Source organism: Vanacampus margaritifer, chromosome 3 (genome assembly GCF_051991255.1).
Source record: "Vanacampus margaritifer isolate UIUO_Vmar chromosome 3, RoL_Vmar_1.0, whole genome shotgun sequence".
In the NCBI taxonomy this organism is placed as follows: Eukaryota; Metazoa; Chordata; class Actinopteri; order Syngnathiformes; family Syngnathidae; genus Vanacampus; species Vanacampus margaritifer.
In genome coordinates, this window is record NC_135434.1 from 28,576,254 (window position 1) to 28,648,342 (window position 72,089).

General features: G+C 41.4%; 1 protein-coding gene and 1 long non-coding RNA gene across 3 annotated transcripts in view; both read right to left on the reverse strand.

The window, feature by feature from the left end:
• Positions 1-1,705: 1,705 nt before the first annotated feature.
• Positions 1,706-27,742, reverse strand: LOC144048668 (uncharacterized). The gene is made up of 6 exons (XR_013293398.1): positions 27,290-27,742; positions 10,823-10,910; positions 10,468-10,559; positions 10,008-10,134; positions 5,383-5,466; positions 1,706-3,545 (listed from the first exon to the last, which is right to left on the reverse strand). It is a non-coding gene; the product is annotated as an uncharacterized LOC144048668 (long non-coding RNA).
• A 22,119-nt stretch (positions 27,743-49,861) lies between these two features.
• LOC144048478 (uncharacterized) overlaps positions 49,862-72,089 on the reverse strand; it is a 105,910-nt gene continuing 83,682 nt past the window's right edge. Inside the window, exons 1-3 of one of the 2 annotated variants that reach the window (XM_077560494.1) lie at positions 67,491-67,566; positions 53,337-53,492; positions 49,862-51,284 (exon numbers count right to left, since the gene is read on the reverse strand). In XM_077560494.1, coding sequence (XP_077416620.1) covers positions 51,165-51,284; positions 53,337-53,492; positions 67,491-67,532 — 318 coding nt within the window. In that variant the 5' untranslated portion in view covers positions 67,533-67,566 and the 3' untranslated portion in view covers positions 49,862-51,164. Of the gene's footprint in view, positions 51,285-53,336; positions 53,493-67,490; positions 67,567-72,089 lie in introns of those variants that run through there. The other variant, XM_077560493.1, reaches the window with a different exon arrangement.

Consider the following 72,089-nt stretch of genomic DNA (forward strand, 5'->3'; position numbering starts at 1 on the left):
TCAACCCACACTAGTTGCACAATGAAGATGAATATTTGATTGTTTTCCAAGTGCTATTGTAAGATCCAGCAATGCAATAATATCCATAAACAGACATACTCTTGACAAGCATTGTGCTGTGTGCCAAGTCACTGAGTGTGTTTTAATGGGAATGGACTTTTGTATTAAAATCAGGAACATAGGATGAAAGGCAGAAAATGTAACATTATCCTGCATATTTTGTCTTTTGTCTAAGGGGCATTACCCCATTAGGGAAATTTCTGATAATGTAACCATTTTTATTTATATTTCAATATAATTTCAATGCAAATTAAACTTGACAAGAAAATAAGATATTATTCGATCATTAGAGAGCAGCAGCTATGTATATGGATGGGTCATGTTATGTTGATAGAAAATAGCAGGGCTTTTGGCAACGACCTCCTTCGGTTAGATTACAAATACAGACCGGGAATTTTTTGGGGGGTATGCTCTATTTAAGAAAAAAAACACACACAAATGAAATGATTTGAAACTGACATGTCATAATGAATAATGTACAAAAAATTATTATTATTATTATTATTATTGTTATTATTATTATTGAGGGGGTTCGGTTTGGTGGCCTCAACATTGCATCTCTGCTTTTTGCGGATGATGTGGTGCTGTTGGCTTCTTCAAGCCGTGATCTTCAACTCTCACTGGAGTCGTTCGCAGCCGAGTGTGAAGCAGTTGGGATGAAAATCAGCACCTCCAAATCCGAGACCATTGAGTGCCCTCTCCGGGGCGGGGATGAGATAGTGCAGAGGGGTTTAAGTATCTTGGGGTCTCGTTCACGAGTGAGGGCGGGATGGAGGGAGATCGACAGGCGGATTGGTGCAGCGTCTGCAGTGATACATACTGTACTCGTATCTGTCCATTGTGGTGAAGAAAGAGCTGAGTCGAAAGGTGAAGCTCTCGATTTACTGGTAGTTCTACGTTCCTACCCTCACCTATGGTCACGAGCTGTGGGTGACCGAACGAACAAGATCCCGGATACAAGCGGCCGAAATGAGTTTCCTCCGTAGGATGTCCTGGCTCAACCTTAGAGATTTTCACTTTCCATGCTTTCTTTAGGTGCCAGTCGAAGACGTTAGCTCAACGGTTAACGCGTTATGCAGTTGACACATTCACCGAGCGATAATGCGGTTTTAATCCACTGTCGAGGAGTATAATTCTATTTAAAAATGACAATTTCATTTATGGAAATGTTAAATTTATTAAATTTACATTTGAACATCAAACTTACAGGCTTTATCTCCACTGCACACGAGTCACATCAATACCTTCTAAGAGTGTTTTCCAAATCCCTTTTACTGCCAAAACATTAGAAAAAAATAAAATAAAATAAACATACATGCATATATACAAAAACAGTTTTAATTTCCGTGCCTCAAACAAAAGTACATAAGCAAAATGTTTTCACAATGACACGTTCACTCTGATACACTGACACATGTACTCATTATTTATTGACTGTATAATTCAAATATATTTTACACTTAAATAAAATAGAAATAATAAAACAAATATGCACCTATTATCGAAGTATGACCTGCCAATCCCAATTTTTGCCAATCACATTTTTTTTCATAACAAGCAGCATACAAAGTGTTCAGTGTTCCAATTTAGCTTTATTGGAAAACATTGAACAATATCTGTAATATAATACAAACGGGTTGTTGGAACTGCACATGAAGTAGTTCTCTCAAATAAAAATGAAAATCCTATTAGTCATCTCAGCAGAAGAGGACATGACTTTTTAGGATCTGTGAGGAGGGAGATGAAATTGGTGAAAAAGATTGGTTTATTTTAAAGGGTCGTATGATCATCAACCCCCCAAAATTAAGAAAATCGGGGCCAACTGATCGGTGCAACCCTAATACAAACATAACTAAACAATATTACATATGGGTTGCCTGCAATGCAATGATGTAGGATCAAGCAGGCGTCATTGAGCAACAGAGTGACACAGTAACCAATACAGTGCCAACAGTATCAATACAGTTTAGCCAATGTGCCGCCGACAGGCTTCATTAAGCCTCATCTACCCATCACTAACTAACTCACATTCTGGTGACAGAAGGTCAAAAACGGACCAACGAATCCGAGAGCTAATGCAAAGCGGAAAAAAACACAGTCATAGAGGTGAGCAATGAGCAATAGAGGTGAGCAAAGGAATAGTCTGCCTTAAAAAGACATCTGATTGCTAACAGGCGGGCGAGTCGCAATAGGAACTGCCCACCAATCTGGTACTGGAAAAGTAGAAAATAGAACCTGAGAGCACAGCTTTCTAGTGGGAGACTTAGTATCCATAGTGGATCACCATTATGGGTGGTTCGTGGACAGGTTGTGAAAAAATGACAAGGGTTACTTCTAAAAGTGTGCAGAAGTGGCAAACGGCATGCAATTAACTGCATAGTATAAGAATATGGCATCATGTGGTGCATGAAGGCATTCTCAGTTACTGGCATATTTCTTATTATTCTTATTCCTTATCTGAATGCTTCATTTTTACCTCTTGTAACAAGTGGATGTCAAAAAGCTTCACCGTTGTTGCATCTGTATAAAGGACATTGTCCTACAACCTTTGTGGTTTGTCAGGTGTATATATACTGGCAAATTCCAGTCTCATCATTTTTAAGTTATTGTAGTGACCATTGTGTTTTTTTTCTTTTTTAAACAGAAGGGTACCAACAATTTTGACTGTGCTGTGTGTACGAAAAAGGCAAGACGATACCTACAGTGAAACAAAAATGAGGATTGGGTCTGTTGATTATGTTTAAATTGTTTGTCAGTTACGGATCAACAATAAATGTATACCTGACAGTGAGTAAAATTAAAGTCAATTATTTTTTCCCCTGTACAATAATAATAAAGCATTTTGATTAATGTTGTGTTTGTGGAATGTAAGTTAAGCGCAAAATCCACTCTTTAACCGGGCAGCCATTTTGCCACTTGCTGTTAACTGAAAATAACATCACAGTTGCTCTGGGCTCAGTTAACAACCAATCATGGCTAAGCTTAAAAAAAAATGGTGCGCTCTCATAGGTTACTAGGGTACACCTATGATATTCCATACGTAGAAAGTGGGTCATTTAGGGCCATTTTTGACCCCTCATATGGAAAACGGTTCCATATGGGTAAGCAAAGCAAACAGACCATGAGAGATCACACTAAATATTAAATAATTAAATATTAAATATATTCCACTAAAGGCGTCATACGGCTTTTTGATGCTGACCGCCATAAAATTTAACATCATCTTGGCACATTTTTTTTTAACATACCCTCTTACCATTATATACTTACTGTACAAGACAAAAGAAGGCAAAGACGACAAAGAGCAGATCTCTAATAAACCTTTACCCCCTGCTATACAGCCTCCGAAGCACTGCTCTTCATGTGCACTTCCCAGGCAGCATGTGTGTCCTGCCACCTTCATCAGTAAATAAATAATGGCGACATAAAATGCAGAGTGGAACAGGAGCTGAGATTGAATAACAGTCGGGAAGGCGTGGCAGAGTCTGAAATATTAATGACCCTGATTACTTTCCTCAGTTGTAACACATGCCTACTGAATTGTTTCATGACAGGAATGGACTGTAAAAAAATATAGTTTTTTTCTGATTGGATATGCATGAGTTTAACATTACTTAAAAAAAAATATATATATATATATAACCCTACTTCTTCCCAATCAAACCTGCAAATGTGAACATGCCCACCCGTACAATTCACCTCACATTCTGCTGTATATGAGAAACATCTTACACATGCAGGCATGCAAGAAGAAATGTCAGAGTGAAAGATAGAAGAAGAAGAAGGGCACACAAACAGTGCTGCACTTGTTGTGCTGGAAGGTTGGTATCAGTGCCTTGCTTAAGGGCACTACACTATATATACATATATATATATATATATATATATATATATATATATATCCATCCATCCATCCATTTTCTTGACCTCTTTTCCTCACAAGGGTCGCGGGGGTGCTGGAGCCTATCCCAGCTGGCTTCGGGCAGTAGGCGGGGTACATATATATATATATATATATATATATATAAATTAATATATGCATATATATATATATATATATATATATATATATATATATATATATATATATAAATATATATATAAAAATAATATATGCATATGTATATATATATATATATATATATATATATATATATATATATGTGTGTGTATATATATATATATATATATATGTGTGTGTATATATAATTTCCCATAGATTTTAACAGAGTTTGTAAAGGGTATGAATAATTTTGAACGTGCCACTTTTTGTTTAAATGTATATAAATGCTGAGAAATGTTTTTTTTTTTCACAGAGAAGCCTCTTGTAACATCCTATTATTTTCTGGGAGACACCAATCCAGAAAAAAATTGCAGGTTTAATACAAGTAACTTTAAATAAAATATTGCCTGGGGGTATGAATAATTTTGGCCTTGACTGTATATTATTATTATTATTATTTATTTATTTTATTTTTATTATACAGTTATCTCTGATTGATTGACTGTAACCGTAGCCAGATACGGATTTTTCAACAGTTAAACATATAGCGACACAGAGGTTGGCATACAGTACAGTTTGAGCAAATCACAGTCAAGAGGTCCTGGGTCCAAAGCTTGGTTCATTGTTAGCATCTGGGATAGACTCTGACCCACACAAAATAATTGTATTGCGTACTATAGCCACATGTGGAAAAACATTTTTCACATGTAAAGCCACTTTCTTTTATACTTTTTATCAGTTTGCTAAAGTGGAGGAGGACCCTCATTTCATTGTGTCACAGGTAGTTTTATCCTCTGTAGACACTTTCAGGAGGGGCCCACTAGAGTCTCCAGATGCCTGCTCAATGGATAAACACAATATAGATAAGCCCCCTGACAGAACTAGGCCCCTCTGAATTATGACCACACTCCTGCTGGCTAATTAAAATTTGCTTGTAACTTATGTCAGTCATTTGAAGGCTGACAATTCCCTAACCACCCCCTCATTTTAATTTGTGGCACGCGCACATTTATTGTTGGGGAAGGGAGTGGTGCCCCCAATGGGATCTCAGTATGGCTTGTTTATACTACCACCAGGGTTGTACTGCCTGTGGAGAAGAGTACAACTGTGGGTAAAGCATGTTGAGCTACCGCCTGTGGGCAACATGAAAGAAAACTATCGCCTAACACACGTGTGGTGTGTGTATGTGTGTGAGCAACAGAGACAGCGTGACACAGGAAGAGACAGACACAGAGAAGCTAGCAATAGAAAAATGGCAACAAAATGTGTCTGTAGAAGAGGAAGAGTGATGACTTTCCAGGGTTCCGTACGTGACTTACTTGGCTCAGCTGGAGGAGCTCTTAGCCCATTTTGTGGCAGCCTCTAAGACAGATGCACTGCCCTGAGCCACTATCTGTGTCTCCCTGTCAATGACAAATGGCATAGCAAAGAATATTGCATTATATATTAAGTACTAGCAGTCAGTAAGTAAGATGCTGCTGCTGCTACTGCTGCTGCTGCTGCTGCTGCTGCTGCCTGTCACTACCAAAGCAGGCTGTTTTAGTCAATTTGACCCAGACAACAATTGTCTCCTTTTGGTTGGCCTATGCAGTAACCTGAATGAAGGTGCCTTTTTGCCAATGTAACCTGTTTATCTTTGTGATGTTTTGGCTAGACTAAATCAAACTGATCAAATGCTTATTCAAATTTAAATAAAATATAATGGTAATGGATAGTGGTGCAACAGATCCAAGGTTATTTTAGTTAACGAAAACTAACGGGGGAAAAACAAACAAAAATTCAAAACCCAATTTTGTTAAGAAAATAAAATAAAAACAAAAATTCTTTATAAAAAAAATTAAAACTAACTAAAATTACATTTTATGTTTTCAAAACTACTATGTTACTAAAACTAACTATAATTATAGCGAAAATATCCTTATTTTTAGTATTTGGAAAGTAATGTAATACATGAGCGTTTGGGGTTGATTTTTAATGTGATTTTAAGTATATTTATTTTCATATTAACCGGAATAAGGACATTTGATATTGTGTCACTTAGAAGTGACGTCATCGAGCAGCAGTTAATAGAAAAGCACCTTCAGATGACGTCGTTCCTAGGTGACAAATTTACCTGCTTGACTTTTGGCTCAGCTCACCTGATTTTTTATTTAACTCAGCCGAGATGCAACGCTAGGTAAGAAATGTGTTACTTTTTCTTTATTTTACTATGGTGTTTATTAAATACAGACGCTCCCCTACTTACGAACATTCGAGTTACGAACAACGGTACATACGAACATTTCTGCGTGTACAGTATGTCGAAAAATGTTCGGAAAGAAATGCTGTAAGTTAGATTTTGTATTGCGCATAGTGCTTCTTTCCGCCGCTAATACCGACGATTGGCGCTGTGAGAGCTCATTGGAGGCTGAGCAACGTGGCGAGGAGGAGGAGGAAGAAACGCCGGTCCCCATGAAGCAGGAAATAACTTTTGAAGCCGATTCCAGCGACGACGAAGAATCTCTCATGATATAAAATCCTCCTCTTCCTCCTCCTCCATCATCTCCTTAAGCATCGAGTACATCTTCCAAAAGTAAGTTAAACTTCTTTTTATTTATCTTATTACATACATGTACATACTGTGTGTGTGTCTTTCGCTCTCTCTCTCTAACATACGTAGTACAGTACAGTACTGTACGTATTCTCTCCATTTTATTAAAAGTTTTTTTCAGTACAAACCAATGCAGGTTACTTGTACAAGCCTTAAACATACTTATATAAACCTAAAATATACTTATATAGGCTTTAAACATAAATTATAATACAAAATATAGCACTGAAGCAACTTACGAACAAATTCACCTTACGAACGATCGTCCGGAACGTAACTCGTTCGTAAGGTGGGGAGCGTTTGTACCCTGACTAATTAAAACGTTATTAAATAAAAATAAAAATAAACAATACACAAAACTAAATGAAAGCTAAAATGAAAATTCCCAAACTATAATAAGCGGTGGTCGGTTTGGATTAGGCCCCACAATTTGGATCACCCCCGATCCGGGGATTGGTTGGGGGGATTAACAAAAACAAAGTGCGCATTCACAGTCGATACTGGCATGACAAGGAGGCTGAAACATACTCAACATTACACGATAAGCCAAACTTCAAAATAAAGTTTACCAAATAAAGTAATACATTGACGGCAATGCAAATAACCTAAGTACACTTTTATTTTGAAAAGCGTTTTATGAAATAAATGAAGACACAAAATCCTACATGGCTATATTAGACATTTTGAATTGCTTTTTTAAATTAATTTTATTCAATGGAAAAGGCACTTTACAAAATATATGAAGACAAAGTGCTATTTATCTTTTTTTCTGAACCCAAAAACAAATTTGTGATCTGAACAAAAAAACTAATTTGTGTTCTGATCAGAACCATGACTTTTGTGATCCGTTGCACCACTAGTAATGGCGTGTAAGTAGTTCATCTGAAAGGACTCAGACTTTGGGCGCCAGAACACTCTAAAAACGAAGTCAACGAGTCAAAAATAATAATAATTGGGTCAAAACTGGACCGACACAACTTTGTGAGTTATTAAACAAATTAAATTAATGATCCACAAAGTAACCTACTTTTTGTTGTAGTTTGTTTGGGTTGTTTTGTGGGTTATTTATTTGACACAACTTTTTGGGTTAATTGAATAGTCCAAAAAGTTGAGTTGGTCCATTTTTGACCAAATTTGGGTTATTTTGACCCAACTGTTTTTAGAGTGACGGTTACAGTCAAGTCCTTTTTGTGGACTAATTTTGAAAATGGCCACTAGTTGTTGGAGAGATACCCCCACAGCTAAAGTGGTGCAACTGCAGCATTATTTGTGTTTGAACTTCATAAATATCTCCCCTTGAGTTGCATTTGTGCATTATGGTTATGTGTGGTGTGCAACACATCTACAGCAGTTTGAATTTCAGTGCTCCAACTCTGTATCAAAAGAAGATGGTGCCAAACATTAACGAGTCGCACAAATAATACAGACAGCAAACGTAGCAGTGAACTCTCGCGCTCTTGCACACATTGAACACCTCACAGAACAAGATGCACGCATGATGGGGACTCTTCAACAGAGGTGGGCATTTTACATACTTTTGATGGTTCATCATTCATCAGTTTCTAGCACTCTCTTTCGTCATTGTCAGTCCACAATGTTTTTCAAGCCGAACCAACCTGTAACCGTCGGTCCACCGTTTTATTTTACCCACACTTCTGTCATCACTTGTCACGGCCATTTTAGGACCGATCTACAAAGGTGGTCATTCTGTTAGCATTGACAGAATCAGGGGCAGACTGGGAAGAAATCTGGCCCGTTTTGGACACCTTTTCATGCAATGCATTTCTTTATTTTGTGCGTGCGTGCGTGTGTGTGTGTGTGTCCAAACTTTTGGCCTGTAGGGATACCTGGCTTTCAGGTGAAATTTCAGGACGACCCAAAAATGCATTCAAACCTGTACATGTGAACTTAATGTGACCTCTAAGCTTTTGAATGCACATGTCCAACTGTTAAACGTTTCAGTACTTTTTGCACAAGTTGCTGTTCTCTAACGAGGAGCTTAACAGCAAAATTCACAAACAACAATGCTCCAGCTCATCGAGGTGGCATCATCAGAGAAAGGCAGTTGGAGACTGGTGAACCTCAAATGGAATGGCCTGCACTTTCTCCAGACCTGAATCCTATTTAGTCCATTGGCATAGTGAAAGGATTGTGCAATTGCGGATAAAAGCATAATTTTTTGCATGATGGTTCTTTAGGGTCAGTTATTTAATTGATGCTATGATTTTAGCCTTATTTTGCTGTTCCTGCTCTGTGTAGCAATATACATGTCATGGCTAATTATTATTTTATGTTACTTACCTAAATTGTGTAATCTTGTAGTCCTGAATGCAGCTCTGTGAGAATCATCTGAATTCAGATAATGCAGCTTCCTGGCATCAGGGAAATCTCTCATTTTTAGAGTTAGGCTTATTTTATGAGAACAATGTAATGCTTAAATCAAACTAAACTGGAGCGAGAGCTCTTTAAATAAACATTACACTCACCCCTCATTTATGGTTAGATGGTTCCGCCCAGATTGTACAGTACTTTATGAACGGTGTACAGCTACCAGATGTCTTGACACTCCATTTTACACATCATTTTGCTGGTTTGATAATCCTAGGCTTTAACAGCTCCGAGGCTAACATCCTTTATTGTGTACCAAGGAAGCCTCATACAAAATGTGGCGCTTTTATCCGCAAGTGCACAATCCACTGAAAAATGTGCGCTAAGCCTCTGGACTAATTGAAAACCTATGGGATCAGCTGAGTCCTCTGGACTAATTGAAAACCTATGGGATCAGCTGAGTCGCCGTGTAGAGACTGGACACTCTGCACCCCAGAACCTCAATGACCTGAGGGCTGCCCCTCAGGAAGAGTGGCATGCCATGCCTCAGCAGACAACGAGTCTATATAATTATAGTGTACACTAGCGCCATGAAACCCCAGAATTCGCTCTAGCAGCCCCGCTGTAATATGATTGGCTGCAGCGTTGCTGGAAGGATATGACGCACATGAGGCGCCGCCATAAGCATGGACGCCACCGTAACCATGGATAGCACCATAATGGAGTAACACTCATAAAGGGAGGAAAAAAAGTCACGTGAAAGGAGCAAACGGAATGGGGATTTAATGGTTTTCAAAAACTGCTCCAGCCCTAATATATATATATATATATATATATATATATATATATATATATATATATATATATATATATATATATATATATATATATATATATATATATATATATATATATATGTGGCCACTAACTAACAGGTACACCCATTAGAACCACCTATATAACCCCCCTCCAACCGTCCCCGATCCACACCCCTCCTCCCTCAAGACGGCTGGTGCCACTACAAACCTTGAACTCTGACTTGACCTTGTCTACGTAGCCCCCCTTGCTCGTTCTGTGCCATGATCACTTCTCCGACCCCTCGTTTATTTTCCTCTTCTGCACAGCAACTCTTCCTCTCAGAGCTGCAGCAACACTTCAAGGCAACAGTGATGCACAAAAGAGAGAAGGGAAGGCACAAATGTTACTCTTACTTGCTGTGGCGGAAACAATTTGAAAATGAGTGATGCTTTTTGTGTCCAATGAGGCACTTGTGTCTTTCTCACTGTCCCTCTTGCTCTCTTACTCGATCTAAGCAGGAGGAGGGGGCGATAGCATAAAGAAACAAGCACAACAACAGCGGATTCTAAAAGAGCTAGCCAGTGGGTGGATTAAGTATGTCATTGAATGGGGTTCTGTGGTAAATGACAGGGTGGGGTGGGTTTTCATCCCCATCTGGTCTTTTTAAAGAATACTTTGTGGTAATTACCCCCCAGACAGCATTGTGGAGCGCCCAAACCGTCCGACCAGGTGCCTGCAAGTCCTGCTGCGTCCAGCCATTCAATGGCACTGCATGCTGTCCTGTAGAAAATGGCCCCAAGGTCACCACCTGATTTTCTATACTACCACATTACTATATATACTTTTTTTTTTTTTTTTAACAAATATGAATCCAGTACACTCTAAAGCCTAATCCCAACACATCAATGCTGTTGTTTTTAAATATAGAGAACAAAACTAGTGAGAAAATGCTGCTACATGCCTGGAAACTTTTAGCCAGAAAAGGGGGTGAGGGTGTGGGTGTTACAATATTACACACAAAAGGCGTCATCCCAAAAGCTCACCTTGAAAATCAAGGGTGTAACAATAAATGGCTGGATCACTTGAGGGCTGTCTGTAAGCTCCCTAGAGAGATCTCTCTCAGCTGCTGCCCTGTTGAGAAAGGAAAGTGTCTGCTTGCCACTCTTGACCCTCTTAAGGGAGAAGACAAGTCCAAATAATGCCTCTGATAAAATCCCTGAGGGTCTAACTGTGTGGGTCTAATTTTCTTGCTGGAAAATATTGTGCATCGATTAATTTTACCTCATGATGCCTTTCTGTTTCTCAATCCTGACATTTTTTTATATCGATAAGTATAATCGTAGTGTTTGTTCATCTCTGCTGTAATAGTTTAAATCCGCCTAATAAAAACACATGTTAATTAAGGGTTTTTGTTTTGGACTTTGTGTAACTGTATGTAAACTAGGAAGTCACAGTTAAAATGTTTTTAAAAATAATATCTGCATTGTAAATTTGGTCTGTGGTCCATTGCCCCCCAGCTGTGTTCCCCCCAGTATGTCAGTAACAACAGATCCTTAACCTTTGCCACTAACACATATAGAAGGCCCCAGCTTTTCAACATTATTCATGAATGAGCATATAGAGGCAGTGCTAATGACGGGAATAATTCATTGGTGGGGCCAAGGCTCATTCATTGTCACTCTTAGCAAAAGGCTTTGGAAAAAGGTTAGTTGGAGGCCTGAATGTTTTTGGTGTCAACTACTCAGGGATAACAAACAATATTACAATATTCAACATGTATATCAAACAGGGTGTGCTATATTTGTAAAGTATTGCTTCACTTGTGTGTAACCTTCCTTTTAAAACAGAAAACCTTGCGGCTGATACTTGGTTAAATATCTACAAATAGATCTGAGGGTTCTGTCCAGTATCAGTCATTAAAAAAAAACAAAAACTGAAATTGTCTTAATTTAAAGATTTGTCTACTTTCCATAACTCCAAAGTACCATACTTAATTGAAATAAATAGTTTCCCTTGCAATAATAAAAAAAACTATACTTTGATTGTCCTTTGGTTATCAATCTTCTGTTTCTGAAATATTTCAACCATAAAAAATAAAAATAAAAAATAAAAATAATATATATATATATATATATATATATATATATATATATATATATATATATATATTTACGTGCACAAAGTGATCATAGGAAAATAACTGTAAAATACTTTATTATATACTGTTCAGAAACAAATAAATAAATATAGATGTTAAAGATTATCATGCATCAACAATAAGAGCCAAACTGAAACTAAACTACTAGATCAATATTATAGTGCCAGTATCGATCCGACATCGATAATGACGTGGTATTGATAATATCGATATTTGGACCGATCCGCCCACCACTAATTCAATTTCCTCCCCAAACTGTTCGGCTATGCTTTTACAAAGACAAGCTAGCTCTAGTGTGAATTGATTCACACAGTTAGTTACACTTTCCCCCCCCTCACTTTTTCAAATACAAAAAGAACTGCACACTAGCTTTAACTAACTTTGGGGATAGACAGGAAACTGCGATGTGTGGCAGCAGTGTGAGGCGTTTAAGGAGTGCCTGCTAAATTATGTTGTTCACTTATGTATGAAGGAATACATAAAATACCCTGAGTTACCGGTTTATGTGCAGTGGTTACTGGTTAGTATCTGGGTCCCTGCCTCTTCCCCATGAGACCTGCCCTTCCCTTTTCCCCTATGTTTGTGTGTGTGTTTGTTTGTACGTGCGTGTGTGTGTGTGCGTGTGTGTGTGCGTGCGTGCGTGCGTGCGTGCGTGCATGGCTAATCAGGGGAAGGAGATAAAGCCGAGGCAGAGGCCAGGTATCATCACCACCATCATCACCACCACCAACCTACATAAGCCAGCCCTGGACCGCACCTCGGCGCCAGATCGTCTTGTGCTGCCATTCAGTCGTATCCAGCATATCATTGTTCCTGTGATTAGTGCCCTGTTGCTCACCCGTTTGTCTTGCCTTCATCCAGATAATCCTCACTGGCTCCTGCTGTGTTTGGTACTCTCGCCTGCCCACCTGCCTGCTCCCCTGGATCCCGAACCCCTGGACCACGCACCTCCTGCTTTGACTCAATTCCTTGCCTCTCTATTCACTTTTGTGAACTCATTAAAATACTCGCACGTTAATCTGCCTTGCCTCTCATACCTGCAAGTGGATCCCGCTCCTGCACCCCTGAACCCTAACAGTACAATCTGGCCAGATGGACCCGGCAGATGCGGATCCTGCACGACACAGCCAGGCTGCGCAAACATTACTGCTGGAGCAGCATGACCAAGCCCTTCACATCCCCATCAAAGAATTCTCTCAGTCGCTCGCCAACTGGCGACACTACAAGTTTCCGGTCAGCCCCCGTCACTGCCATTGCATGCGCCCGCTTCCAGGCCATCAGGGAACCATACATGCCCGCCACCTTATAACAGAAACCTTGGTTCTTGACGGGCCTTTCTTGTGCAGTGCTCTTTGGTCTTCGAACAGCAACCATACACATATAGCTCAGAACGAGCCAGAATCGCTTACCTCATTGGCTGTCTCCGGGGGTCCGTGTGAAGGAGGCGAACTCAGTAACAGGGTTAGCTTTCACTAAGTACGCTGGCATTACGACCGGGGATTTTCCCCGCTGGGCCTGGGGTTCGGAGGGTGCCGCCCGTCTCCCGGTGCTCCAATCTCCCCTTCCGCCCCCAGTGTTCCGTCCCACCACACGGCTGGAGGAGGGGTATGCGCGGGTGCCCTCGCCGCTCTGCTGTCCGACCCCTCTCCGGCACCGATGCCTGGGTACAGGGGATCCCCGGGGTTCGGGGGGGATGGCGGTTGGTGGAAGTGGGGCTTGGTTGGGGGGTACGGGTGGCTGGGGGTGGTGTACGTGGGGGTGCTGGGGGGGGTGTATGGGGGTTTGAGGGGGGTGGGGGTGGGGGCAGGGCGAAGGGTCGTGGTGGGAGCGGGGGCTGTGGGCCAGTGGGGTACCTGGCGGGCCTGCCTTGCCCCGTTCTGCTGCGTTGGGCTTGGGGTGAGAGCCGTGTTGGGGTGGGGGGCTCCTGGGTTTGACTCCGGCCGGTGGCCCCTGCAGGGCCCGGGGGTTGTGCCTTGGCGCTGCCATGGCCTGGGGGGTTGTGCCTTGGCGCTGCCGTGGCCTGGAGGGTTGTGCTTGCTCTGTCCTGGCCAGGGTCGACGGCTCCCCTCTTTGGTGGAGGTTTTCATGCATGCCAGATCCACCACATGCATGCCAGATCCACCACATGCATGCCAGATCCACCACACCAACCATCAAAAATTCAAACACAATCTGCTTTTTCCTCTGGTCGTTGAATTGGTGATGTCTGTGGATCTCACTCTGCTTCATCTATCCTTCCTTCTTTCCTCAGTATCTCATTTGGTCTCTTGAGGTCTCCCTAATTTGTTGGAATTTAGATGTTTCTGGGGTTGGTAAAAGACTCTGGTTGGTAACCCGGTGGGTAGTAGGTGATGTCTGGTCGGTGTTGGATTTCACTTTCCTTTCTTTTCTTTGATCCTTCCTCGGGTCTCCTGACAACCTCACAACTCTCTTTGATCACCCGATACGGGGCAAGGAGGCAGCCAAACATCTAATGTCCCTCCGCCATGGCTCCTGTAGTGTGGCAGAATTCTCCGTTGAGTTCCGAACGTTTGCAGCTGAGAGCAAGGTCACCAACAAAGCGTGCCAAGAAGTGTCAGCAGTACTCTGTCCGTCCTGTGCCAGCGCGACTAGTGGCCCACCATGGGGACGGACACTCGGCTGTACGTTGCGGCTTGTATGATATGTGCATGAATCAAGACTCTGGTTGGGATGGTGTCTGGGGCTTTGGGGGCGGCTGGGGCTGGGTTGGGGTGGATGTGTGGCGGGGGGGAGGGGGGGTCGTGGGGCAGCGGGGGCTGTAGACCGGCGGGGTGCCTGGCGGGCCTGCAGTGACCCGACGGGTCCTGCTGCGTTGAGTTTGGGGTGCGGGCCGCGTTGGGGTGGGGGGCGCTCCTGCTCCTGGGTTTGCTCTCCGGCCGGTGGCCCCTGCGGGGACGGGGGTCGTCCTTTGGCGCTGCCGCAGCCTGGGGGGCCCTGAAGTGCTGCGCTTGCTCTGTCCTGGCAGGGGTCGACGGCTCCCCTCTTTGGTGGAGATTTTCATGCATGCCAGATCCACCACACCAGCACCTGTCAGGGCTCCTGCCTCTTCCCCATGAGTCCTGCCCTTCCCCTTTTCAATTTTTCTGTGTGTGTGCGTGTGTGTAAAACGTGCCAGCATGTCAGTGAATGTGTGCATTATGTCCATAGAGCAAATGTGTGGGTGTACCTCCACACATGTTGTGAGTGATCATACTCAAAACACAATAACAGCAAAATTGACAATATCATAAATCAATACAATACGCAGGTTCAAAAAACTATAAAACAAAGACATCTTCAGATTCAATCCCCCCAAAAACGATCAACCTATTCCCTGACTCCTTTTTCCCTTCACTAATTTGCTCCCAAAAACGATCTATTTTAAATATTGCCATGGTCCCATTATACGCATGAGGTAAGCATTATACGTTTTATTATTATTATTATTATTTTATACTAGAGCATACAGAAAGCTTTGATAGAGCCTCTGACCTGTAGAGGTCACTTAAAGCTTCTTCTTTTTCTTTCGGCTTTTCCCTTAAGGGGTCGCCACAGTGAATCAGTTGCCTCCATCTAACCCTGTCCTCTGCATCCTCTGCTCTCACACCAACTACCTTCATGTCCTCTTTAACTTCATCCATAAACCTCCTCTTTGGTCTTTCTCTAGGCCTTCTGCCTGGCATTTGGAAACTCAGCATCCTTCTGCCAATATACTCACTATCTCTCCTCTGGACATGTCTAAACCATCTCATTCTGGCCTCTGACTTTATCTCCAAAGCCTCTAACATGTGCTGTCCCTCTGATGTACTCATTTTTGATTCTATCCATCCTGGTCACTCCCAAAGAGAACCTCTGCATTTTCATCTCTGCCACCTCCAGCTCTGCCTCCTGTCTTTTGCTTAGTGGCACTGTCTCCAGACCAAACACTTTTGCTACGGCTAACATTATTCCCCTCCTTTCCAGGGCAAACCTCCACGCCTCTAGCTTCTCCTCCACCTGTTCCCTGCTCTCACTACAGATCACAATGTCATCTGCAAACATCATAGTCCATGGAGATTCCTGTCTAAACTCGTCTGTCATCCTGTCCATTATCAAAGCCAACAAGAAGGGGCTTAGAGCTAATCCCTGATGTAGTCCCACCGCCAATTTGAACTCCTCGTCACCCCTACAGCACACCTCACCACTGTCTTACAGTCCTCATACATGTCCTGCACCACTTGAACATACTTCTCTGTCACTCCAGACTTCCTCATACAAAACCACAGTTCCTCAGTGGGCACCCTGTCATAAGCTTTCTCTAGATCTACAAAGACACAATGCAGCTCCTTCTGACCTTCTCTGTACTTCTCTATCAGCATCCTCAAAGCAAATACTGCATCTGTGGTACTCTTCTTTTGGCATGAAACCATACTGTTGCTCACAAATGCTCACCTCTGCCCTCAGTCTAGCTTCAACTACTCTTTCCAATAGCTTCATTGTGTGGCTCATCAGCTTTATTCCTCTGTGGTTGCTACAACTCTGCACGTCTCCCTTGTTCCTAAAAATGGGCACCAGCACACTTTTCTTTCATTCCTCAGGCATCTTCTCACTATCTAAGATCCTGTTGAATAATCCAGTCAGAAATTCTAATGCTACCTCTCCTAGACCCTTCCATACCTCCACAGGTATATAATCAGGACCAAGTTTATTTCCACTCTTCATCCTCTTCAATGCCCTTCACACTTCATCCTTATTAATCTTTGCTACTTCCTGGTCCACAACAGTCCCATCTTCCACTCTTCGTTCTTTCTCATTTTCCTCATTTATCAACTCTTCAAAGTACTCTTTACATCTTCCCATCACTCTATTGGCATCTGTTAACACACTTCCATCCCTATCCTTTATTACCCTAAACCCATAGGTGTCAAACTTCAGTCCTCGATGGCCACAGTCCTGCAGGTTTTGGAGGTTTCCCTCTTCCAACACAAGCTGATTTCAATCAGCAGGATCGTTATCAGGCTTATGCAGAGCTTGCTGATGAGCTGATTATTTATCAGCTGTGTTGGAGAACGGAAACATCCAAAACCTGCAGGACTGTGGCCCTCCAGGACCTGCTTGACACCTATGCCCTAAGCTGTTGCACGTCCTTCCCATCTCTGTCTCTTTGCCTTGCCAACCTGTATAGATCAGTCTCTCCCTCCTAACTGTCCAACCTAGCATACAAGTCATCGTAAGCCCCTTGTTTGGCCTTTGCCACTTCTTCAGTCCTCTCACGGTCCCACTTCTTTTTACCTAACCTCTTTCTCTGCATCTACTTCTGTACATCCTCATTCCACCACCAAGTCTCATTATCCGTCCTTCCAGATGACATGGATTGTCCTACCTGTCTCCTTGATCACATTTGCCGTAGTTGTCCAGTCATCTGGAAGCACCTCCTGACCATCCAGAGCCTGTCTAAACTCTTTCCTGAAAGTCATACAACACTCTTCCTTTTTTAGTTCCACGATTTCGTCCTCTGCTCTGCCTTTGCCGTCTTTGTCTTCCTCACCACCTGTGTCATCCTACACACTACCATCCTATGTTGTCTGGCTACACTCTCACCTACAACTACTTTGCAGTCGCTGATCTCCTGCAGATTACACTGTCTACACAAGATGGAGTCGACGTGTGTACTCCTACCTCCACTCTTGTAGGTCACCCTATGTTCCTGCCTCTTCTGAAAGAAAGTGTTCACGACAGCCATTTCCATTCTTTTTGCAAAGTCAACCACCACCTGTCCTTCTGCGTTCCTCTCCTGGATACCAAACTTGCCCATCACCTCCTCATCACCTATGTTTCTTGCACCAACGTGTCCATTTCAGTCTGCACCAATGACAACTCTCTCACTTCTAGGGATGCTCTGCATCATTTCATCAAGGTCCAACCAAAAGTTATCCTTCTCTTCCAGCTCACATCCTACCTGTGGCGCATACCCACTAAGAACATTGATCATCACACCTTTGATACCTAGCTTCAGGCTCATCATGCAATCTGACACTCTTTTTACCTCCAGGACATTCCTAACAAACTCCTCCTTCACGATAACTCCTACTCCATTTCTCTTCCTATCTACACCATGATAGAACAACTTGTACCCTGCTCCTAAATTCCTAGCTTTGCTCCCTTTCCACCTCCTGAACACATAGTATGTCCACCTTCCTCCTTTGCATCATGTCAACCCGCTTGCTACCTTTTCCTGTCATTGTTCAAACATTCAAAGTCCCTACTCACAGCTCGAGACTCTTGGTGGTCCTCTTCTCTTTCTTCCTACAAACACACCTTCCTCCTCTCCTTCATCGACCAACAGTAGTTCAGTTTCCACCGGCACCCTGTAGGTCAACAGCACCGATGGCGGTCGTTGTTAACCCGGGCCTCGACCGATTTATAAGTCATATATTTGATTTGCATTTTTGATTTGGCCAAAGTTTTACGTCGGATGCCCTTCCTGACACAACCTCTGAATTTATCCGGGCTTGGGACCAGCACAAGAAGACACTGGCTTGTGCCACCTTGCGGCTACCTTAAGAGGTCACTTAAAGCAATGGAAGTAATAACAAAAATTACAAAAACGGCCAGCAGGTGGCAGCAGAGTATAACAGATCATTCATGTTGCAACAAACTCTTTTTGCCAGCGCAAAATTATTCTAATGCTAATTGCTGCAAAACAAACTCTAATCAGAATTGAATCTTTCTTTTGGTAGGTTCCATGTTTTATAGCAATAGAACACAATATTCTGTGGGCCTTACAAAATTAGCCAAAAGTCAGAGTTAACCATCCCTTTAGGGCAATTTTAAAAGTGATAAGGGAACTCTTGTTCACGAATGATGGCAAACCATCCCAGGCAACACAAGTTGTGTACCTGAAAGTATTTTGACCTACTGTATGTTTGTTTTAAATCTGTCAGGGACAGATAGATAGGCTCTTCCCCTGGTGATATGATCATGAACAGCACTTATTTTAGTAAAATAATTCCTCAAAGCATTATTTCAAATCCCATAGACCATACATAATTCGATTTGAGTCACTCTCTCTTCTACTCTGAGCCACTTCAGACTGTCAAAATATTCAGGGAGGAGATGAGTTTGTGTGTGCAGTTGAAGTATCGTTCTTACCAATTTGTTCTGAGAAGTCTGAAGCATAAGTATTTTAGGGATAGCACCAGTACCAGGAGGAACAGGCATAATCATACTGACACTGCACTAGAGCTCCTGATAAAAAATTCCAAGGCTCTTCTGTTTAGAATAGTAGACCATCTTGCAATAAATCTATCGCTGATTTATTTTTGAACAGACCTTTTGAGACATTTTTTCTCTTTGATAATCTGTTATCCAAAACACAGTCCAAATAAGTCACTTTGTCGCTATAATCTCACTATCCCCCAACATTACTCTAAAACTTGGTGACTTTGCTAATATGATACTTGAACCAAAAAGGATAGATTAGTTTTTTTCGATGTGCAGTGGCAGCCTATTGTCTATCAGCAATGAGTTGATTGCGTGATTAAGTGATTTTTCTACCTCCTTTTTGTCCCGATGAGAGACCAATGGTTTATAAGCATCGGCAAAAGGGAATAGATCGCTGTCACAGGCTGTTTCCGTGTCATTTACATAAATTTAAAAAAAGACGAGGACCCGTAACGCTCCCACCACATGTTTCGTAATGGTGAAGAGATGGTACCATTCACCTCCACTACCTGCCAATGACCCTCAAGGTATGACTTCACCTAGCTCGCACATGTACACACACATGCACAAACACCGAGAGGAACTTAGCCTACTTGTTAACATACATTTGAATCTTCTTCTTTTGGTGAAAGAGGCAAGTCTTTTCACGTCGAAGGGCTCAAGTCCGAGTGAAGTAATTGTTGGTATAGTCCAAGTCGAGTTGCAAGTCTTTTAACATTTTGTCAAGTCTAAAGTGGTCAAATTCATGATTCAAGTCTGACTTGAGTCCATACCTCTGTCACAAAGTGATACGCTGATCACCTGACCTCCATTAACAGCATTGTGTCCCATTAACACGGTAGTCAGCTCTGTACAGGCTGAGAAGCCATTGTTTGTGACACCACTTACAGTCACGTTGTCACAAAATAAAACGCCAAACATTCAAAATAGAAGCACAAACAAAGTGAAACAAAAAAATTAACTAGGTTTAGAACTATGTAAATGTAAGCGTTATTGTGTTTTTAGATATGATTTGAATGAATGTGCCATCATTTGCAGTATGGAAAATGATACTCATCGATTGGCTGTTGGCGAGCAAAATTAATTCTTGGGAGGATCTCCAGTGGCTGATGATGTCACACTAAAGCAACTCAAACCGCATGCGCACGACATCGAGTGACATACACCCAAAACACGAAGTAACATAACAATGTGTTTACTGGAGTACATATGGTCCTGCATGGTGTCGCGTCTTGGATCACCTTATCACATGGATTTACATGTAAGTCTATGCCTGTTTATCTCATGAGGCCAGAGTAGTGAGACAGGAGAAGGTACTAGAAATGTTTTGGGGAAATGAGGCGATGTATGGAGAGTTCAAAACGTTTGCCAATAGCATAGTTCCACTGGAGCCCAGCACCGCACTGCTCGGCTCACTGGCGGGTCAGCTCAGCCCAACCCATGCATGTACTGTGTTTTCACCTCCAATGTGCATCTGAGACGCTGGGCAGAAGTAGCGCATAACCGGCAGCGGCACAATAGTAGAACGCACGAAACAACACATAACCAAAACACGGAAGCCATGGAGGACAACGCTGCCCGGTATCGGTTGCTCGTTCTGTTTTTTGTGGTGCTTCGGATGTGGCTCATCTTCAGTGCTCGCAACGCAAGGAGGATCGCCGCCGCGAAGAAAAGGACGATGTTTTATCTTCGGAAAGCCCTCGAGGCTATACACGCTGATAGTGGGAGCAAAGAAGAAGACAAACACTTCTCGAAAAGGTAAGTTGTTGGGTTTTTTTTCCCCTCGCTGTCGTCGCCGATGTCCATTACTGATGGCATCACAGGACCGACCGCCCAATCAACCACCGTGGTGTTTTGGTGCTCTGGCCCAACGTAGGCGTGAGGGCCGCAAGCAGCTCCGCATGGTCCACTTCCGACACGGTCAGCTGTAATGGAAACACTCGCCAAAACCGTGCTAGCTTCGCACGGTGCGGTGCTGCAGTGGAAATATACGCTATAAAGCTGACGTCACGTCATTGCTTCGCGGAATAAATAAACCGTCTGCCGGGCTGCCACCAATGTCAACTTAATGCCTCATGTTTCAAACAGAATTAAATTAAAGACAAATATAAATTTGACAATGTTACTTTGCGTTCATATTGCAGACGTATTTATAAAGAAGAAGAAGACAAGAAATTGGAATTGTAGCCTATTGTTCACACTGCATGGGGGGAAAACATCAGACACATGTCGCATTAAATAATAATAAAAAATCTGAATTGGACTGCAGTGTGAACATAGCATAGATGTTTTTACTTTTATTACACACTTCCATCCACCCATCCATTTTGTTAGACCAGTTATCAATTATACTTCATCTATCACAATTATTTTTTTAGCCAATTTCTTTACATACAAGTTTACCATATATATAAAAAATACATAGTGTTATTGATAAGAGGAACACACATTGGCAATATAAGATCATCTTTCTCTTGTATGTTCAATAATTTGAGTATGTTGATAATGTTATTTACGGTGTACAGTCTTGGATTATTTATTTACCAGACCAAATATCAGTTCCAATATTTATATTTGGAAAAAAATATGTCTTGATACAAATATGAATAAAAGGCAGTGATCTCACACCATAGAGTAAAAATATTTAACATTATATCACATGCTATATAGTTAAAGGTCCTCATTATAATTATATATATATATATATTTCATTTTCTTTTTAAAATCTCAAAATCATGAATAAATAAATTAATCCCCGATTTAAAAAAAACGTTTTAAAAAAAAGTAACTTAAACTTGAGTATTTCATTACTCTACACAGACAGTAATATTGTAAAGAAACGTATTACTTTCAAATGCAAGTAACTAGTAATATGAAATATGTTACATTTGGGAAGTAACTTGCCCAACACTGCTGCTGAATAATAATGTATATTCTTTTTCATGAAGACACTGATTATGTTTATAATTTCTCACGGAAATTATAAACACTTGTTTAACAAGATAGCAAACATAAACACTTAATGATTAATCTCTTAATTATTATTTTTTTCTTTTTGCACTTTTAAATGATCACTTCTACAACATTGCTACAAACTCACGATTTCCCATTACTTGTGAGCTATGTTTAGAACAGTCCAGAACAAATGTTGTCCTGGTGCTGGCGGGCACCATGTCATTGACCACCTGGTATAGAACATGCATTTTTCCTGCTAGAGGAGATTGAATAGCCAAAACAAACAACTGAATGCAGCTGTGGTCAAAGCCTGGAAAAAGTACCAGAAAAGAAGAATGCTGTTATTGAAAGCAAACATTTTGCAACCAAATATTTAGGTTTTAAAACATCACCTTGTTCCGATGCAGTAATGTACGCCAATAAAATTTTGTCAATTTTATATTTACTATGTCATTTTAATCTTGGGGCAGCACGGTGGATGACTGGTTAGCACGTCCGCCTCCCAGTGCAGAGGACGTGAGATCGAGTCCGGGCTTCGGCCTTCCTGGGTGGAGGTTGCATGTTCTCCCCGTGCTTGCGTGGGTTTTCACCGGGTACTCCGGTTTCCTCCCACATTCCAAAGACATGCATGGCAGGTTAATTGAACACTCCAAATTGTCCATAGGTGTGATTGTGAGTATGGTTGTTCGTCTCTGTGTGCCCTGCGATTGGCTGGCAACCAGTTCAGGGTGTACCCCGCCTACTGCCCGAAGCCAGCTGGGATAGGCTCCAGCGACCCTAGTGAGGAAAAGCGGTCAAGAAAATGGATGGATGGATGGATGGATGGATTTTAATCTTGTGATGCCCAGACAACATAACAGTTTTTTTCTGGAACTCCATTGTATGATTAAAATCACCTGTGACCACATTTATTTTTAGTTGACTTCAATTGATACAAGTTCCCCCTTCCTGCTGCCTGAAATTCGGGCCATTGGGTACACTCAGAACAAGTAAAAATGAAACAATGCCTTGCAAGCAAGTAAATATTACTCATTGTAGCTGATTTGTTTGTTGTGTCGTTTTTGTTATTGTTTTTGTTTTGTTAACAAAAAAATACTTTTACTTAGTGCCAAAAGATAAATTGAAAACATATGGCATATTATGGAAGTTCTTATGAGGTGGATTTAATGCAAACATATACTGATTTGTAGTTTTATTTTAATCTCTGGCTGTAAAATTCAAATAGTTATTGTTTGTGTAAAAAGGTAAAAAAAATTTAATTGGAAGTAAGACTATAAAATTGCTACTATTTGTAATCTGTTGTTTCAGCATTGTTGTCTCAAGGCCAGACTAAAGAATTCCATCGTTGTATTGGTTAAACTCAAAAGTGCCGTAGTGTAACACAATAACTCATTACACTTCAGAGATGCTAACATTGTAATATAACTTTTAACATTCACAAGAGAGTAACTAGTAATATGAGATGCATTACATTTTGGAAGTAACATGCCCAACCCTGGTAGTAATTCTCAGCTTCATTTTTAAAGGGTCCGAGCTCTTCGTCTACCTTCCTAAAAAGGATTAGAGCACAGTGGAGATCCCAAATGCTAAACTAGTGCTGTAAAGCGATCATGTTTTTTTTAAACTAATTAATCACACAATTTTCTGTAATTAATCGCGATTTATCATACTTTTCCTATTTCTGCTTTTTTTTCCAGAGCTTGTAACTTCAAGTTAGTTAAGTAATCAAATAGAAAGTATATTAAGATTCAAAGAATGTTCTAATAGCTTTCTGTAGTCCTTGAATACAATTGTTCTCCTGTAAAATATAAATGTTGAACAAAACTATCAAAACAGACTCATTTTTACAGGCATCTTATATTCTTCTCATAAAAAGCAATTCTTAAAACTTTTTGCTTGCAGGTTTAGAAACGTGTCGCTTACAGGTTTAGTTCTGCTAACGAGCACCGCAGTCCAGCAGCATTGGTTTGCGAGGCCCCGTGAAGGTATTTTGCTCTGAGATATGACAAAGGCATACAAATAATATGCTATTTGAATTTGTCTGCAGAGTGTGCAAATTAATTCTCCAAGGAGCATCAAGCAAGTAAATCAGAAAGTAAAACTACCTATTACACATGTTTATTCATCTTCCCGTCATTGACTATTCCAAATTTGGATGCACGCTAAATGAACTGATTTTTTTTTTTTTATTACACTTTAATGAATTAAAATTATTCTCCAGAGTTAACGCTTTAATTTTGACAGCCCTAAAACATAACAGAATAAAACATGTTATTGCGAGTTGTTTTGATGCAGTGTTGACAGAGCAAAGTGATTGAACTCACATTCAAAAGTGAGGAAATGCACATAACTGGATGTCGATCAGCAATAACATTGGTACCTGGTCTAACAGTATGGATTCTTTTTTAATATTTATATTTTGTACTTGTTTCTTGTAATGTTTGCCCAGATTTGAATGATACAAGACATAATTAGATATAATGGGTGGAGCTGTCAAAATTGCTGAACAATCAAATCTGTTCATTTTGCAAATTATGTGGCTGTGTTGCAGACCATGAAAAATAATCGATTAACTCACTTGGCTAGGTTCAAACAGTGTTGAAAGGATTACATATATTCTACCTGTTCTGTAAATGTTCTGGGTTCAAGAGAAATAGCTCTCGAATATAATTTTTATGCTTCACTTAGTGCAGCTATGCAGCAGAATATGGTTGGAAGGATGGATGCATGATTAGATAGATGATGGTAACAGAATGACAAATGGACAGTGATCGGTCTGGTCTCCTGTAAGTACCGCCAACTGTATAGATTCTTTGTCAAAGCAGGGGAGTTCATAGGGATTGCTTGCTCAGAGGGAAAGGTGTTCTGTTGTGATTAAGTGCATGGGAGTTCAGAGAGATTGCCTGCTCAGAAGGAAAGGCGTTGGTTATCTGTTGACTAAATGCAGTCCATTAACATGGTCAATCTCCTTCTGCTCCACTCACATATGAACAGCAGCTAACCTTGAAATGCAATGTGTGTATGTATTATATCCCTGACTTCTAGAATACTGAATTTTCCTGAAATGTACACCCCATCTTTTGGTTGTTTGAGGCAAGATAGTAGACCCTCCTGTTGCTTCAACCTTTTTTAGCACAGTGGTACCTCAGAGTTTTATCATAATTGGTTCCTGCGGAGTGTTCAAAGTCCGAATTGTTGAACCTCCGAAACATTTTTTCCCATAGGTAATAATGTAAATGCAATTAAGCCGTTCCTAAGCTCCAAAAACAGAAACTTCCTATTTTAATTTCAATTGATGTTTTTTTACATTTACACTCTGTACAGTATTTAAGCAATAAAAAAAACACCTTACATTTTTTTGTTGTGGTGTGATGGCATCAGTGGATGATAAATGCTATGTTAATGCTTGGTTTAGTTCAGTGCTGAGTTTGTGTATTTTACATTGGGCATATTGTTAGACTACTAAGCGCGCCTTGCGTGCGTTGTTTAACATCAGGCACATTGTTGAACAGCTAAGGGGGGTCACCGTGCCAGTATTTACAGAAGTAGTCACAGTAGTTACAGCGGCGCGATTATCTCCTTCCTAATTCCACTGTGGTTCGTAGCACTGTACGTTTTTCTTTGCTGCCACTGGCACTGTTGTCTTTCTTTGGGTCCATGGCGAAGAAAAATCAAAATGCACTTGCGATTATGGAGCACCTCCGGGAGTATTCAAGATCTGACTGGAAACGAGCAGTGTATCGTCTCAACTACCGCAACGTGAGCATTCGGCATTGCTCGGCTTCGCTCGGCTTCACTCGGCTAACCTTTTTTAAGGTACATTCGGCTTAGCTTGCTTTGCTTGGGTGTTCGAACTCCGAAAATGAACTCCGAAAATGAGTTTAAACTCATTTTTTACTCAGATTTTTTGGTTGAAGTCCGATTTGTATGAGTTCCGAGACGTTCAAACTCCAAGGTTCCACTGTATTTTAAATTGTAAGAAACATGAGAAAAAGTCAACCTAAAAGCATTTTTAAGAAAGAGTACAAGTACAAATAATATGATTCCAATGATTACTTTGATGAAAACGAGATAAAAAAAAGCCTCTTAATTCATTGTTTTTATTTTTGTGAATTTTGCAAGCCGTGACAGCTCACTGGCAACGCTGCCGTTTTTGACCCAGTGAGTGTGACATCTAAGTAATTGTCTTCCTTCACTCTTCACTCTTAACTGAAGTTGGCGATGATGAGCTGTCAGTAAGTTGGTCGCTCAAAAGCCAAGGACATATAGTACAGTATAATGCAGAAAGCTCACGCAAAACATGCCTCGTAGTTTGATCGATTATGTGGACATATTACAAGATCCCGCTACGTTATACTGACAGCTTGCTTAAATTGAAATATAGTGACACAAGTAGTGAGGAGTGAGGTTTGCCATCTTCATAGCTGCAAAGTGTTTTGGATTGTGCATTTTTGTTGTTGAAATCACAGAATGCTACCACGTTGCGCTTGGTGCTCCGGTGATGTTATGTGTCACTGCACAATCATTAGCAGCGAAGCTAGGAAGTAGTAGCGGGCGAGTCCTTTCAGCTACCGTCTTGATGCTAACCCTGATTGCTTTTATTCATATCAGGCAACATTACGCTCTTTGCCTCCGGTGATGTAATGTGTCGCTACTCATAAAGCTAGTCTTGACACTAACATAACCCGCATAACATAATCGCTTTTGTGATGTGAGGCATATTTTATTCAGAAATTCCAGTATAAAGCTCGGTAAGTGTAACACATCGATGCTTTGCTTTGTTTGCAGTAAAGCTGGGTCACTTTACAATGTGCATCCGTATTAACTTAACAAAGTAAAAGCATGTGTCACAGTGTTGTCCTGTCCAGTCATTTAAAGAAAAACATGTTCTAAATAATTCCCTTACTATTGTGATCTCAATTATCTGACTGTTCTGTAAATATTTATTTATACACATACATTTTCTGAGTTTATAAAAACTTTTTTGAAAAAAAGTTATTCTTTTGTGTTCAAAAGCATTGATTTGAATTTTTATTAGGCTGTTTTTCAATAATTTTCAAATAAATAAAAAATATAGAAACATTTGATCAATCAATATAAATTTCAAAATATATATTTTTTAAATTTCATACAAAAAAAAAATAAAGTAATGAATTGATGTAAGCCCCACCCATTTTTGTTAAGCCACACTTACCTCTAGTTAAACCATGCCCATATCTGGTTTATGCCACGCCCACTCCAAGTACAGATAGAGGGAAAGAAGAAGATACAGATAATTTAGATGGTTGAACAGATACAGATACAGATGTGCTGTATTCGCTCATCCTTAATATACAGGTGCTCGTCAATTTTTTTTAATATCCTTAAAAAATTGCATAATTTCCATAATTCCATTCAAAAAGTCAAACTTTCATAGGGCTCACAACTTAAGTGATTTCAAGTCTTTAGTTTATTTTTAAATTATTTGGGATTCCAGCTCATAAAACCCATGAAAACAGGATGTCAAAAAATTTGAATATAATGAAGAAATCACCATATATTTATTTATGTGAAAGGTACAACATATTCTATAATACTTTTTACTAATGTCATATCAATGTTAAAGCAGTCAGTGGACTTTTATTTTTATTTTTATGTTTTAGCAACATTTAATACTTCCATCCATCCATCCATTTTTTTAACCGCTTGTCCTCACAAGGAGCTTATCCCAGCTGGCTTCAGGCAGTAGGCGGGTACACCCTGAACTGATTGCCAGCCAATCGCAGACATTTAATACTTCTGTATCATTAACAGCATTAAGCAACATAGTTTGTTTTTTGGCTCAGGGATTTCTTTTGCCAAATTACTGCCAACATTAACAAAATTCCTTATTAAAATCATTAGCTATGTCTGAAATGTTTTCAATAACAATATTTTAATCCTTTGTAAAATATTCCATATTTCTTGTGTGTTGCTTTTATTCTGCTCTAATAATGCATGGTAATGATCTTTCTTACTTGTTCGTATAATATTCAATAGTTTATTTTTGTATGTCTTGTACTTTATTTCAGCTTCCATAATTCTCAATTTAATAAATATTTTGTTTTACATGCATTCTCTATCCTCTTCGTTAACTTAAATATACTATGAGGGGAAAAACAGTTAACTGTATTTGTAATGCTATTAATAGATGTCCACTTAACGTAACACTTTTTAAAAGTTATATGAGGTTGTATAGAATATTGGATGGGTACATGGCAGAAAAAAACAATGAAACTAAACATTATGGAAGAAGATGGAAGGTTTTAAATAAATGTTTAGGTCTGGATTAAGACTTTTATGGTTATCCAGCACTTTGATCTTTATAGAGACATTTAAAAAAAAAATGTTTTGTTATTGTGGTTATTGCGTGACACGTGTGTTTTTCTGTAAGTGGGCTTTTGTACTGTCAATTTTTTGTTTTGTGCATAATGTTGTGTTTTAAATTTTTGGATTATTTTTCTTGTTTTGTTGTTGTAACATTTAAATGTTTGTAATAAAATAAAATTAACAATAAAAATAATAATAAATATAATAATAGAAACACAAATACAAATAGCATGTCGTTTGCATAAATACATTGGAAAAGTTCTGTAAAAATCCATTGGTCTTTTTTTTCTGGAGGCTCTCATTCTCTTATCTGAAACACAATTATGCTTCCCTTGGCATACACTCTCACCACACATAGTCATTTTATCCTCCTTGTAACCAGATGGTTTCATAGAGAAGAGACGCACTGCCACTGTTTGCCTTCTACTTAGAGCTGGGGCCACAATGGAGTCACTAATGATTATAAAACACCTGCTCTAAAAATTATACAAACAGAAACATCAGGTCATTACCTAGCGCTAAATGCCTATGTGATCAGGTTGAAATGGAGCAAGGCTTGTGCTTGACTGACACTAGTCTAGTGAAACCAGTCCATAGCAGATGTTCACCAACAGTGCATATATGCTAAAATTTACCCAGTAACAACACACAGACACTCATCACATTCCTGCCTGCTGAAAACCCCATCGCTCTATGCACCGCAGGGCTGCTTTCCTCAGCAATAGTCATTTATGGCAAAAAGTTATCAGCAGAAGTGGCCGCGTGAATAAATTTTAAGCGTCCGTCATTTGGCAATCATCAACAGTCGGGACATCCTTCCGCCATTCGAAGTGGGCATCCGTCAGTGTTCCGTCAATCCGTCAGCAAAATAGGACGTCCGTCATTGACGGATTGACGAATTTATTGACAAATTGCTGATAACATTGACAGATGAAAACCTCCTTCTGTCAATTCTTAGTTCATCAATTTTCAAAATGACGGAATGCCCACCTCTGGTTATCAATCAGCTTTCTAAAGTTTTCTAAATTGGAAATATTTGTGGCCAATACAAAATACTATTACAATGTTAGGATATTGAAAATTTTATGTCATTCTGGTAGCCGTTCTGTGACGCCAAAAAAGCCATCTTAAACTGTCATTTAATCAACTTTTCCAATCTTTTATTGCAATTGCCTTTTGTTTTGTCATTAATTTATGATTGAATTATTGTGGTGTATGGTGTAAAAGGTGTATAGTGTGTATAATTAGGCGATCAAATTGTATTGTTTTGTGAAGCATATTCTCTATTGAGTTTTCTCCGGGTACTCCGGTCTGCTCCCACATTCCAAAGACACGCGTGTCACGTTAATTGACCACTCCAAATTGTCCATAGGTGTGATTGTGAGTGGGGATGGTTGTTCGTCTCTGTGTGCACTGCAATTGGTTGACAACCAGTTCAGGGTGTGCCCCACCTACTGCCCGAAGCCAGCTGGGATAGGCTCCAGTGCCCCCTGCAACCAAGTGATTAAGAAAATGGTTGGATGGATGGATGGATATTCTCTACTGTGATGTTGCGACTTTCTGCTTGTCCCGTCAGGCATGATGACTTGTTTGGCATAGTTTTTATGACAAATTCTATTCTGACACTTGGTTGGTTGGGGAAGGGTAGGGGGGGGGTATGGGTGGCTGTGTGTGTGTGGGGGGGGGGGGGGGGGGCATGTATGGGGGTTTGGGGGCCTGGGGACAGCTGGGGCTGGGTTGTGGTGGGTGTCGGGTGTGGGTGTAGGGCGGGGAGGTCGTGGGAGTAGCGGGGGCTGTAGGCCGGTGGGGTGCCTGGCGAATCTGCTGTGCCCTGTTCTGCTGCATTGGAGCCGGTTGGCGCGGGCCATGTTGGGGTGGGGGGTGCTCCTGGCTGCTGGGTTTGCTCTCCAGCCGGTGGCCTCTGTGAGGCCCGGGGGTTGTGCCTTGGCGCTGCCATGGCCTGGGGGGGTTGTGCTTGCTCTGTCCTGGCCGGGGTCAACGGCACCCCTCTTTGGTGGAGGTTTTCATGCATGCCAGATCCACCACACCAGCATCTATGGAAATTCAAACACAATCTGTGTCTGTGGATCTCACTCTGTTTCATCTATCCTTCCTTCCATTCCTCAGTCTCTCCTTTGGTCTCTTGAGGTCTCCCTAATTTGTTGGAATTTAGATGTTTCTGGGTTTGGTGAAAGACTGGTTGGTAACCCGGTGGGTAGTAGGTGGGTAGTAGGTGATGTCTGGTCGGTGCTGGATTTCACTTTCCTTTCTTTTCTTTGATCCTTCCTCGGGTCTCCTGACTCTAGCTGGATTCTGAAGTATTCGGTTTAGGTGAATGGTATGGGATTTTTAATAGGTTTTAAGTGAATTAATGAGTACACACTCACACGCACGCACACACAAAAAAAAAGAGAGAGAGAGAGCAATGATGATGACATGTCGAATCGGTAAAATTACCTAATGAACAATACTGAGCTCTCTCCCCCCCAAAAAATGGGAAAGATACTGGCTTTTGAATACCTCGACTGACTAAATTAAAACGCTCAACTGTGCTTTACTGAGTTTTTTTTAATTTTATTTTGCTGTGATGTGACAAACACAAACATAATGCATTAACCCTTGATGAATTACTGCTATTTAATGTTGAGTATATCCAGTTTAAGATGTATTTTGACTTTCATTGGATTTCAGAGATATTTAAATAAAATTCAAATTCCTTGTAGTCAATGAGTGCTTGGCCTTCACTGCAGTCACCTTCTCTTGTTGCCTTTTTGTGGGTCTTTCCGCATTCAATTTAGTCTTCAGTAAAGGTGGGTAATATGGCCTCAAAATTACAAACCAATATAGTGAGAAAATATTGTGGTTGTTATCATTATGATGAGCTAGGAAAATACATTTACATATAGCTGTAATTGAGGGTTACGGGCTGCAGTATGAATGTTAAAGTGCAAACAAAGAGCTCTGGGGCTGCTTGCCACTTGAAGCTAATATATGTGCCTGCCTTGCTTTATATTCTACTTGATACATGATGTGATCACAATCTCTTTACATATTAAACAAACTATTGCTTCTTTTTAGAGTTTGCACATTTTCTGCTACAATGATCTTGGACTTCTCAATGTTTTGTAATAAAAACTAAAATGTGGTATTTAGCATTCAAGAATGACAGCAATTTGATGTTGAATCCCGCCCAGTTAATTTGGGTTAGGCTAAAGGTTATGTGGGAAATCTGTGTATGCAAATACAAAGTTAAATTGGTTGTGGTTTGTTTCATCCCACTGAATATGGTTGAGAAGAAATCTTCCCGGATGTTTGCAACCCTGAAATATACAGATTAAGAGGATGCAGATCTACATATGGGTGGGGGTTGGGCAGTATTAAAGCCTCCCCTCCCTTCTGGTTTTCAACATCTCAATCATGTCTCCAGGACTCCACCCCTTTGTATTAGCCCCCATGTGATGGACATCCTTTCACTGGCTGCCTGACCTCCGGTAATCCTGTTTCACAGACCAGCTCCCTGCTGAAAGCGCACAATGGCAGGCGTTCAGTCTCCTCCCAGTCGATATTCTGACAGTCTTGATCGAGCAAATTAGTATCCTTTGGTTAGGGCATGACCAAAGACCTTTTCAGCACCCATCCAGAATCAATAGAGGCTAGTGAACAGCATGTTTCTTTCTTTTATTTGTCCTTTTACATCCCTTCCTCGGCGCCTTGTGTATATTCTATCCAGGTTTTGAGCTCCACATTTATCTGTACTACTGGGTGGAGAGTTAAGGTTTAACATGCCTGATAGTAGGGCTGTGCAATTAATCAAAACTCAATTACAATTTCAATTATTATCCTCCACAATTACAAAATCGTCATCATCGTAAACAAAAATAAAAGGTTATTAACATTAATTTTGAGCTGTTTAAATGTATATATTTGCACCTTTTTTTTATTCTAAAATGGCTAATTTAATAAATCCTTTTTGGTCCAAAAGGAACTTACTTACATAACTACAGTGTTTCAAATAATTGTATTTGTCTTTTAAACATTTTCTTTTTTTGTACGAAAAAATCGTTTGAATAATCATGATTACAAATATTACAAAAAAAATTGTGATTATCAGCATAATAAACAGGCCTACCTGATAGGAATCAAGAGTTAATCTCACATTTAAAATTGTATTTGTAGACAATACAATAAGTGATGATGTACTTAACTGCTTTGTCATGTTTTTGTAAAACAGCATATTTAAAAATTCATGGTAACATTAAAAATGCTTTGGCAATGAAAATAAAATGTCAAACGCCTACATACTGGTGTATTACCATCACAACCGCACACACGCACACACACACACACGCACTATAGCAATTGGACTCCCGATTGGTACACCATTAATAAATCTAAGGAAAAATGTTTCTCAAGATATTCTATGTCCTGCATTCTATATTAGCGATAGACTGATACGGGTTTTTTTCAGGGCCGATACCGATTATTAGTAGTCAAGAAGGCCAATAACTGATATTTGGAGCCAATATTCATTTTCTGTAAAAAGGGGTATAATATATATATATATATATATATATAAATATATATATATATATATATATATATATATATATATATATATATATATATATATATATATATATTAGACAATTTACATCCTTTTAAATTTCTAACAAAATGTTCAGGGAGCTCCCAAGGTTATCAGTATGTCTTAAAAAGTTAAATGGAAACTTAAAAAATACCATAGCTATCTAGAGTTTTCTACAAATAAATCTAATTTTCCAAATGTTTTAAAATATCTGAAATCTTAAACTTTAACATTTTTTTCCCACAGGTCAAACAAAAACAAATAGTTCAGAAGGTTCCCAGAAGTTAACTGAAAATTTAAATAAATAGTTCCGTGAAATTAAAATGGTTTTAGATTTATCTTTTATCAGCCGTCAGATTTTTAAAAAAGGCCGATACCGATATTCGTCAAAATGCCCATCATTGGTGCCAATAACCAGGCCGATTATCCGTCTATCCCTAACATTAAATACAAACATCACTCATGTTACTGTACTTACAATTGTGTGAGTGCCAAGATGAGGGTGACATCTTACAGCCCTGACATGGCGCGGTGCCACCAGGGGCAAAAATTACGTCAACTAGGTAAAATATATATTTTAATTGGCTATTATTTATGCAAATACATTCATGTATAGTCATTTTAATTTGAAGTTGCCAAATTGACAAGCTCCACAGCAGTGAAGTCGAAGAAACGAGGCAGGTGGGCATTCATTATCCGTCACCACCTCTATCCCCCACCACAGGTCTATACATAATGTAGTTTTCTGACGGGTAAAATTCATCTGATACCACACATTCGCATGCCACTGAGACTGCACGTGATACAGCAACGATGATGGAACACATATGCGAATGGTATGTTTGGTTCGCTGTAGGTGGATCATTAACTTTGGCTTTCATTTCCTAACTATGAGGAGGACTCAAATGGACATTGAATAGTGTATTTTATTAGAAAGTAAGCCTCTACAAAGGGTCATTTTTTAGCGATCAGAATGTTTTTGTTACAAACATAAATAAATATTGTGCCCCTTGTTTGTAGCAGCTCATTGATTTCTTAAATACAACTCAAATATACATACAGGTAAAATAACAACAAAAAGCTATGGCACGTTATCCTCACTTTTTATATCGTCAGTTTTATGGCTCCTGATGATTTCTTTTTTCTATGTAAAGTAGGCGATGTCCTTTCCTAAAGGGACAGAAAGTGCAATGCTAATTACATATATACTTTAGACTGCTGGACACATTTATGACACAAAGATCCTCCTTCCCCTCTGCTGTGGTCTTTGTCACTTGAGGAATGTCTGCAATTGGTCAATATGCATTAATCACGACTCGGATTTACAGCGCTGTCTAATGTGAGTATACTCCACAATGAGAGCCATTGGTCCCTGGAGTAATCAGCGTAGCATTCAAATATTCAGACCTGCAAGACAACCTGGCTATTCTACCATTCTTGGCTATCATTGCCATATCTATGCTATCTTGCTATATCAAACTGGCCGAAAGAAGCAATCTAACGACGATTGCACAGTTTTCTTCTTTTTTCATCATAAATGATGCGGTAGCACTGTATGGCATCATTCAATTGATTTGCAACCTTTGTGCAACGTTCAATATTTGGGTCTTGCTGCTCGAAGAGTGCGATGGCTTTATCTATGAGCGACAGGCGTTTCTTCTTCTTCCTCCTCCTCGACACGTTGCTGTGCCTCCAATGCTGGGTGAGCTCTCACAGCGCCAAGCGTCGGTATTAGCGGCGGAAAGAAGCACTACAGTACTCGGAAAAAGGTGCGCAATACAAAATCTAACTTACAGCATCTCTTTCCGAACATTTTTTGGCATGCGCGCATGCGCGCAGACATGTTCGTATGTACCGTTGTTCGTAACTCGAATGTTCGTAAGTAGGGGAGCGTCTGTAGCCGAATTTGCACATTTCCTGCTTAAATACATGGTCGAGGAGGTAAGAGCAGAATTGCACTTTGAGTGCCTCCAGCGGCTACACATTTAATTGCCGACACCTGCAGTTGGCAGAAGCCCTCACACAATAGACATTTGCTTATTTGCCTTTATATCGCCGATGTACATGTTTAATCCCACATGTACTCCACATGCTGATGTTCAACAGTTTGTGTCATATAATTTTTCGAATGATTGTGTGTGAGATAGACATTCTGTCGGTCAGAAAAGCGGCTCAAAGTGTGCGGAGCTCGTCCCATAGGCATACATAACCACGAAATGAAGCCTCGACTGGTTGAATGTGCAGGCCTAGCCACCATCTTGAACTGGGAGTACCCGGCTATCTCATCCATTCACGTGTATTGAGGTAACTGTGTTTGGCTCCAATAAATGAATCGTAACTCATCAAATTCTTTACCAATTTTGACACTGATTAGTTTGTTAGAAACATCAGACATGCAGTTATGATACAAGCAGGGTTGGGAAGGTTAGTTTTAAAATGTATTCTGTTACAGTACAAGTTACATGCTAAAAACTGTAGTTAGTAATGTAATACAAGTACCAAAATATTAGTAATGTAATGTAACTTGATTACTTTGGATTACTTTTGGATTACTCCAATTCCGAGAATGCTCATGAAGAGAAAATACAAATCAATATCACTTCAATATATATTCTATACAATGTGCCCCTGCTATTTGCGGGTGATAGGGATCCGGGCAGCCTACAAATAGCAAAAATCCATCCATCATCTACCACTTATCCGGGGTCGGGTCACGGGGGCAGCAGCTTTAGCAGAGAAGCCCAGACTTCCCTCTCCCCAGCCACTTCAGCCAGCTCCTCCAACAGGATCCCAAGACGTTCCCAGGCCAGCCGAGAGACGTAGTCTCTCCAGCGTGTCCTGGGTCGTCCCCGGGGCCTCCTGCCGGTGGGACATGCCCAGAACACCTCCCCAGGGATGCGTCCAGGAGGCATCCGAACCAGATGCCCGAGCCACCTCAACTGGTTCCTCTCAACGCGGAGGAGTAGCGACTCGACACTAAGTCCCTCCCGGTTAACCGAGCTTCTCAACCTTTATATCTAAGGGAGAGCGGAGGAAACTCATTTCGGCCGTTTGTATCCGGGATCTTGTTCTTTCGGTCACGACCCACAATTCGTGCTCATAGCCCCTATGGTCACAAATAGCAAAAATCATTGTGTAATTGACATCCATTAAAAAGCATGTAGGCTATAGATAGGTTGATTGATTTTTTCCTGTGTTTTTTCTTTCGTAAGACAAAAAAGGTGTGCTTTACATTGACTAGTTTCTGTGACGACTGCCGCCTTCCTCAGAACTGCCAAACTGGCAATTGTGACGTGTCTTATCAGCTCATGTTCCTGGGCGTAGCCGGCGTGGCAGAGCTGTCATGTGACGCTCCACGCCGACTAAGCCCACTTTTCAACTTTCTCACACATGGGATCCACTTCTCTGGAGATCATCGAGCGACGGAGGGCGTAGTCGGCGTGGAGCGTCACATGATAGCTCCGCCACGTTGGCTACGCCCAGGAACATCAGCTGATAAGACACGTCACAATTGTCAGTTTGACAGCGTCTAAGGAAAGCGGCAGTCGTCGCCGAAACTAGTCAAGGTAAAGCACAACCTTTTCTGCCAGGTTGATTGATCGATTTAAGGCCATATATTGTTTTCGAACCGTCACTAAAAGCAACCACACCTCACAGTTTATATATATATATATATATATATATATATATATATATATATATATATATATATAGATAGATAGATAGATAGATAGATAGATAGATAGATAGATAGATAGATACATCCAATGAGGTTAAGTAAGGCTTTGTTTGAGATTATGCTTTTTAAAGCAATATTCCCCATGGTAGCTAATTTCACCCACATGCACGCACTAATAATGAGGATGACGATGCGTGACATCAACTACAAAATGAAATTTTATCGCAGTCACAAGTTTAACCGTGTATATATTGTGTAGGATGTTTAAAAAGCAAACTGGTGGGAGGAAGATTTGTGTGGAAGGTGTAACTCACGTTATGGTTGTGGGCTAGCAAGAAACTGCAGCGTGTAGCATGCCGATGGACTCTCAGCTTAAACTTTCGGTCCTTTAGTAAGCCGAGTAAGTTCCAAACAGTAAATCCTCTCGCCCGTGAAGCTTTTTTAAACTGCCCACGTGTGGAGGACACGACAGTCAGTTCCCCACCTTCCGACATGTACAGCTCCAGTAGCAACTGTGCATGTGTGCTCTCTCACTCTGTTGCTGTCTCTGTCTCTCTCTCTGTCACGCTCTCTCTCTCGCACTCTTATCGTAGAAATTGTAATCCCTCGAAGTAATCCCCATTTTTAATATATTTACCTGTAATCTGATTACATGTTTTTTTTCCTGTACTGTAACGGAATACACTTTTTTTTTTTTCGTATTCTGATTATGTAATGCCGGTACATGTATTCCGTTACTCCCCAAGCCTGGATACAAGACATGTGGGTAATTTTATTTGGGGACTTTCTTAACAATTACATATACAGAAGAAAAAAAAATAATTCTTTGTACAAAAATGTCGATTTTGAGATTTATCCACAAATAGCCTCCTTGAGGTCATCATTTTTATTTCCCAGCAACACAAAAGTCAAAATTGTAATAGAAGTATATCAAAATAAGCAATTATTAGAATAAGTGCATCTGAGTCAATGCGTTTTAGCCTTAGCCGACTTTAGCTAGCAGCACGTCTCAGAAACCTGCCTCAAAACAACCCAGAGTACTTCACGTCTAACGTCACTTCACACATGATTTACATAAATAGACTTAGGCACCCAAAAAAGTTTACATACACCATAATGTGACCATTTAAATGGTGGTCCAGGGCCAGGTTTAAAGTATTTAAACAAGTCCAAAACGAGGGAGGACTTTATTTTTTGTTAACATCAGCTTCATTTTTTAACAAATGAAACAAAAATTGGTGGCACTCTTACCTCTTGCACATTCTGTATTAATCAGTAACTTTGTGTGGGTTACCGGCTCCATCAAACTGAGCGGGCAGCTATGCTCGTGGGCCGACATGCATGGCGTAGTTGTAGTTATTGTCTGCAGTATTGGTTTCTCTTTATTTTAACACACTTTTATATCGGCTGTGGCACACGCTTGTCTTTTTCCACGGACTCAGAGAAACACTCCCAAACACTTCCGCCTTCCCAGCACTTCCACGTAGCGAGAGTAATGGGCTCTGCACAAGAGAACCAACGTCGCCCGCTCACATTTCCTATGGAAGCACAGCGACAAGGCAAAAATCGCCTTCTTCCCTCACCCTTGGCGACACGCGACATTCTTGCATGTGAAAAATCACACGCGTGCCTGTCTACATGTAGGCCTGCAACGCAATACTAGAAAATTGAAACATGTTCAACTTTTGTTGCTGTCGTTGGGGCTACCGCACGAGGCTTCAAGTAATCAGCGAATGTTTTATTGATGAGCCGATGATCGCAGGGCATGCTAAGCAGTGGGCTATCCAGCAAAATGGATGAGATCATTTAAGCAGTGTCCGACTATCATTTTGTTAAAAAAAAAAAAACTCATTTTGTACGATACTTCACACAATCATTTCCGTGACGTCAACAAAAAGGCTGGTGCATGAGAGCTTGTTGGTACAGGGTTCAATTGTCCGGTAAGTTTTCTTTACCATTTTTGTAACAGTTAATAAAAATAAAAACAATAGGAAATGGATGGCTTTTCATACTGGAATTATGCACTGTAGTGAAACGTCTGTGTTTACATTACAATGAAAACGTTTAGATTCATTCCAGTTTTAATAGACAATCAAATCTGTTGTAACATGAGAGTGATGTACAGTATGTTGCTGCCGCCATCACGGCTGCTTATCGCTTCCCGTGTGTTGAGACCTGCGAGGCGACGAGGTACGAATTTCGCTGTCATTTGTGACCTCCCGTGTGTCGAGTTTGACATGGGAGGCGACAAGGTACGTAATTCGCTTGTCGCCCTCACGTGTGTCGAATCCATAAGAATGTGCACACGCCTGACAGGGAGAAACCTTAAAGTTTCGGTCCCGAACCCCCGATTATTAGTTCACTCTACAGGAAAATGGCCGTTGTGCCACAGTAGTGCCTCTGTCCATTACACAATTCTTGAAACATGTGTGGGTGAAAAATATGGTTAGTTTAACACTCCCATTTGCGTCAATATTGCGACATGCACCTTTAAGGCTTCTCTAACATTAATGTTAAAATGTCATTTTGAACTTTGCACTTAATGATTATGACTGATTTGCCATATTGGTCATCTAGTGTGTTGTTTTTCTTCTTCTTGAACAAACAATTGTAAGGGAAATATATGAAAATCTGTAAACTAAATCCTTACCAATCAATTTATTCACTAATGTATTTGTAAAGGTGTGTAGTAAGATGTATTAAAAAGTTGAAGTTCAAATCGTGTTTGTTTGTCACTGCTCAAAGTTGAAGTACCCTATACTACTGATTATCGAAAAATCAGTAATGTTCTGTTTGGCCTTGGGTAACTTGTGAGCGGACAAACTAAGGGTTTTTCATGATTCTGAGTTGAGTACAACCATGTATTTTTCACAAAAATAATTATTTGGTTGAAAAGAGACCACACCCACTCTTATGTTAAAAAATCAAAAGTAGCTTTATTTGTAGTCACAAGTAGTTACAAGTGCTGACCACTTCATGAGTCAATCTCTGCGTCTTCTTCCCACCATCATGACCGCAATTCTTGCATGAAATTCCTTTACAGACTCTACGTGCTGAGATGCATTTAACGCAATTCCTCTTGCAGCAACGCACCACCGGTTGTTGCAATCTCCATTGCAGTTGTAGCTTGTGAAATGCAACAGCTCCTCAGAAGTCATTGGGGTCTAGTGTGGGCACTGGCTCATAGCAATGTACATCTATAGCTCAGTAATGGGAAGAAAAGTGATGGTGTTTATCCCTGTCCTTGTTCTGTTGTTGAATGGAAGAATCCTCACTTCAGCTCCCCTCAGGATTTTAGCTTTCTCAAGTGCCTTCAACTTCATTCTGTGGACAGCTGCTGTTGTCTGGTGGGGATCTGGTAAAGATGGTGCCAGAGAGGTTGCTTTGATCCAAGCAATGAATGAAATTGAATGGAAAGAAGTGTTTCCCTGAATAGAGACAATCTTTAAATCTTTATTGTCTCAGGCAAGTTGAGTCAATACATTGGTTGCCTCCCCAACCTCTGTGGCCTCAATGACCACCCGATTGTTTCACTTCCATTGGCTCTAATAAATGATAGATTCGCAAGCAGAGTCAACCACAACCTCATCATCGATTTGCTCTTCAGTATCTCCATTACTGTCATTAAGGTTGTATTTAATGTAACCCATACATAAAGCGCATCGCATTGTGTGCATGCTTGATAAAACAAACCGTAGCATGCATACATGCAGGAGCAACATAACAGAAGCAATACGGTGAGTTTGGTTGTAATTTAATCAACAATTTGAACTTGGTACTTGGTAGTTCATTTATATAGCACTTTTCCACCTTACAAGGACCTCAAAGCGCTTTACATTTGACTACTCATTCACCTACTGATGACGCAGCCTCAGGAGCAACTGGTGGTTCAGTATCCTGCTCAAGGATACTATGACGTTGTCACAGTATTAAATGTAAATTAAATGTGAAATTCTAATTTCAGATACCTACTGTACTTCCAGCCAAAAGTAGCTATCACAGAGACTGCTACGACCACTTCACCAACATCACAAACATAAAACGAGCTCAGAAGTTGGGAAAAAGAACTTTTATTTCAGATAGACTCCTTGCATAAGCACATTCAGTTTGCCAACGATCAGGCTGCAGTCCACAGAAGCAGCCTTGAATGTAAGCCTGATATTCTTGCCCCTGAGAAGATGGATGGAATTGATGACCCCAGCTCCAGAGGCAATACTTGAGCTGGTGCATTGCTCTTGGGAAAAAAAAATGTATATATATATTTTTTTTACTGTGTTAAGGGGATATGCACCTGCAAACTGCATGAGCTGCCATGTACTGTGGCAATGCACTAACTGCGGCAATAGGTCTTTTGAAGATGCTGATCCAGGGCAAGGATCACCTTTTAATCAAACAGTACTGAGTGAAAGAACACATAGAGACAGGACAGAGAAAGCAATCATACGATATTTATATTATATTATATATATTTTTTCTTTGAATGTTTACTGTTCATATGAATATGTTGTTTGGAAGTGACTGTCAGTTAACTGAAAATATATTAATTTAATGTTGGTGTTTTAATGTTGTTGTTGGTTATTTAATGTTATCAATAGTTATTAATAAATATACAACTAAGCTGGTTAAAAATACAACTTATATGGTTTGTAATTAAATTAGACAAATATGTATGACCAACAAAGCTCCATGGTAGTTTTCTCAACTTTTTTTATTATTATTATTTGCTGAGCGACCACAGAGGACCACATTTTCACATAATTTACCTTCCTTCCTTGAGCTCTCTTCTTTGGCCATTTATATTTTGGTAATATCAATAAAATACCCTTAATAAACTAACCTGTAACGTCATTTTGTCACCATAAGTGTGTGGTTTATCAAGCCCTTCACTGACTGAAGCTGCATGGCTAGCTAAAACATAAAATTTGACAATGTGTGATGAATAAGGTCATATTAATTTCAGATGACCAGTCACCAACAAAGTAATATAGCTTCAGTGGTTGATCAAGACTTGTAAGCATTTGGCTAACGGTTGAGGCGTTTACTCATCATTAACATTGCCAAACTTTACACGGCAAATAAATAGCATTGCTAGTGTTTTCCAAAAATATTTATACTTGCAAATCCAATCCGGATCCCGATACTTTGGTGGCAATCCGATACGTATTGGGATACTTCTTTTTTTTTTTAAGTTTTATTTTTGTCCTTTTTTTTGGGGGGGGGGGGGGGTAGTATTAACCTTAACATGTGTATTTAAAAAAAAAAAAAAAAGAAGGATCATCCGGCTGGTATGTTTTTTTGTTTATTTAAATCAGGAAAACGATATTATCAGGCATTATCAATGTCAGCCATCTATCTGTTTTGGGAGACCCATAAATAATATCAGTAAAAGTGGGGATCAGACAAAAGTTTTCCATTCAAAATCATTGCACATACTGTACATACATTGCTAAGAATTTAAAAAAAAATGTCTTCCAATCCAGACCAACCGTGGCCATCTCCACCTTATGCCCACTTTGACCAAACATCAAATAATTAGCTTTTCCACATCTGATTTAAAAGAAAAAAAATAAGAAAAAGATCAGCCCACATGTTCCTTTCTATAGTAAATCCCCAAGATATGAATGAACGCAAACAATGCTTTCCGAGAGGCTTTTCTTAAACTGAATTGTTTGCAGGTTTGTATATATTACATTTAATCTATAAAAGTTAGGACTTACTTTTTAAACACGTCTAGTAGTCATTCATCCATTTTCCGAACCTATTTTCCTCATGATGATCCACACCAAGCTGGAGAGCCTCCTCACTGGAGCTCCCCTGTTCTGGTGCTCCAATGTCCAGCCATTCTCTGCACAAATTTTCTGACTGGCGTGCTGAATTATTTCAAAAGGCCAACTTTTCGACGGCGCGCGCTTCGTTCAGATGCTGTTGTGAAGCGCCTTAGCCGACAGTTGACGCTGTCGAAGCGGCCACGGCAAGCGCCGGCCACACGAACGACGCTGAGCTGCAAGCCTGCACTTCTATAAACATTTCTGGCAGAAAGACAGATGTTTGCCCCGCGATTGCTGCATCGGCGACGTTCGCGTTTGGTTGCTGCAGTCCAAGGCATATTAGCTAGTAGGCTACACTCTAGTTTGTGTCTTTGTTTGAGTTGCCTCTAAACTGCGGAGGCGCAGTGCTGCCAGGCTGCTCGGCTTGGCAAATTAAGATATGACAGGCTCCTTGTAAGTAGCCGGTGGTGCAAGCGCTGCACGGCAATATAAGGTATCCAAAAGTATCGGTACTCACTTAATGGGTCGATACTGTGGATCGGTACGGTCAGTATTGCGATGTATTGCCAAACGATATTTCGTCCCAGCCCTACTTGCAAACATGGAAGCTGCTCCTTTTGCACAATATTTCGTAAAATGTTTTGTCGTGTAAAGTGACCAGTTGTAATTTCTCACATTTCTGCATAAAATCACCATCAAACGTGATCTGATCTTTTTCAAAATGACATGAAAAAAGCAGTGTCTGCGTGTACTAAAACTACGCAAACATTTACAGGTTTTCATATTTTAACTAGCAAACAAGGGGGAGGAATAAGTAATTGAACCATCACATTCAATACCTGGTTGCCCCCTTTGGCAGCGATAACTTCAACCAGACGCTTCTTGTAGTTGCAGATCAGTCTGGCACATCGATCAGGATCAATCTTGGACCATTCCTCTTTACAAAACTGCTGCAGTACAGTCAGATTCCTTGGATGTCTGGTATGTCACCACTAGGGCGATATTTACATGGAGACTTTTATAATGACACACTGAGATCGAAGATGACTTTTATTTTGATACTGTTTCTAGTAATTTGGTTACCTCTTGCTGTCTAGCAACCGTTTTTTATTGCTGCCTGGTTCCTAGTTGTTGAAAACAGTTTTTGCAAACTAAATGATGATCTTGAAGACGCTAGAAAAAAAGTTGAGTAAAATTCATTGTTAAGTTAAATTACTGATATAATAAATTATGTTTTGAGTTGAAAGGGAAGATAATAAATAGGTTAAAAATAGGTTTTTTATTCACATATTGTATATGTGCAAGGATATTTCATCAGACTTTATGTTAAGCTGAGTTTAATGTTAAAACAGTCAAACTTTGTTTTTGTTACAGTTTTCTCTCTGTCATGTAATGTTAGAATCTTCAGTAAACAACGCCAAAAGGTTCACTACACCACAGACTCCTCGTCATTGCATCAGCGTTTAACTGGCTGGATAGCTACAGTAGCCACACTGCAGTAAGGACAGCATATCTGGCATGAATCAGTCTTGAGTATCTCATTGGGGTTCAAGTCAGAACTTTGACTTGGCCACTCCAGAAAGTGTATTATGTTCTTCTGAAACTATTTTGAAGTTGATTTACTTTTGAGTTTTGGATCATTGTCCTGTTGCAGCATCCATCCTCATTTTAGCTTCAACTGTCTAACACGGACTCAGCTTTTCCTGCAAAATATCCTGATAAACTTTTGAATTCATTTTTCCATTAATGATTGCAAGTTGTCTAGGCCCTGAGTAAGCAAAACAGCCCCATACCATGATGCTGCCTCCACCATGCTTCACAGTTACTATATGTAAAAGGCTGGCCAAGAATGGTGTTCATGGGAGGACTCCACGGATGAAGCCACTGCTGTCAATAAAAAAAGATTGCTGCATGTTTAATGTTTGCAAAACAGCACTTGGACACTCCACGGAACTTCTGGCTAAATATTTTGTGGACTGATGAAGCTATATATATGTATATATATCATCATCATGTGCCGTCCTGTTGCGTAGAGCCAACCAGGTGAGGCCCCTCCAATACTGGCAGTCTTGTGCCAGCAGATCTGTATCCTTCATGGTAACTCCGTGTTGTTGGAGGTCGTCCGCTATAATGTCTAGCCATCGGGTGCGGGGCTTTCCTCGTGGTCGTCTCCAGCCTGCAGCCTTTGGGTCAAACTTCAGAATGGCTCTTGTCGGGTGGTCTGGGGGAAGACAAAGAACATGGCCAAACCAGCGGATGCGGCATTGTGCAACCAGGTGGGAGGCTCTAGGCTGGTTTGTGTTGGCTCTAAGCGCTTTGTTGGAGATTCGCTGGGGCCACCTGATGTTCTCGATGGTTCTGAGAGCCCTACTTTCAAAGCTATCTAGTCTTGCGACCAAGGTCTTACTTAAGGGCCATGTTTCGGCGCCATAAAGGAAAATGGAGAGTACAGTGGTGTTAGTGATTCATAGCTTCGTTGTGCTGGACATGGTTTGGTGCCGCCAGAGTGGTTTCCAAAGCTACCGCAGGAATGAGGCTGCCAGGGCTCTCCTGCGGAGAATCTCTGGTTTAAGATCCCCGTTATCAGTCACCGTGGACACCAGGTACAAAAAGTTATTCGCAGGCTCTACGGTGTCATTACCAAGCAGGATGGGGGGGGTCAGGTCGTTCACCTACATGCATGAACTTGGTCTTGGTCCAGGTCACATGGAGACCAAGCTTTTCTGCCTCTTCACTGTATACACTCATACGTCAGCTAGCTGTAGGAGGTGCTGAGCAGGATGATGTCATCAGCGTATTCCAAGTCAGTCAGTTGGTAGTTGCCAAGGCACATTCCGGGTATACGCTCACAGACCTGGTCTAATATGCAATTGAAAAGGTCTGGAGCAGGTACGCAGTCCTGGCAAACACCGCTGGAGATGGAAAATCATCGGAGTCTCGGCCGTTGACGCGGACACAGCTCTGTGCATTGGTGTAGAGGAGCTTGAAGAGGGTGCTGATCTTTGGAGGTGCGCCGAGGGCTTGTAGGATATTCCAAAGTGATGAGTGGTGGACTGTATCAAATGCAGCCTTGAGGTCTAGGAATCCAATGTAGAGATGTTGGTCCCTCCGGAATTCATCGACCTTCCCAATGAGCAGACGGAGGGCGGAGACTTGATCGGATGTGGAGTGGTTTGGCATTAAAGCCAACCTGCTGAGGGTGGCGGCCACTTCTAATGGCTGGGAGAGCATGGGTCAGCAAGATCTTTGTAAAGAGCTTGCCAGGGATGGAGAGCAGAGTGATGCCTCTGTGTTTCCCACAGACAAGCCTGTTACCTTTGTGTTTCCAGAAGGGCAGGATGACCCCTTTGGTCCAGTCACTGGGGAGGCGCTCTGTTTCCCACACCTTGTTGAAGCTGTGGGTCAGCCACTCGACAGTGCCATCCCCACCCGACTTTAACATCTCAGCAGTTATGCTAGCAAATGCCGGGGGCTCTCCTGTTTATTTTTTTCAGCGCATCTCTAAACTCATCGGTCGGTGTTACAGGCATGGTTGGGGGTTGTGTCGGCAGCAGCTGGGATGATGGAGGGAGCCAGGGTGGTGTTGTGCTGCAGTAGGAGGCAGAAGTGCTCTTTCCAGTGTTGAAGGCAGTTTGTCTCTGTTGTGATGAGGTTGCCGTCAGAGTCTTTAATCAGGGCTGACTTGATGTGGGGGCCATTGCGAGCTTGGCGGAATAGATTGTTAACACAGCTCATGTTGTTATTGTTGGCTGCCGACTCTAGGTGTTCGGCCTTGGCTTGCCAGAACCGCTCCCTGTCCTCAGCAATTGCCTCATTTCGCACGCGGTTTAGTCAGCGGTACTCTGTCAGGTTTCCTCGGAGTCGTGCCTTGCGCCGCTGTTCAATGATTTTGAGCGTCCTCTCAAATATCCATGGCTTTTTGGGTGATGGTGAGCCCCTGAGAACCTTCTGGGCTGACTGAAGGACACTTTCTCTAAAGATCTCCCAGTCACTCATTTGGTCCAGAGCCAGGGCGTCAAAGGTGAGGCGGATGGAATTACTGAAGTCTATGGCGATGTTGGGGTTTCCGAGGGCAGAGGAGTCGAGGCGAGACTGAGTCTTGGTGTGCTGGTTGGCTCAAAGCTTTAGCCTAAGCTGAGCCACCAGGAGACAATGGTCTGCGTTGCCAAGCTCGGCGTCGAGAGATCAGGATGTGGTCTAGCGCTTTCCTTGTTCTGCTGTCTGGGCTGTACCATGTCCACTGGTGGATTAGTTTCTGGGGAAACCAGGTATCAACAACACAGAGGCTGTTATAGTGGCAGAACAGCAAAAGGTGGCTTCCATTATCGTTTGTTGTTCTGTCGGCAAAGAAGGTGCCAACAGGTGAGCCGGGTGACCGATTGCTGCTGCAGAGGGTGGCATTGGCATCCGTCAGTACGATGGTGATGTCATGCGGTGGGGCTTGGCCGGCAGCCTGGTATAGTTGGTCATAAAAGGCATCCTTCTCATCCTCATTAGCGACATCCGTGGGGGCATAGGCGACGATGATCGTCATCTTGCCGTGCCGGTGGAGGAAGCGAGCAGATAGCAATCTGTTGCTCACGGGGGTCCAGCTGATGAGGGATTTGCGGAGGGCAAGAGCCACACCATAGAGGCCTGTCCGTTTCTCCGGGCCGCTGTAGATGTAACAGTGGTCAACAGCTATTATTTCACCATTTTCCTGCCATCTAACTTCACAGAGCCCTGCCAGTGTGATGTTATAACGGCAGAGCTCTCGGGATAGAAGGGTGGCGGCTCCCGGGCGAAGGAGGGTCTGGAAGTGTATATATATATATATATATAGTGTGTATATATATAGTGTTGCTCAAAAGTTTGTGAACCTCTTGAGCAATTTGGACTTTCCAATTGTTCCAATCTGATTTTGTTGTTCAATCTGAACCATTAAATTTTTTATGAACTAACAGGTGTTGGTTTTTTCAATTCAATGCAATGTTTTTTTTGTTTGTTTTTTTAAATCAATTGTATAGTCAACACTTAAGTAAAAAGAGTTTTTGGTCAATTCATGTAGGTGCAAAAGTTAGTGAACCCTGAGCTGCATTGCTTAAAACAAGCAGTTAAGTAGGATCAGGTAGGACAAATTGGTAGCCAAACTAACCACTGAAATGGACCAATGAAATGAGAGGTTAAGCAAAGAAGTTGTACATCACTGACTGAAACAGAGACAAAACCACGTCACTTTAGTCTTACCCAGGTGAACCCATACAGGTCAGTCATGTTGAGAGGAAGAGAAATCTTAGTGGATAGTGACAGCACATCTGTCTGGGGAAAGCCATCTAAAAAAAATCTTCATTATTCAACTGTGTAGCAGATTATCTGCAACTAGAGAACACTGAAAATTACTACAATCCTGCCTCTTTTGATGCATCTTGGACACATGTGCATGCTTCAACAATCATAAGAAAATTCAATCAACAAGGCTTTCATGGAAGGCTTGCTAGGTAGAAGCCTCTGCAACCAAAAAAAAGATAAAAGCTGCCCATCTAAACTTTGCCAGCGAGTACTGGACAACACTGAAACTTTTTGGAAGTCCCTTCTTTGGACAGATGAGTCCAAAATTGAACTGTTTGGTCACAACTAAAACAGTCATGTTTGGTCAAAAGTCAACACTGCATACCAGCAAAAGAACCTTGACCCTAGGGTGAAGCATGGGGGTGGGAATGTTAAATTCTGGGCTGGGTTTTCATCCTCAGGACCTAGACAACTCCACATAATCCAGGGAATCCTGAATTCAGAGGAATATTGTGAGATTCTGAAATATAACTTGAAGCCGTCCTTTGTGAAGTTACAGCCTGGTAGACGATGGATCATGCAACATGACAATAATCCAAAGCATTGCAGCAATACAACCAAGGAATGGCTGAAGAACAACAAGATTCATGTTCTTGATGTGCCCAGTCAAAATCCTGACTTAAATTATTTCAAAATACTAAGGCGGGACCTGAAACAGGCAGTTTGTGCTAGACACCTATCCAACATCTCTCAACTGGCGGCATTTTACAAGGAAGAGTGGCAAAATTTCATCCAAAGTAGATGTGAAAGACTGATAAATCACTAAAGAAAGTGTTTGGATGAAGTTCTCATTGCAAAAGGAGGTGCAATGTCCGATTAAGTGAGAGGCTCACATACTTTTGTACCCATGAAATCTGAGTTGTTCTTAAATCAACAACTTTTGTTCAAGAATGAATGATGATATTATCATTCTTTTTGTTCAAGTCCATTATTTTCAATGTCAGCAGATTTGGGTATGACTAAACATTTAATAAGGTTATTTTAATATTTTATACGAAAAATCTGGCCATGCCTGCAGGGTTCACAAACTTTTGAATTTTGAGCAGCACTGTATATATATATACCATGTGAATGCAGAATGAGACATATTTTATCAAAATTATTTCAAGCAAGCATTGGGTAAATGAGTAAATAGCAGTCAGCAAGGCCTGTTTTACTCTAATGACTCATATCAGTATTTATCCCAAATTTGTTTGTTTGCATATTTTGGGGTGAGTATTTTTAGTGTGTGTGTGTGTGTGTGTGTGTGTGTGTGTGTGCGTGCGTGCGTGCGTGCGTGTGTTATTAATGTTCTGCTGGTGTTTCCAGCAGCAGCCTCTGTTGCCACTCAGTGTTCGTTTGTTTGTGGGAAAGACTGCATTGTGACAATTATTCCAAACAAAATGCTTCACCCACTACACATAATTATACCACTGATGCTAATTACTGTGTTTATTATTAATGACTCATTAAACAATTTCGGTCACAGTCAATGATATGCTAATGAAGTTCTCATGAAATCAGGTAAAAGTATAAACAAAGGCAGTGGATTCTGGGACACTGCAGACAGTTACAGTCTTACCTTAGCATGCAAGAATTTTTCAGCTTTCATTGTAATGGTGAGAAAAAAAGGGTCTTTCATTTAATATCACGTAGACTGAATTACCGTTACTCTTGGTCTATATGCAATATGAATATTGTCTTGATTAGGCCACAGCTGCTGTTCAGTGTTTCTGTGATGTTACGCCAACACCAGCATCCTACCGTCTCAAAAAACAGGTTTGTAATATGTTAAATATATGTGACCACAATGTTAAATATAAAACAAAAACATGTTTTATAGTGTTTAGGATTTTAATTTTGTTTATTTACATTCATATTTCATTGGTTGTCCAAATGCACGATATCCACCCTAGTGGAGGTGTCACCAACTACTTGGAAAATTTATATTTAAAAAAAAAAAATGACAGTATTTTTCTTGATGCCAAGAGTAATAAAAGCACAAAAAAAATCCTGATGCCGATTATCATAATTTGTGCATGAAAGGGCTAGATAACTTAATTACTTCTTCCTATTTCCTTCAGAACATGAACACCATGCTTACTCTTCTTTTAAATCGTGGTGTTTTTTACTTTCGATTACAATATTTTCTGTTATTTTTTTACATATACAATAAACAAGCACACAATATTATTTACAATACACAGTGAGTCTTCAATTATTGTTGTGCAAATAGAATTACTGTAATTTGCTTCTTCCCTTTTTTCCTGATGGGCTTTGCTTTTGTGTAATCGTTTATGGCTCTGACAACATGATGCAGACAAACTTTTGAGTAGCAGATGGAGATATAACTGATGAGGAAAAACACGATTACATGATTTAAAAACATTATTGGAAAACTAAGGCCACCCCTGGACTTTGCAGCAATCAACTTATAAAGAGAGAAATTTATGTGATTGTTCTGCATGAGCACCTGCAAGCAATCTTGGCATTTGAGTGTCCATTCTACCATCCCTATTACACAATTAAAATCTTTGCTTTTTTTGCAAGGCTTCCTGTCTCCCTCTGTTGGTCATTGTTTTTCATGTTACTTGTTTCGTTGCTCTGTCTGTGTGCTCTACACTGTAAAAGTCAACTTGTAAGATTTACTTTTTAAAAATTCTCGCAAGTATTTGCACTCACTTTGATTAAGTACATTTTACTGCTTCATTATTAAGTATGTCGCAGTCAAAATAATTAAGTAACATTTACATGCAACTAATAATTACATGTAGTACTATATTAAGTAACTCTTACTAAACGTAATTAGAAAACTTACTTGTAATGTATTAAGATTTAGTCATTGTAATTAGGCTATAGCCATTGCCAATTAAGTAAATCTTAAAACCATGAAATGATTACCAATATGAAACAAATAAGTAATTGTATTAACTTTCTCTATTTGACTTTACTTAATTATACACGAATATTTGTGTACTACCAATATGCAAGTGTGTGTGCAAGTGTGTGCATTGTGTGGGATGTTTGTGTGCCATCAGTGTGAAATTGAACAGTGGCTCTGGATGCTGAACCTGTGTACTATAGGTTTTAAAGTATTATAACGCATGTCTATGCAAGACCAAGACAAACAGGTGTTGAAAAGGGAAAAACTAAATGAACACAAGGCAATGAGTCACTGTGTGTGTGTGTGTCGTGTTGCTTCACAACAGCAACTTCACCTTCAAAGTTTGCATTTTGGGGGAGTGCTTGACTGCATCAAGTTTGAGGAACATTTTTTGAAACGCCTCAAAAGGTTAGCGCAGTGCAGTGGGGTAGGCCAGGTTAAGGGTGTAGATCAGCCCCTTTGGCAGCATACAGGCTTTAGCGGTGTCGCCACATGCTGTTAGTACTGTATATCCTGTCCTTCTAGTAGGATGGACACATCAACTGGATTGTCTCCCTCAGCCCCATGGACCACCAGGACCTTGAGGGTATGCTCAGCTGCATCACTGCGGTTCTCCTGCTACATGCAATCAACAAGAAAAACAAATAGAACAGTTTCAATCATTTGGACTAATGTCAAATGAGCTTGTGTGCAGTAAAATCATGCTTTACCCAGCAATCTTCAAAAAGGTCCTCTTCCTTCTCTCTAAGGTACAGTATGAGAGCGCGGATAACTGTTTCACGTCTTACATCAGTGCTGTCATGTTTTGGTTCTGTCATGTTCAGTTTCTGCTTTCCTTGTGTTTTCCTTGTCTTGTTAATTGTGACCCTGCCCTTCCTTGTGTTGTCCAATCAGTGCCCTCAGCCACTTGTGTCTGGTCCAGGTGTGTCTTGTTGCGTCATTAGTGTTGGTGTATTTAGTCTGCTGTCTCTCCTCTGTCTGTGTTGGTGCATTGTGGTATGTATGTTTGTCCTCATGTCATGCTGCCTGTTTTCTGTTCCCTCCCAAGTTCTAGTTCTAGTTCAAGTTCAAGTTCATGTTTTGTTGCTGTCTGTTTTTTGTTCCCTCTTTTTGTTCAAGTTTTTGCTTTGTTTTATGTTTTTGAACTTTGGAAACCTTTTTGTTAATAGAAATTAAATCCCTTTTTTTTGGACTACACCCCTGCCTCCTTGCTCTGCCTTCCCGCATCTGGGTCCTAAAGCCCCCCGTTTTGACAAGTGCTTAGGTTCTGTGAACAGATTAATATTGTCTCAATACAAAAAAATTACAGTATGTGCTAGGGCTGGGTATTGATTCCAATATTCTCAATCGATTCGATTTTGATTCACAAGAGTTCAGTTTGATTCAATTTAGATTTTGAAAAATTTAATCCACTTAATATGATATTGATTAATTATGGATCATCAATTCTTTTTAAATATCAATAACATGATAAAAACTCCACAAACATTGAATTCCAAATTAAATTTTGCGAACGCGGTAACTGTCTGGTTAAATGATTTAGGTTGTTAATTCATGAAAGTAACATGTTATAATCACCTAAGTGTTACACAAAAATTGACATCGGTAAAAATGAAATTATTTGTATAATCTAATTCAACAATTGTAAATATAAATGTAAAAGAAAAAAATCTGAATTGTTTTAAAGTGCAGTATGTCAGGTCTTTTATAAATTTAAGAAAATACTTATTAAAAAAAACATTAAGATTTAAAAAATGGCTTGTAAAATTCTATTTTCGTATGAGTTTTTGGTAAAGAGATACTATATTAAAATACTTATTTCATGGTTTTATGAATCGATAGACTTGAAAAGAAAAAAATGATTTGATATAGATTATTACATTTTATAAACACACCCCTAGTATGTGCCACGATTTGCAGAGCTATAAGTGGAAAAAGGGAACATACAGGCTATTTAAGTTAAAGGGATATTTCACTTTGAATGATGTTTGGTTCTATCTACAGTATCTATGCTAAAGACATTCAAACAGTCACAGTGTCTTTCCATCTGATCTCACCATATTACGTAGCTCCTACCTTAATGGTAGCAGTGATTATGTCATATAATATTAGTCAATGTGGCCAAAAATTTAAGCATCTAAAAGACATAATGAAACCACCAGATATCACCATATTGCTTGTCGATTGTGATCTAAATGTCTTGAAGTCCCAACATAAAAATTAATTACTATGATTAGAAGTTTTTTAACCTTAGTGGATTGCCTCAACTTTAAAATCTTGCCTACAAAAACAGGCTCAAATTAGGCTAAAAACATGGTTCCAATGTTATTTTTACAAAGCGAAAAGTATGTACCGAGCAGTATGGTGGTACCGGGTGGTTTCCTTATATCTTTTGGAGACTTTAATCTGGGCCCCATTGACCTATATTACATGACATCACCATTCATACCACTGGAGTACAAGTTGTGTTAATACATTAAGTTAAGACTGAAAAAAAATGGTTTGTTGAATGATGTTTGGTTCTATAAGGTGATATGCTATGAACATTCAAAGATAAGATAATGTGCAACAGTATTTGCTATGAATGCATACTGTACATATGGAGTGTGGACTGTGGACTGAGTTGAGAGTAACAGTGTTGTCTCCTTGAAATTTTTTAACCGAGCACACCTGACTCAGTTTGCTCAGGAGAGGCCTCAGCTTGGTCCCCATGGTACCTCCCTTGGTCTTCATCATGGCAATGAGCTTTGGTGTGTACAGGTCCAATCTAGACAGGAATCTCTGGTCCAGGGGAATTGTAGTAATTCTCCTGAACTCCTCCTTGATCTGAAATGAAAAAGGATTTACATTATTAAAAAAGTTGTGAGACATTATTTACATCATTGAAGAATATGATCAGGACATTCTGTATGTCAATTTACCAAAATTTTTACTTTGATACTATACCTGCATAAAATACCTTGATACCGGTACTGACCTACTGTCTCCTGCAGTTCAATTTGTCCACCAAGTTTGGACCCCACGTTTCGGCAACGTGCGGTGGGCGCTATATGCAATTATATGCATATTTGCAATGTGTAAAACAACATCGGTTTGGCCAAGGAAAATGGCATTAGCGAAGACAAATGCTTAGAGGCACAATTTAAACTGCAAACTATCAGTTACACGGTTGAACAAGAGAATTCAACATCATTGGAGGAAGCAAGAAAACAAACTCGGATTTTGTCATCATTCCGGGAGGATTAACGAAGGAACTCCAAGTCTCCAACTGCTGAACATTGGCATAAGCTGGGCGTTCAAATTGAAGTTCCTGCTTGTGCGCTGGATAAGAGACAGCGAACACACTTTCACCAAACTGGGAGCTAGCGTTTAGCGAGTATGCCACCGTATATGAATGGATTGTGCACGCATGAGCGAACGTGTCTGCAAGTGCAAAGCTCGCTTGTTCAAGCCGGCACCATGGGGTAGATGCCACGAACTTCCGACTTCCGGGATTTACACATCAGCGCCGTTTCCGGCCACTGCTGGCCGCGTTCCAACACTCACACACCCACCCTGCGCCCCCCAAACGCGCGCTCCCGGTCATGAATGGGAGCGTCTCAGCTATCTGAAACGCTTCGGACAGCCACACTACACACTCGCAGCCTCGCACCCGTCGGCGGGAACATGCAACCAAGGGGCACAAAGGCGGAAGTGCAAGTATTAGGATGCAGCCCACACGTCGCAAACCGGAAACGGAAACAAAGCTGATTGGTGAAAAGTCGGAAGTCCCGCCTTCTCTGTGGCATATAGTCCATTGCAAAGACACCATTCGATTGCCCCGTCAGTCCGTCCGTCCGTCCGTCCGTCCGTCCGTCTTCTTCCGCTTATCCGGGGTCGGGTCGCGGGGGCAGCAGCTTTAGCAGGGAAGCCCAGACTTCCCTCTCCCCAGCCACTTCAGCCAGCTCCTCCGACGGGATCCCAAGGCGTTCCCAGGCCAGCCGAGAGACGTAGTCTCTCCAGCGTGTCCTGGGTCGTCCCCGGGGCCTCCCGCCGGTAGGACATGCCCGGAACACCTCCCCAGGGAGGCGTCCAGAGAGGCGTCCAGGGGGCATCCGAACCAGATGCCCGAGCCACCTCAACTGGTTCCTCTCAACGTGGAGGAGTAGCGGCTCCACGCTGAGTCCCTCCCGGATGACCGAGCTTCTCACCCTATCTCTAAGGGAGAGCCCGGCTACCCTGCGGAGGAAACTCATTTCGGCCGCTTGTATCCGGGATCTTGTTCTTTCGGTCACGACTCACAGCTCGTGACCATAGGTGAGGGCAGGAACGTAGATCGACCGGTAAATCGAGAGCTTTGCCTTTCGTCTCAGCTCCTTCTTCACTACAACGGACCGATACAGCGTCCGCATCACTGCAGACGCTGCACCGATCCGCCTGTCGATCTCCCGCTCTAACCTACCCTCACTCGTGAACAAGACCCCAAGATACTTGAACTCCTCCACTTGGGGCAGGATCTCATCCCCGACCCAGAGAGGGCACTCCACCCTTTTCCGACTGAGGACCATGGTCTCGGATTTGGAGGTGCTGATCCTCATCCCAACCGCTTCACACTCGGCTGCGAACCGCTCCAGTGAGAGCTGGAGATCACGGCTTGAAGAAGCCAACAGCACCACATCATCTGCAAAAAGCAGAGATGCAATGCTGAGGCCACCAAACCGGACCCCCTCAACACCTCGGCTGCGCCTAGAAATTCTGTCCATAAAAGTTATGAACAGAATCGTGACAAAGGGCAACCTTGGCTGAGTCCAACCCTCACAGGAAACAAATTCGACTTACTGCCGGCAATGCGGACCAAACTCTGACATCGGTCGTACAGGGACCGAATATCAGGGGGCTCTGTACCCCATACTCCCGAAGCACCCCCCACAGGATTCCCCGAGGGACACGGTCAAACGCCTTCTCCAAGTCCACAAAGCACATGTGGACTGGTTGGGCAAACTCCCACGAACGCTCGAGGACCCTGCTGAGGGTGTAGAGCTGGTCCACTGTTCCACGGCCGGGACGAAAACCACACTGCTCCTCCTGAATCCGAGTTTCGACCCTCCTCTCCAGCACCCCTGAATAGACCTTACCTGGGAGGCTGAGGAGTGTAATCCCTCTAAAGTTGGAACACACCCTCTGGTCCCCCTTCTTAAAAAGGGCAACCACCGCCCCTGTCTGCCAATCCAGAGGCACTGTCCCCGATGTCCACGCGATGCTGCAGAGACGTGTCAACCACGACAGCCCCACAACATCCAGAGCCTTTAGGAACTCCGGGCGGATCTCATCCACCCCCGAGGCCCTGCCACCGAGAAGCTTTCCAATCACCTCAGCGACTTCGACCCCAGAGATAGGGGAGCCGACCTCAGAGTCCCCAGACTCTGCTTCCTCAAAGGAAGGCGTGTCGGTGGAATTGAGGAGGTCTTCGAAGTACTCTCCCCACCGATTCACGACGTCCCGAGTCGAGGTCAACAGCACCCCATCTCCACTATACACAGTGTTAACGGCGCACTGCTTTCCTCTCCTGAGACGCCGGATGGTGGACCAAAATTTCCTCGAAGTCGTCCGGAAGTCGTTTTCCATGGCCTCACCGAACTCCTCCCATGTCCGAGTTTTTGCCTCAGCGACCGCCGAAGCCGCACTCCGCTTGGCCAGCCGGTACCTGTCAGCAGCCTCCGGAGTCCCACAGGCCCAATAGGACTCCTTCTTCAGCTTGACGGCAACCCTTACCGCTGGTGTCCACCAGCGGGTTTGAGGATTGCCGCCACGACAGGCACCAACCACCTTACAGCCACAGCTCCAATCGGCCGCCTCAACAATGGAAGCACGGAACATGGTCCACTCGGAATCAATGTCCCCCGCCTCCCCCGGGACAATGGAGAAGCTCTGCCGGAGATGGGCGTTGAAACTCTTTCTGACAGGGGATTCGGTCAGACGTTCCCAGCAGACCCTCACAATACGTTTGGGCCTGCCTGGTCAGACCGGCATCTTACCCCGCCATCGGAGCCAACACACCACCAGGTGGTGATCAGTTGACAGCTCCGCCCCTCTCTTAACCCGAGTGTCCAGCACATACGGACGCAAATCCGATGACACGACTACAAAGTCGATCATCGACCTGCGGCCTAGGGTGTCCTGGTGCCAAGTGCACATACAGTATGGACACTCTTGTGCTTGAACATGGTGTTCGTTATGGTCAGTCCGTGGCGAGCACAGAAGTCCAACAACAAAACACCGCTCGGGTTTCGATCGGGGGGGCCATTCCTCCCAATCACGCCCCTCCAGGTCTCACTGTCATTACCCACGTGAGCGTTGAAGTCCCCCAGCAGAACGAGGGAGTCCCCAGGGGGTGCGCTCTCCAGCACACTCTCCAAGGACTCCAGGAAGGGTGGGTACTCTGAGCTGCTGTTCGGTGCATAAGCACAAACAACAGTCATGACCCGTCCTTCCACCCGAAGGCGGAGGGAGGCTACCCTCTCATTCACCAGGGTAAACCCCAACGTACAGGCGGCTAGCTGGGGGGCAATGAGTATGCCCACACCTGCCCTGCGCCTCTCACCGTGGGCAACTCCAGAGTGGAAGAGGGTCCAGCCCCTCTCGAGAGAATTGGTACCAGAACCCAAGCCGTGTGTGGAGGCGAGTCCGACTATATCTAGTTGGAACTTCTCAGCCTCGCACACCAGCTCGAGCTCCCTCCCTGTCAGAGAGGTGACATTCCATGTCCCCAGAGCTAGCTTCAGTAGCCGGGGGTCGGACCGCCAAGGCCCCCGCCTTTGGCTGCCACCCAACTCACTGCGCACCCGACCCCTTTGGCCCCTTCCACCGGTGGTGAGCCCATGGGAAGGGGGACCCACCTTGCCTTTTCGGGCTGTGCCCGGCCGGGCCCCATGGGTATAGGCCCGGCCACCAGGCGCTCGCCTTCGAGCCCCACCTCCAGGCCTAGCTCCAGAGGGGGGCCCCGGTGACCCACGTCCGGGCAAGGGAAACGAGGATCCAAAGTTCGTGTTCATCATTGGGGTCGTTTGAGCCATGCTTTGTCTGGTCCCTCACCTAGGACCTGTTTGCCATGGGTGGCCCTACCAGGGGCATGAAGCCCCGGACAACATAGCTCCCAGGCTCATGGGGACACGCAAACCCCTCCACCACGATAAGGTGATGACTCACAGAGGGGCAATTGCCCCTCCACTGCATAAGCAGCCAAGGAGGTATGTGTGTGTGAATAGCAGGTGGTCTTCTGATGCTAATCTGTTAGATCAAATTGTTCCTGTTAAGCGGAAGGATATAGAGGTTTAGATGATAACTACAGGCCACTATCGGTATTATTTTATTAATCAGGTCTGCTTTTTATAGTTGAATGAGTAATAATTGTTTGTTTGTTTTTTATAAAGAATTTTAATTTTTTGTTTTTTCCCTGCATCTCTCATAACTTATTCATAGGTGTGAAAATGATTTAACCTTTGTTCTGTCTCTGAGTTCCCTTTCCAGAATTTGAAGTCGGCGATTTTGTGTGGCGGTCCTGACACTTGAGAGGACTCCCCATGTGGGCGCTGACTGGGAGGTGACATTTTAAGCATAATTTGAGGTAACATGTAAAGAAGATGTCTATGGTAGACATATGCGTAAATATAGTAATACTACTTGCTATAGTGTAGTGAATAAATTAAAAAAATAAAACTACAGAATGAATAAAAATAAATAAATTCAAAAAAATTAATTGCTCTTGCTATGATCTCATCTCCCTCTGTCTGTTGTGAGTGTATAATGTTTCAGGCAGGTTCAATCTTTGGCTAGAGGTGTTTCTCTTGGGTGACTCAACAAACGTGCTAGATTAACCTGGCTGTTGGGCCACGAATATGGACAGTTGTCTCCTGCATCTGCTTGGCATAAAGAGTGAACGGCAAGCTGCACGAAGGCCACTTTCGGGGGGGGAAGTGGCCACACAGACAGTGACAAGGATGGTACACTGTATATCCGCTCGCCCTGTGACTGTTCAATGACTCTTATGCATTGTTTGAGCATAATGTCCATCAACTTTTTGAGCAGACATCTCGAACTCTCATCACAGCCGTCTCGATGACCTCTCAGGGGTCTCCAGTGAAAGCCCAGGCCCGCTTTGAACTTTGCCCTGCGCAGCTGCTGCCATCTGCTGGACAGGAAGGGATATGGACTCCAGTTGTAGACTCAAAGTTCTGGAATCATCTGAGATTAGCTCCTTGGGTCGTATTTTGGTCTGTTTGTGTACATTTGCACGCTGTACTATGTCAGAACGGGAGATGTGATCTATAGCAACTCAGTTTCGGAAATTGAAAACAGCTTAAGTGAATAAGGGTAGGATAAAATTTATTTCAATCTTAATTACTCTATTTTCCGTTATTTGATGCTTGTTGGATTTGGTCTTCTAATTTTTTGCCCATTTTTCTTTTATAATTTTAGCTTCTGGATTGGGACTCATTGATGTGGAACACTTTTTTGCTGGTTAAATTTTAAATCTTTGATTAAGCTCACAGCACTGTGATCTTTGATCCCACGGGGGATGCACTCTGCAAAGTTCCCTGCTGTGTTTTACAAGCCTCACTACTCTGTAGAAGAGGTGGGGTTAATTAGCATTTTAAGATTACTTTTTGGTTTGTTTAACTCTTTTACTGCCAAAGACGTTAAATGACGTTCTGCAAAAACCTACGGAGGAGCGCCAAAAACGTTAAAAGACGTCCACCCATTTTTTTTTTTTTTTTTTTTTTAACGGGTGCAGGGAAGGCTTGCGGAGCTGTCCTGAAAGTTTCAAGCAGGTCTAGTGAGCCTAATGACTATTTTTGGCCCCTAGAGGGCAGCGATGACTCTCTTTTGACAAGATCGGGTGGGCGTCAGCAGAAGACGTGAGGCGGGGCTAGAGTGTTGTGGGGACAATGGCTGAAGAAGCCATAATGGCGGTTGCAAGCAGCTCACGCTAGAGCCGTTTTTTTTAAAGACGAAAAGCATCGACCAACGATAAAGAGCACATTGATGACGACGATGATCATCATCGATGATGATGATGATGGTGACTCCGTGGTTGGAAGCATTGACGCGGCAGTAGAATACGTTAGGCGGAGCTACAGTAGATGGAGGAGGAAGCGGACAATGTTGCAAGCAGCTCACAGTTGGGAATTTTCATTGCTAAAGAGCACATTGATGACGACGATGATCATCATCGATGATGATGATGGTGACTCCGAGGTTGACGGCGAAGTTGGAAGCATTGACGCGGCGGCTATGACGACGTCATAAAGGTTCACGGACTAGCGATGCAGACACCGGAAAATGCGGAGCACAAGCGAGCACGCTCAGGCGGACGTTCAATTGGACGACGAAGAGTGCCCCGAGTCCAATGCATATTCATCGGAGGAGTGGGTACATTCTGCTACTTGCTATTTATTCCCCGGAAAAAAAGGCCGTCAAGAAAGTGTAACATCTGCACGCGAAACGGACAATGAAAGTGAAAGTAATCTGTTGTGCGAATCCTGCTCCCTCTCCTTGCACGCAGGAGAGCGTTACAAAAAGAAAAACTGTATTTGAAACATCCACATAATTGTAAGTAGTACCACAGTTGCATACATTTGTAAATAGTTTGCGAAATTGTTTTGTCAAATTGTTACACTGTTGAATGGAAATAAACGTATTTTGCAAACTAAAAACACTTTTTCATTGTTGGTGAAAGCGTTTTACAGAAGTAAAGCACTGTTTAGGTGTTTGTGGCATCATTCATGGACAAAAATAAGTGTACAATTCACTAGAGTGCATGAAATAATATTGTTTCACAAAAAGCTCTTTTTCTCCGTTTTTTGTTTCAAAACAGAGCATTTCGGTGAAACTAACCATTTTCTATTGTTGATTACTGAAGAACGGAATAAGGTAGAAACAAACTTTTTCTTCTGATGAAAGATGAGAGTTCAATCTTTCATTTGGTAGTATGTGTGTTTCCATAGTCCAAACACAATATTTTCTGTGGACCTTGAAAGATCAGTCAAAATGCTTAAATCGGCTGGCACTGGAGACATCCCGTTTCTGAAAACGTCTGAAAGTCAGAGTTAAAGTAGGAATTTTGTCTTGTTCTCCCTCTGATCTTTTATCTTAATTTACAGTTTGTTTGTTTTTTCCTCACTTTGTGTTCCCTGGATAGGATTCAAATTTGCATCACAAACGCTTGCCTCAAAGGCTTTTGTTTTTTATGACTTGTTGTTGCTAGCTCAGCCGGATCTGCCCCTGTAGTTTTGGTGTTGGCCAAATTGCCCCAATTTGGTTTTTCTTATCTACAGGACACAAGGTGTCTGTTTTCCCCCCTCTTTGAAGCAGCAATCTGTTCGCTGCTACAGTTTTCACATACATGTCTGAAAATGATCTGAGTTGATCTTTATCAGATGGGGGAATTACTGGTCTGTCTGTGTGTATCGTCACAAAGGAAGGTATGCACACAAACAGTTCATGTTGAATTAAATAAATATAGAACTATAAGTTAGTCTGAATATGATAATTCTACAGTCTGTGAGAATGAATGAATTCACAGGAGGAGAATTGAGGTGATCGGATTATGACTTGGAGGAAAGTAAGTTTTGGCAAAGACGACACTCATGGCGAAAATAAGGTAAATATATTCCATTTCAGAAACAATTGAAAAGTCTAATTTCTAGAGCCCATGGAATATGCCATTTAGGTGTGGAAGGAACATTGAGACACACCTGGGTGACATTATTTCATAAGACAAGTTGTTAAAAATGAACTGCAGGACTGCAGTGTTTATTAAAGGTATAAGTATATATATATAAATCTCTTCCCGGAGTGTTCATGGCCCGGCCGGACGTGACCGCTCTGGGTTAAGATGTTGTTGTTTTTAAATAATTTACACTGATATGAAAAAAAAAATACAGAAATTTGCTGGTTACGACTAAAAGCACATTCATGCTAAATCTACAACAGTAAATATCATGGTAAAATATTTGATTAATCATTATCTACCATCGTAAGGGTTTCCTAGCAATATTGGATCAGACAAAGGAACCCATTTCAAAAACAAAACTTTATAAGATATAGAAAAGGCATTTGGATTAAAACATATTTGATTTAGTATATTATCCCTGAGGATAGATTTAAAAAAAATAGGAATATTAAACAATTGGACTCATAAAGTTTTAATTGGCTACAAGATTTTCATTGTTGCATCATTGAATGTGCAAATGTCATTAAACGGATTCTGCTTGAATGTCACAACAAACAGAACTTTTCCCGGGTCCAAGAGCACATTCCAAGTCCTACAACTTAAACAATTAACATTTACTAACTCCCAACTAACAAAAACTACCAGGTGCTCTTTCCAAAGTAAAGAATGGAGAATATGTATGTTATAAGTGACTAAATGAAAATGGTTTTGCATACAGATTGGTGAAGGAGAGGTCAATCTGGTTTGCTGCTCATAAAGGGGGGAGCACATCACCCACATGTGATCCACATGTGGTCCACAAGGCTCATCAATCACATCACCTGAACCCCGACCGGGGGGTAACCAAGCTGCTGACCCAGATGCCCCTGCTGTCTGTTCCAGGAGGATGCTGCTAAGTGCTGTTCGAGGCACTGTTCCATAAAAGACCTTCATCACGAGATGACTTCGCGGCACAAACACATCTGCTATTGCGTCGTGACACTTTTTGTTGATAACCACGTCACATCGGGTTATGCCTTATATATGATATGCCCCTTCCACTGAAAATTTCTTAATGAATCAAATTGTTCTTTAATGCCATATGACTGCTAAACTACTCTCTCTCTCTCTCTCTCACTCCCTCTCTCTCTCTCCTGCTATTCTTATTTCTAAACTCCACACACAAACATTGCTTAATTTTGCGACGATCAAGATCCACGCTGGACTTTGTCTCTGAAGTGTTTTTAATGTTTATCTTGTGTGTTGTTTTTTTTAAAAAGCCCAAATGGGGGAATTGAAAGGAATATTCTGTTTCAATTTAATTATAACTGTTTTGATTTAGTTATAACTATTTAGAATTGGACAAAATTGCTTTGATTTACTCAGTATAGTTTTGATGTGACAATTCAAATGTTTAAAGGGTGAGTCTCCTACAGGACAGATGAGATGGGGGGAGGTGAATGTGTGTTAATTAGACCCTTTGTTCTGAAAGGCTGAAAACTGTGTTTTTTCATCGTGGGTCAGAGAGGGGGGAGTAGGGTTGGCCAAATGTATTGAGACATTGTGACAAATGGGGGCGTAGTCATGTGACTCTGGGAGGTAACGTTTTGAAGGACAAGGGATATTAGCCACAGGTGGGGCATGGGAACTTGACAGTTGAGAATCCAAGATAGCGCGGGTGGCTGCCATCGTCTCCTGTCAGCGATGTCGTGAATAAATGTAGAGAAAATGCCTGAATTCACTGATCTCATGTATGTTTTATTAATCAACGGCATGAACACGCAAATGGTAAGAATCCTTCATTCCAACAGTGTCCATGAGTTGTGACTGCTTCAATACTTTGACGGGGCTAGTGGACTCAAACTAATAACATCTGAAATACTCCAAGTACCATGTACTTTGCAGTTTGAGAACAAACACCACTCTGTCATGTACAATGAGGATTTGCATTATTTCTGCAAAGTCGGGCAAACCCACAGTGGAGCCATATGCCACCACATATGCCAATAGAATAACTGGTTCCTTGACAGTCTACACTGGTTGTCAAATGAACTGTTGTCTCTTGAGGAAATTTGTGTCTCAGAAACTATTGAATGTTCTCATTAACAACTTCCAAAGGTACTTTAGTTATCTTTGATACTGAGACAAGTTTTTTGTTGTTTTTTTTTTACATTGGAACTATTGAGATAGTATGCAGTCATTGATTGGTGTTTCACAGCCATAGACTGTTGAAGCAGCCAGTCTGTCTCACTAACTTCTTAAAGAAGTGGCGCTTTGCTTCAAACCAAATTGTCCAAAAGAAAACTACTGGGCCAAAAGCCTTAATGAGCTGTAGGTAATGCTCTAGAAAATGGTGTTCAGGAATCAACTTCCCTTGTGGAAAAACACTGCAAAATCTTTGCTTATGCTCTGAAATGAGACCATCGAGGTAACCAATACTTTCATCTGTGTGGGTAGGTGACATGCATTACTCAACAACATCTTTGAGTGTCATCAATAACTGCCGTGCCTGGTCCTCTTCCGGTACTTTGGATCCAACCATAAGCGGAAATAGCCACAGTAGGCACCAATTTTCGTGTGCGTTTCCCGATATAGTTTTCCGGGAGGCAAAGGTTGTTGCAATAGGTGTGGGACAATTTGTTCCTTGTATGGGAACTTCTTGATGATGGTGTTGAGCTTTTCAAGAGAGAAGTACCTCATCTTTATCAAGCGTTCTAGACACAGCGCTAATTCCACAGGTATAATTCCCTCAAGCAAATCATGCAGTAAGTCCGGTGGGTAACTTGTAGTCACATGAAAGTGATTCAACGTTTCTGTAATGGCACATTGTCTTTTGATGCCACGGCTAAGAGTGTCACTGGCTACTTCAGCCTCCACGTCCAACTGGTGTTGCTGTTTGGTTCTAATGGGGAATGCACCTGTCCTGACCTCAACTTCCTAAAAACGAGACCGCTCTCCAAGACAAAATCTACAAACGTGATCCTGAAAAACTTTCAACAAACCCCCCCAATGAGTGGGCGCCAAGGTTGTCAGCGATCACAGAAAAGACTGTGCCCTTTACAAATTTTTCCAAATAGGGCACAAAAAGACCCTGCTCTTCAAGTGTTTTCAAATCAGTTAATAAAGGGTGTAACACTTGAGAATAACCAAACTGGTTCACATCGTCTGCCTTGCATATAATGGCCAGGTAAATTAATGATAATGTAGATCTCAAAAGCCAACACCCAATAGACCCCTGTTACCTTGTGCTTCTTACGAGAGGTTCCTAATGGATTGTATATTTCAAAGTTATCATCGTACAGTAGAATCAAAAGTCTGAAGTCTTCTCCAGATAGAAAATCACTTTCCTTATAATGGGAACCATCACGAAAAGTAGTATAATGACAAGTACTAGAATCGGTTGGGGCAGACCGCAGTATAGAGCAGTGCTGCGGTCCCCTGTCCGTGTCAAAGCCGCCCCCCACCCCCCTATTTTTTTTTTTTAATGCACCACATACACTCACTGACATGCTGGGTGCTGGGGGTGGGAGGGTGTCTGGGGGCCTGGGAGCGACTGGGGCTGGGTTGGGGTGGATGGCGAGGGTGGATGGGGGGCGGGGGGCTGTGGACCGGTGGGGTTCCTGGCGGGTTCCTGCCCCGTCCTGCTGCGTTGGGTTGGGGGCGCGGGCCGCGTCGGGGTGGGGGGCGCTGAGGTGTTGCGCTTGCTCTGTCCTGGCGGGGTTCGACGGCTCCCCTCTTTGGTGGAGATTTTCATGCACGCCAGATCCACCACACCAGCATCTATCAAAACTCAGACACAATCTTCCTCAGGTCATTGAATCGGTGGAGGCTGGTGTCTGTGGATCTCACTCTGCTTCGTCTGTCCTTCCTTCCTTTCCTCAGTCTCTCCTTTGGTCTGTTGAGGTCTCCCTAATTTGTTGAAATTTAGATGTCTCTGGGGTTGGTGAAGGACTCTGGTTGGTGGCCTGGTGGGTGGTGTCTGGTCGGTGCTGGATTTCACTTTCCTTTCTTTTCTTTGGTCCTTCCTCTGGTTTCCTGACGGCCTCACGACTCTGGCTGGAAGTGTTCGGTTTAGGTGAACGGTATGGGATTTTTTTTTAATAGTTTTTAGGTGAACTAATGAATACACGCACACTCGCACGCACGCACGCACACACGCACGCATGCACACACGCACATACACATATTCACCCACATGCAAAAAATATTTTAAAAAAGGAGAGCAATGATGATGACATGTCAAATCGGTAAAATTACCGAATGAACAATACTGAGCTCTCCAGGAAAAAAAAAAAAAAGTCCTCACCGTCCCCAACTATTGTTTCATAAGAAGACCACTGACTTTCATCTACCAACACATTTTCATCTCCCAAGAAACTAGCATCTGTTGCCTGATTAAAAAATGCCTGGAATACAGTATCCTTAAAATCTTCCAGGCAGTGAGGAGTGTGCTTCCTACTTTTATGTAAGGCAAAAGTGTATATACTGTATACTTGCTATAGTCACACCCTTTAAAAACACACTGGACAGTTTCTTTTTAAGATGGGTCTCGAGGTGTTCAAGCTATTGCTTCTCTGAGTGGAAGCTACACAAATTACAAACAAGGCACAAAAAAGAAACTGTTTGCTCTCAGGGAACAGTTTCAGGATGATATCGAGATAGATGTGAGTGAAGTTCACTCCAACCCGTAAAGGAACAAGGAAAATCTGAGCACAAGCAGGGTAGTGACCGTGATTGACTGGTGTGAAAATGTTTCAGTCTATAATGCTTTAAGAGCTCTAAACGTGTTGAAGTTCTAAAATTGCAATGTTTGCATGACCATCTCATAGCACAGTTCAAACCAGGCAATATTGACTTAGGCCAAGTTTAAAAAAATAATAATAATAATTTGAATGTCTGTAAATCATATTTTACACTCACCAAGACTAATTCTTGAAAAGAAAAGGAGTGCACTGCACTGACTGAATCAGAAAATAAATAAATAAATGAAATTATATTAAAACAATGGCCTCTCTGCGATTGAGCCTTTGTGTGTTTGAGTTTTTGTGTGGGTGGGTGTTTATATGTCATGTAAATACTGCTATGCACTTATCAAAAGACTAACTGCACTGCACTGGTGAACCTGTAAAAAGAAAAGAAAATGTGTCAGGTTAGAACAATGACTTAAAACATTTTTTGCGTGTGTGTGTGTGCGCGTGTGTCTGGGGGGGCGTGTGGTTGGAGGGCTTGGGGTCAATTATAATTATTAGAAATAATAAAAATGATTATTAACTACAATTTCAAATATAGTAACTCCATGTTTGGAAACAATATTGCAATATAATTGTTAATAAATTGTACTTGCATACAGATCATTGACTTTAAAAATGTAATTGACATGCATACATTTTCAACGTAATTGTAATCAAAAAATGTAATTGACCCCAAACCTAGTGCAGATGTATGTTAGAAAGACAGTGCCAGAGAGATAAGAATAAAAAAAAAAGTTTTTTACTAAAACAAAACACATTACAGTTTTACTGCACCACATCAAGTATACTTAAAGATGATTATGCTTAATTGTTAATAGAAAACAGATCGCCTGTCAGATAGCCATGTTTGTTAAAATCATTTATGGGCTTCACAATACCTCTCAAACAAACACCAAACACTTCAGTGATATCCGAATATTAGTATAACAAAAATCAGCTTAGTCTAACTGCCTCACTGGCAAGTTAACAACATTAGCGAGCTTGACAGCTCGCTAATGTTGCTCATGTTGTCGCTAATGTCTTGACAGACAATCTATCTCTAGATTAACTAGAGATAGTCAACAAAAAGCAAGACTAGCGTTAGCGCTAGCACACACACACTGGATAATTTAACTACTTAGCCTATCTAGCTACAGCTGCGAGCTGGCTGGCAGCACAACGTTTAGCTGTCAGTGGAATTTCGTCTTTGTTCATCGTCATTTCCTCAGGTAAACTGGGTGGTGACATGTTAGATAGCTAAACATGTGGTGATACAGGTAATAAGATGGCTGGCTAGATCGTTTTGGCGCCTTTTGGTAATTAGGCGCAGCCAGGAATTGAAATGTTGGTCATGCAGGGTAAATGCAGATATTTATAACCAAGTCAATGATTAGTTACACTTACCTGACCAACGACTACTGCCTGCAGAAGAGTAGGTCCAAACATCTGTCATCCGACTTGTCTGACGGTCGACTGTGTTCAGGCAAGATGCGTGCTCTGTTCGAAGCAGTCGGCAGTTGTGTGACTTGGCCAGTGAGCATGCGCATTCAAACAGGCTTCCATTTGGAGTAAAATTTACTTAGGATTTTTAGTTATATGAGCTGTGTCTATTAATTGAGTAAATATTTTAAAAGAATTCTAAGTAAATTGTACTCAAATATTGCTGTTTATTTAATTGTGTAATATTTGCACAATTTTATTATGTTTTTGTTTAAAGATAAAATTACAATGTAGATATTACGAACATTTGGTTGATACATTTTACAACACTACAAAGTTAATTTTTCCTGCCTAGAGTATGCGTTTATTTAAGGCTTTAGCGTATGCCTAGAGTACGCGTTTATTTAAGGCTTTAGCGTAGCGGACGCACGGGCTACTTTTAATTTAGCCACTTACGTCACCAACGCAAGGGAAGGAAGAAGAAGCGAATCATGTTACTTATTTGATTCAAGCATCAGGAACGAAGGAATTAAAGACAAATCAAAAGCGCGAGCAAAATGCGGAAATGGTGACAATGACAAGGTTTCCGTAGGTGAACCTGCGGAAGGATCATTACCGGAGAGAGCGAGCGCCCGCGGCGAACGAGGGCGAGGGCGAGGGTGCAGCCAACTCGCAGGAGCCCGGCCGGCCAAAGCTGCAGGATGACCAGCGGCGGCTCGGCCAACCATCCGGCCCCGCGGCAGTCCGGGCCTAGGCCAGGGGTCGGCAACCTTTACTGTCAAAAGAGCCATCTTAGGCCAAATAAATAACAGAAAATCTAAGGGGACCAAAGAGCCACATGTGGATCCAGAGCCGCAGGTTGCAGACTATTGCCCTAGGAAACTGCCTAGTTTTGCCAAGTGTTAAGTCCAGCACTTTTGGCCGCGTCACATACGCAGCCAACTAAATCACTGTAAGGGGAGATTTCAATTTCTCCTTCTACTTTGTCAAGCACTGTGTGTGCCTAAATCATCCTGATTTTAAAGAGAATGAACGCATGCATCATATCGTAAAGAAAATGTTTGGTTTGACTTCCCCTTTAAATATTGATTTTATTTTATTTGTGTTTTTGAGCAGATCAAAGAAATATGTCAAGTTAAGCCAAACACAGCAACACATTATAACAAACAATCAGAAAACAATCATGGCCCAAAAAAAAAAACATCATCATGTACACCAGTGGCAATGAAGTAAGCTCAACATGTGCTACGCAAAAAAAAAAGGAGTGGGAAGAAGATAGATTATTGAATCACACCCCCATCTTCCATCAATATACATGGAATTCATTCAACTTCTGCTTCCCTTATATTTAAATTACAGCCATGCAAGTCCTACTGGTAAATTACAGGTTAAGAAAAATGGAACATTACATAGGGATACTATCTAAATAATAATTTGTACAATTTTAGAATACACCATGTTGCAGCAATAATTAAATACCAACAAAGGTAATACAAATATTATACACCAACATGATAAAGTATTATCGCGGACATACCCACAATGTAATGGAAGGGAACATACCAGCATGGTACGAAACAACAATGGTAAGAAAGCCAGTACAGGGCAATTAAAGCTAAGCCCTGCCCTCCTGATACTGTGACCAGATCATATGTTTGTAAGATGCGCTAAAGCTATAAATGTTTTGACATAATTGACATATGTATTTGACATATATTTGAAATATAAATATAAGTAGTGCACACCAGGACAACTAAACACACGCGACACTGTAATTACTTGATGAAAACTGCTTGATATCAAACATTTGGCATAAAAATGTAAATACTTGGGAATTAAAGCTGCAATGTTGATCTTGGAGATTAATTTACAATTTACATTGAAAATAAAGACCCGACTGTTCTTATATATTGTGTGAAATGTTTTTTCTCAATTATTATTATTTTTTATTCACTGTTATGTTTCCACAACGGAATTCCCTTAAGTATCAACAGCTATCTAGAGAGAGAGAGAGAGAGAGAGAGAGAGAGAGAGGTGGGGGGTGGGGGGGGGGGGGGGTTGGCGCACAATAAACTGTTTTGTTTCATGGTAAAATATCCTTCCATTTCAAGTTCCTGCAGCGAGGACCCTGGGCAAATTGATGTATGCCTCCTCCTCTTCCTGGATCTCTCCTCTTTTCCAACAGCATTATGGGTGGTTTTAAAATATTAATATGAGAGTGCATTTAGTGGAGAGTAGCTCATACGAGTATTCTCTTGTGACTCCCTATTTAGGTCACTTGGGAGAGGCTGTCTGCTTGCCTGGCTGATTTACTCTAAATGCAACATTAAAAATCCCCATTCTTTTTTATTTCTCTCTCTCTCTCTCTCTCTCTCTCTCTCTCTCTCTTGAAAGATACATATAGACAGGCCATTCAATACATACATACATACTGTATATATATACATATATATATATACTTATATATATATATATATATATATATATATATATATATATACTGTATATATATAACCATCCATCCATTTTCTTAACCGCTTAGTCCTCACAAGAGTCGCGGGGGGCGCTGGAGCCTATCCAGGCTGGCTTCGGGCAGCAGGCGGGGTACACCCTGAACTGGTTTATATATACTGTATATATATATATATATATATATATATATATATACATATATATATATATATATGTTTAAGGGGCAGAAAGTTAGGAAGAGCCATTTGGACTGTGTAGCACTTCCACCGGTTCCCTGCTTTGACAGAACGCACTTGGTAGCGCCTGTTAGCATTAGCACTGAGCTAGGTTGCTATAGCTCTCAAAGAGTTGTCCATGGGCACTCTCAAACCCCTATGAAAGCCAAGAGCCGAGTGTTTGCCCGTCTTGTCATAAGCCACTTGATCTTTTGATGTGAAGCCTATTTTATCCAGCATCTCTGTTTTCTGGTTCGTTTGCAGTAAAGCTGCGTCACTCACAATGCACATCCGAGAACTTGACAAAATAAAAGCATTCAACGTCATGCAATATAAGTCACTATAACACAATTTAGCTTTAATAAATTAAATAATAATGTATATATTTGTGGGGACTGGCGTCAAGTTCTGAAGTTACATGTTAAAAATGTGTCAGCTCTTATGAAAAGAACACATCGATCTTTTCTGGTTCATTTGCAGTTAAGTTGCATCATATTACAATGCACATCCGTATTGAACTTGAAATATAAGCATTCAACATTGTACAAAGGAGTCTCTGGGGTCAAGTTGTATTTTACAATTTTTAAAAATGTGCAGTTATTTCATGTTAAAATTTAGTCAGCTCTTAAAAGAATGAAAAGAAAAATGCACTGAGCTGTCACCATTGTCTTACAAATGCAAATAAGTCATGTAGGGACAGAAAAATTACCAATACAAATCAATGGCAAACTTTTTTTTTCCAGTACAGTACATATTTTAATTTTAAAACAATTTTATTAATTGTTATGAAATTACTTTATCAATGACTAAAAATGCAACTATATTTATGTTATTATTAACAGTTCTTCCCACTTTTATGTTACTTTCATGTATGAAAAATTAGGGGTACATTTTTCATACTTTTTATTGTCAATTTAGACATGAATTGAATTGAATTATTGAAGTCATGTGATTAATTATGATTAAAAAAATCTTAATTGCTTGACACCTCTAATATATATATATATAAATGTGTGTGTGTGTGTGTGTGTGTGTGTGTGTGTGTGTGTGTGTGTGTGTGTGTGTGTGTGTGTGTGTGTGTGTGTGTGTGTGTGTGTGTGTAATGTAGCCACTAGAGGGTTGTGTCAGAAAGGGCATCCGACGTAAAACTTTGGCCAAATCAAACATGCGAATCAAATATATGACTTCCATACCGGATCGGTCGAGGCCCGGGTTAACGATGACCGCCATCGGTGCTGTTGACCTACAGGGTGGCGGTGGAAACTGGACTACTGTTGGTCGAAGAAGGAGAGGAGGAAGGTGTGTTCGTATGAAGAAAGAATAGAGGAACACCAAGAGTCTAAGATTGAGAGTAGGGACTTTGAATGTTGGAATGATGACAGGAAAAGGTAGAGAGCTGGTTGACATAATGGAGAGGAAGATGGTGGACATACTATGTGTTCAGGAGACCAGGTGGAAAGGGAGCAAAGCTAGAAGTTTAGGAGCGAGAAGAGTGGAAGATGTGACTGTTGTGGACCAGGAAGTAGTAAAGATTAGTAAGGATGAAGTGAGAATAGCATTGAAGAGGATGAAGAGTGGAAGGGCACTCGGTCCTGATTATATACATGTGGAGGTATGGACGTGTCTAGGAGAGGTAGCAGTAGAATTTCTGACTGGGTTGTCCAACAGGATCTTTGATAGTGAGAAGATGCCTGAGGAATGGAAGAAAAGTGTGCTGGTGCCCATTTTTAGGAACAAGGGAGACGTGCAGAGTTGTGGCAACTACAGAGGAATACAACTGATGAGCCACACAATGAAGCTATTGGAAAGAGTAGTTGAAGCTAGACTGAGGGCAGAGGTGAACATTTGTGAGCAACAGTTTGGTTTCATGCCAAAA